The 60,948-nt window shown below is 35.5% G+C and overlaps 2 protein-coding genes across 3 annotated transcripts; one reads left to right on the top strand and one right to left on the bottom strand.

Annotated features, from left to right (window-relative positions):
- Positions 1–672: 672 nt before the first annotated feature.
- LOC145998795 (uncharacterized) lies at positions 673–17,686 on the top strand. Of its 2 annotated transcripts, none has more exons than XM_083135398.1 (5): positions 673–1,048; positions 6,336–6,561; positions 8,945–9,308; positions 11,367–11,481; positions 14,174–17,686. In XM_083135398.1, the coding sequence occupies exons 1-5, from the start codon at positions 916–918 to the stop codon at positions 14,272–14,274; spliced, it is 939 nt and encodes a 312-aa protein (XP_082991524.1). In that variant the 5' UTR covers positions 673–915; the 3' UTR covers positions 14,275–17,686. The 2 variants fall into 2 exon arrangements, with proteins under 2 accessions (XP_082991524.1, XP_082991523.1); XM_083135397.1 differs by having other exon boundaries at positions 11,367–11,490.
- A 13,288-nt stretch (positions 17,687–30,974) lies between these two features.
- On the bottom strand, positions 30,975–53,349 carry Chpf (Chondroitin polymerizing factor). Its single transcript, XM_083135395.1, has 8 exons — positions 52,526–53,349; positions 50,685–50,836; positions 48,151–48,306; positions 45,639–45,881; positions 44,764–44,930; positions 43,495–43,933; positions 34,313–34,496; positions 30,975–33,612 (listed from the first exon to the last, which is right to left on the bottom strand). Exons 1-8 carry the CDS (start codon positions 53,208–53,210, stop codon positions 33,323–33,325), a joined length of 2,316 nt encoding a protein of 771 aa, XP_082991521.1. The 5' UTR covers positions 53,211–53,349; the 3' UTR covers positions 30,975–33,322.
- Positions 53,350–60,948: the final 7,599 nt, after the last annotated feature.

Genomic DNA, 60,948 nt, shown 5'->3' with positions numbered 1-60,948 from the left:
ATATTATATAGGAATTGATAGCATAATAAGACAAAAATGTAGACCAATAATATACTGTTCACTTATATTTAAAGTTGTCTCATGCCAGGAAACAACTTGGCGAATGCAGAGACAATTCACAAGCAGTGGCGTATACTGATTCCAAAATCTGTGCTATCTCACTATGCCAGGTGGTCCTAGGCTATGAATAGAAATAAGTTTACCAACTTCTAAGAAATCAGGTTGCCAACTCATAAGAAATCAGGTAGCCAACTTCAGAATCACCATCATCTCACTGATATGAATAATTTTATTTACAATGTCTGATCGATTTTTCTCTTGTATTTTATTCTCTAGACTTCAGGCTTCGCAGATAAAAGTGCGATTCTGCAATATATATTTTAAAGAATATTATTACATTTAAGTAGGCGATTTCTCGATAGTCTTTACGTCTGTTCGCATCTTTCTGCAACTGGGCCGGTGCCCCCTCTGCCCCTCCCTAGTTCATCCTGAATATAGTGGCTTATCACATGTGCGTATACTTTAATATTTTAAACCACCAGTGTGGTATCACCGCATATCCAAGATGCTAGTAAATGCAAATGTTCGATTATTATAAATAAAGTACAGTGTTGCAAATGGTTTATACACGCAGTTAATAGGAATCATTTAAAACATAGCGGGCAACATTGAGCGATAGTATGTTGTTTTGTAGTTGATTTAGGTCAAGGGATATGGAGAGTGTTCGATTTGTTTTTATATATAATTCTTTAATCCTTCCTTTTACTTCTCATTTGTCATAAAATTACAATGACAACATTTCTTATAAGATTCTTGTACATATCATAAAACGTTCTATTTTTAACTGAAGACTTTCAAGAGAGTTGTTTAGCACCAACAGACGTTATACGACGGAGCGTATTCATCTGAACATATATGCAGAAGTGCCAACCAAATGGAGTGAATGGCGAAAGTATGGCAGAAAAGTTAGGCTTAGGGCCAGAAGTACGTGAATTAAAGCTTGGACCGAGCTTTAATAATAGAGGGAAGGGCTTTCATACGATTCGATGTAAGTATATTGAATTTTCGTGGAAGTCTTATAATTTCAATCCATGTGCGAATAAACAGTTGAACCACAATAGCATAAAACCAAAACGAAATTTTATATATATTTATATTTTCAGTTTGGAAATTAATATCAGAATAATCTTGTTTCTCTTAAGTAGTACTTTCGAGGAACTTCCATCAGTTTTTGCAATGTGCGTTGTTATTAAAATAAAGTCAATAGCAAATGTTTAATTTTGTGTGAAATTCAATCTGTCCACTTCATCAATTGGAAGTATTTTAGTGCGAAAATGCAATACGTATTTGCGGTTTTCCGAAGCCGTAATTTTTAGTAGTATTGTTCTTAATCGTATTTTGAAAGTTTTTAATTTATTTTATTACTTCCTGCAGATAAATGGAAGCATGCTTTTCATGAAAGGGATGGTTTATTGCTTGAGCTAGTGGGTGATGGGGAGTGTTGGGTAAGACTCTAGTTTACGTCCTTTTCCTAAGGAATACGTGTCATATATCGTTGGAAAGGTTATTTTATAAGGAATTCAACAACGTAAATCCCAAAGCGAGGAAAAATTTCCTGGAGGAGTAAATCGAGAAAAACCGATGTTGTCCGGATATGCGTACTGAGGAATTTTTTCGATGATGAAGCACATATTTAGGGGTGAAATGAGTGCTAATAGAACCTAACCTAACGTTGTAGGCATACGTCGTCCCCATGAATGGTTAGTGGGGCTATCGTGAACAGAAAGTGTAAAGAGAAAAAGGTACTTACCCGAAGAGATGCCGGCTGCTGCACCATGAACGCAAAGCAATCACCATGCAGATAAGTACGTACAGTAGAGTCTAGCCGAGAGTTGGTGCATTAAGAAAAGACAACAAATAGTTGATTCTCTTCGGATAGACAATGTCTACCTGTATGACCTAATGTTTTCTCTTGCACAAATGACAAATAGTACTTATCTTTTGTATGGAGGTCTGTGTATTATAAACCTAAATTACCGTTTTAATCTCCGGGAAACGTCTCAAATTAGTTTATTTTCTTATTTTTCATATTGGTACTTACATATTCTGCATTGTTGAGGATTTGTGAAGGTGGGATTTGGCTTTTTTCATGCAAATAATCTCAATTTTCGACATATCGAGTAATTTTTGTTTGTTCGTTTTCGCTTACGTTACACGCAATATGGCGGAGAAATCTTGACTAGCGTTGTCGATAATCAGTGGTTATGTATGCAGTGTTGCAACCTTCTTCATCGAAAAATACCTACTTTTATGGTACTGATTTTGTTTTTTTCCACGTTCGAAAACCCCACGAAACACACACAGATAGCCCCCACAAACCATGCACGTAGCCCCACACACCATTCATAAATAGCCCCACGGACCATGCACAGCATGGTTAGGTTAGGCAAACATAGTTAAAATTGTTTTCAACAGAAAAATTCAAGATAATTCTGCAACGTTTACATAGTTACAAAACCGCATAGTTAGAAACACTGCGTGGATGTTACATCATCAAATGCCTGCAAGATTTGGTTCACGTAATAGAAGGACATAGACACAACAGCTTCCGTGCATGGGGGAGACGTTAATCATGGAAAATACAAATAAATTAAACGATGGGGGGAAAACACTTCCGCAACCTTTGAAAAGTCTACGGAAAGTCAGTTCGGTAAGTACTTTCTCTTGTAAATTTGAAGAAATACATTTCTCGGAGATGAAAACTTTACCAAACCTAATATGGAGAAAAATTATGTGCAAAATGAAACAAATTAATCTTGAGAAACTTTTATAATTATGGGTAGCAAATTTTATAATGCAAATAAAATTCATGATTTAGACTTTTCAGCATTACGTGTGTCACATTTTACACACAAAATTTAAGGTTGTAGAATGAGATTGGATTAAAATATTTGTAATGAATTGATTTAATAGAATTATGAAATGTTTGTACTTTGAAATTATTAAATCTATGAAAAGTACTTTGTTGTGTCTAACAAATGAAAAACAACTTGAGATGATGGCATAGCCTGAGTCCATGCAAAGCATTAAAAAGAATTGCATTATGTGTGTGACACTTTAAAAATTTAGTAAATTTTGGCTTCATTTGTCTGTGAAGCATATATGTCAGTAACTTTTATTGGTGAAATGTGGATATTTATGTACTTTCAGAATAAAATTTAATGCAATTGAAAGCAATCATAATTTCCATATTAATTCATTTTGTTATTTGCATGGAGGAGGACCACTTTTCGTGGAATGCCCCACTTGTAACATTCTTTAAACAAACAATGTTAGATGAGTTCACTGCCAGTTTTGAATCCCGGTCTGGGCATGGGTGTTCTTTGTGAGTGTCCCTTCCTCAATTTCATCATATCATCACTTATCCTCATCTTTGTGATTAGCCAAAAGTGGCAGAAATGGATAGTGTAAAACAAACCAAGCCAATCAATAAACCAGTTTCCTTTATGATTTTCAGACACATTAGGTTTAAATGCAAGTTGCAATGTTTAATAACATGATTGGTAATTTTGTGGATGTTGTAGCTTTCTGTCCAAATTGTCTTGTATTTAACAAGTTTGAAACTACCAGTATCTGCACATCTGCTGCTAACTGAAGATTTTCATAAAAAAGTAGACTGCCTTGAAACAGCAGTAATTGTGTTTATGTGCTTGTAATAACCATAAACTGCAAGAGAAATAATTGTGATGAAGGTTAATACCTACATTCTTCCAACTATGGCTGAAGTTATGAACGTAGAACAGAATACACATACATGTGTGTGTGAGTGTGAGAGAGAGAGAGATGCTTTCACCCATTTCTTAAAATGACTGTTGATCCAAATTTCAATATAAGCAGAGGAAATTATTGGAGAGATAGAAATATCTTTAAAGCAAAATATGAATGCCATCTGGCTAGTGCTTTAATTTTCTGTTAGATATTTCCTTAAAGTTGTAACATCATCAGAATTAATCATACGAGTTCAAAATAACGTCATTAAAACTTTGCACCAACATACTGGTTTTTTCATATATTTTATTCCTCAATATTAGTACGCAGTTCAGTTTTGCCAAACTGCTTACTACTTTGCCACAGAGCATCTCCACATACAAGAAAAATGATTCCCGCATACAGGCAAAGAACAGCCAACATCTGGCAACTGCGATAAAATACCTAGGAAAAACACACGTCACAAATATTTAGTAAATATTCAGTATGGATCATTGTTTTTATATACATATTTAGAACAGAAGCTGTATATTAGAGATCATCATGTAATACATGGAACTTGGATCTTGTTATTTGTATTAATCTTATCTTGCTTGCACTAAGATAATAAATGTGTAAGTTACTTCATGCCTGTAGTTTATTTTTTGAGCTGCAGGACAACTCTAACTTTATTTTTTATTTTAGTTATTTTCATTTTATATGTTTATTGCAACAAAGAGGGTAAGTTATGCATAATTGTAACCAGGGCTCGAAAAATCCAGGTCGCCAATTTCAGCTTGGTGACTGTGATCTTTTGCTGTAATATGTATGAAATTTTGATGATTCTAAGTTCAAATTGTAGTTAGCATTTTTTTTATCAACGTTGTGAACATTCCATAGAGTCAGTAACAATTTCTTACCCTTTGTCTTCTATTTCCTGCTTTCTCAAATAATTTAGCGATATTTTGAATACCGTGATGCTCAACATCTTATACAGTGTGTTTCAAAAGTTGCACAACTTAAATTTTGGAAATGTATATCATGAAAACCATAATAGATATTTACACCAGGTTTTCTGCATTATAAAGCCTCATCCATTTAGATATTTTTGAAATAATCTGTTTATATCCGAGTGCCAGGTACACATTTAGTAGCGAGGTGAAACAGGTTCTGAACTAGGCAACACCACACGTCTGTAATTCGCTGGTGCTGTTCAGCGGTCACATGCAGGAGATGTGATGTGCACTCTAGTAGGTGGTTTCCTGGTGCCTGATTTTCAGAGCTGGCACCTAGCTTTGAGGTAAATTTTTCGAGCACTAATTGTAACCTTTCTGATTGGGTATGAAACATGCCTAAGTTAATATTTTCCAAGGCAAGATTGGAAGCACTGACATTGGAACACTTAAAAATTTTACCCACAAGACTAGCTACCAGCTTCATTGGAAATCAGAGGTACCAGGTAGAAAGCCTGGGTAAGGCATAGTGTCCAGTGCCGTAGTCCCAAACTTTTCACAGTGTATACACTAAGTTTCATGAAATATGAAGAGTGAAGTCCATCGGACTATGTTTCCATTAATTATATATAATATTATAATAATCTGCGGCTCGACAGCCCTGGAAGGGCCTTGGCCTATCTTCTGACTGCCAGTCTCCCTCCCACAATTCTACCTAGAGGCATGGAGATCTTCAACCAGTGACGTGGGGTCAGCATGTCGAACCCTCAGTCGTTATAGGAGATTTCCGAGACCAGGTTACGCTACTCACTCGTAGCTCCCCAATTTCCTCACGGTGATGGGTTGCCACCAGCCTTATACCAGGCTGAAAACCCAGAATCCAAAGCACAATGCCCTAGACCACACGGCCACGGAGGAGGACAGCATGAATTATACTTCCACACAAAGAAAAGTCTTTCATGGTAGAATACTAGAGTAATGGCTAAATTACATAAATAAATATAAATGAAATAAAGAGTAAGGTTAACCAGAGGGTATACAACATATACCACCGTGTACCCTCGACTACAGGCTTAGGTGTGTCATGTATTTCAACAGTTCATCACTCATTCTCATCATTGAAATAGCCAAAGAGGTAGAAAGCTGATGCAAATAACCAAAACCGAACGAAAGACAGACAGACTTCAGTTGATTGTACATCAGAATCTAAAGTATGAGTATATAATTATCATTAACTCATGATAATGCAAGCTATGAATTGTAGCAGTCGTTATTATCAGTGTATAGAATAGATTGTGCAGTGAGCTGTGTAGAATGTGTTTATGTATTGATAATGCTATGGTTTACTTTTAAACAAGTGCACCTGAGATGGTAGAGGCACATAGTTGTTCGGATCACAATTAAAAATAGAAAGGTTTAGATATCTGGTAGGAAGAAATTTCTTTTTTTTTCGGATGCAACTTCAAACTGGACCCAGCCTTCATTAGCCTGTACGAGTATGAAGTGTACCTGAAGAAAAACGCTAACACAAAATATGTTTTTGTTGTTCACAGATTGTATACTTCATGAAGAATCTTTGCTTTCCCACTGTTTTCTGTTGTAAAAAAAAAAGTGACAATTTTTTTTTCTTTGTAGATGATTTTAAACCTGCAAGTGTTGATGTCACAAAGATGGCAACTGTGGAGGTTGGGCAGAATCACCAGATGACAGTAACACACTTAGATGGTGCAGGAACTGGCCGCACCATCTTCAAAGGAAATCAGAAACCCCACCAGAAGGAGTGTGTTCTTATTATTGATAACAACACAGGGGAAATCACATTGGAGAAGCTAAGCAGTAACATTCAAGTGAAAAAGACAAGGTAAATAAGTTTATGTTTTGTATACATATCTCTGTGTTTTGCTGGTATAGCGAACTTTTTTGTATAAGATTTCTTTGCTTTCACATTGTTGTTTATTTTCACTGAAATTTGGGCATACATATTGATATTAAGCAGTAACTTAAAATGTAAATATTAGGTCTGAACCAATACGTATGCTGATGCAGATTGTGACTTCTATCTTACAGCACAAGTTTCTTATGTTCATTTGTAAATCTACAATTATAGTTATTATCTATTTTTAACTTCAAATGTTAATGTTAAAGTTGATGTTTTGTAAAGTTTGTGTTCTCTTTATGATAAGCTGTTTTACGTTAATGTGTTTGGCAACATTGCCATTGCTATGGTAACAAATATAACAGTTGTAAAAGTGGGTGATAAAAGTTTGTATCAAAAAGTGATTTGCTGTGTTTCTATTCATGCAAATATTCAGGTAATTTAGATATGTAATCAGCCCATAGAAGTTTGGTTTCGCCTTTGCGAATTGTGAAAGATATTATTCACTTAATAACTGTACATGCATAATTAATCAACGACGGTAACAGCACAAAAGTTGATAGGGACGATTTAACAGTTTGAATAATGTGTACTGTGAACTAGTTTCAATGTCTATGTTTTGTTTTATTGTGCCTGTTGTCGTAAGGGTGTTTGCATTACAATAATGCAAGGTTTTGTTGTTTTGAAATGAGGAGGTGTATCGGAATGGATTTTTTCCGCAGATTTCGAAAATGACCTTCAAAATTCTATAGCACGTCAGGTTTTTTCACAAATCACGAAAATGTGAAAATGTAAAAAGAACGTAATTTTTAAATGAAATAGATATATGACAACATTTGTAACGTGTGAAAATGTGCTCTGGAGGAATGGAATGAATGTGTAAGGAATAAACATAAATGCATGGCTGATTACGAAAATGAAACTGGCTCATACCGCACCCCGCCACACCCTTCTTTCTATAGGGGTCACATGTGGCACCATTCCGGCCAGAACGCCCCCATAGTCAGTGCAAAGCAGGAACTGTTCCCAGGTGCATTCTATTGAGTATGTAACCATTCGGTTGTTTCTTTGTGGCATGTGCAATGGCTTCACGTGGTTTTGTCAATCATCCAGACATATTTTGCTACATATGTGGCTGTTATACGACAGGAAAACAGAGGCAAAAAATTACGCCTTTCGTGAAAAATGCTTATTTTCAATACTTCGGGATGCACCTAAAAGATCAGGACAAAGCGTGGGTTCCTCACAAAGTGTACCGTGCATGTGTGGAGGAGTTGAGAAAGTGAAAAAAGAAAAATCACTTTCGTTCAGTGTACCCATGGTGTGCCGTGAGTCAAGAAATCACACCGTTTCACATGAAATTCAGTGCAGAGAAAGTGAGGTGCTAATAACAACAAGAGAAAGAGGCAGAATTGTACCAAGAATAAATATAGACACGGAAGAGTTGAGGGTAGTGGAGAGTTCAAATATGTAGGAAGCATAATCGAGAGAGGAGGTAAACAGAAGAGGACAAATGGGTGGTGGACTCTATCAAAGTATTTGAATATTAATATGGGACAGGGATGTACCTATGAAATGCAAGAAGGTAATATACAACACATACTACGTATCGATAATTACTTATGGAGCAGAGACTTGGACAATAACAGAGAGAGACAAAAGAAAGATGCAGGCAGTAGAGAGGAAATTTTTAAGGAGTATATTGGGGAAGACTAGAAGGGATAGAATGAGGAGATCCGGCAGACAGTGGGGGTGGTGAATTTCAGTACAGAATAGATCAGGCACAGATGAGATGGTTCGGACACATGAAGAGGATGGATGCAGAAAGACTGCCAGTAAGAGCTTACAATGCCCAGGGAGGGGGAACAAGGCCAAAGGGGAGACCAAGTTGTCGGTGGGAAAAGCAGATAGTGGACAAGAGGACAAGATTGGAACACCATGGAAAGAGAGGAATGGTGGAAGACCAGAAGAAAATGGAGAGGCTTGACTTCTAAGCTATCCCAGTCAGAGGCAAGAAACTGCGAAGGATGATGATGATTGTGTGAAGAACTGTATTTTGTGATTCATAATATTTTAATATTCTGGCGTAACTCTTCAATATTTTGAAATAAAAATCAATATTTCAAACAACTTTTAATTGTTACCATTTTTACACACATCAGTGGGAATCAGTAGTAGTGCCTGCATCGGTATGGATATCGTCGGTTCATCCCTAATATCAAGAATTAAGGATCTGTTTCAAGTTAACTATTTTGATACAGTTACAAATTTGTCAAACCAAGCATTTTACATTTAAGTGAAAAATCAACAAACCCGAATGTAGAATACTAATTCACTAATTTGTCCATTTTTTTTGTTTTATTTTCAGAACAGAAAACAGCAGGCTAGGCCCACCTCGACCCGTGACTCCCGTGGATGGTCCCTCCAAGAAGCCATCTCCACATCAGAAATCATCCCCATCACATCCACCTTCCAAGCCATCTTACTCTCCATGTGTACCCAGGCATTCCCCATTGCACGCATCCCCTGTCCACAGATCTCCGCCGACATATCCCAGTAGAAGCCCTTCAAGTCAGAAGCCTTCCCCAAGTCACCACCCAACTAAGAGCCCCACAAGTCAAAAATCACCTTCCGTGTCTTCCCTCGGTCCAGGAAGTTTACCTATCCTTAGTCTGGACGAGCCCGATCCCATTGTGCCAGATATCCAGGAAATGGACCTAAGAATAGGGGATGTAAGTGTTTGACACGGTAGTATTCTGTTTTTATTTGGCAGAATTGTTAACCAAATTGAGTGACAATGTCGCCCATTCATATGTTCTGAGAAAATGGATGTGAATGAGTGTCCAGTTTGCTGACCACACGTCATCCTGTAATAGGTTGGATGATCTCTAACCTCTGGTGGGAGTGAGGTCAGCAGTCTGTAGGTAGGCCCTAGACCTCATGGGTAGCAATAGAGGGACAAGTGGATGTTAACACACATGTTAATCTTGGAGAAATATTACAAATTCAAACTTTCTGTCCATTTCATGAGTCCTTTTGTCATTATTCAGTCTCAGAACATACCGTATTGACGCGTGTATAGTGCGCGTGCATGTATAATGCACACTCTGGTTTTGGATGGGTAAAAGTGACAAAAAATTATATCTCGTATATAATGCACAGTACAATCCAGTTTCAAGAAATGGCTTTCTTAGTTGTAGGTTGTAAATCTGTTGCTATGCTGATCAAGAGTGAATGATGTCATACCTATTCAATTGCTCATTCCTTCATTTCAAAATATATACTTTTTCTTTCCGTGACTAATGTAACATTTATACGAGGCACATTCAGAACCTTCAAAATAGCAGTTAGCAGCACAAGATTTCTTCCATTAAGGAATTTACCGCTCCATGTATGTCATATTATTTGGCCAGTAATACATATTAATTTTTTTAATCTTTTTCCTTATGTTTTCTTTCATCCAGAGTACCATAAAAATCAGAACGTTTCTTCATTTCTTGATGAACTTATTTCAACCGCATTTCACATTAGTGTCGTTATCTTGTATGGAATACTGTTTCCATATTCAGAAACTGCAGGATTCAAGCTTTACAACGATATATAACATGATAGGGTTCCGTAAACATGAAAAATCAATGCAAGTGTCCGAAAATCATGGAATGACCCTGTACAGTTTCATATTGGCTGTCTGAATTATTCCGTGCATAATACGCACCACAGGTTTTGGGGGAAAAAATTTTTGGGAAAAAGTGTGCATTATACATGAGTAAGTAAATACGGTAATTCTTTTCCTAAGTCAAGGATATTGTCACTAATCTGCGGTAGACATGTAAACACTCATCACATTTTTCTGTTTGATTTTTAGAATTGAAACCACATGTTAACCTTTATAAACAGAGTCATATCATGGTTGGAAGTTTCTAAAATACAGAAGTAAATAAAATTACGTTTTGGTTCTTGCATGCATTTGTTATTAGGGATCTGATTTTTAGGTGCTAATAAACTTTAAAATATTTTAATTCAAAATTATTGACTAATCCACACTTTTTTATGTTCACACAAATCTCTAATTTTTTCCCACAGTTTCTTCATAACATTGTAGGAGGTAATGTTTATGCAACGTGGATTCATCGGGTGGTGCAGATTGTATGTATTGTGCCAAGAAGTTTTTCAGAACCTTATTGTTTATTTTCTTCAGTAGGGTGTTCACTGAAATGTCCTACATACATCTAAATAATGTTGCAAACATTTAGAATGTCATACATTTGAAAATATTACTTCTCCTGTTAGTACTTATCATGAATGATGTAAAGCTGCATCCCAATGTTTGTTTCCTGACAAATGCTGGGTGACTTGAGAACTAATTTACCTCATATTTTGTGTCAAGTCTAAGATATATATTTACACAAATAATTTGTTAACTTTATTTTGTCTGAAACGTCTAAGATATCTACATTTTGAGTTCTTTCCCTAGAAATATGTGTTTTACGTGTCAGAGATATAATTATGCATTTTTATGCAAAATAAGATTTTGCAGATTACATTGCAGTTGTATGGTCGGCACTCCTACCGAGTATGGCCAACTTCCGAAGCAATAAAAAAGATATGCTTTTAACTACAAATCCACTCCCTATTCATTACACATAAAACAATACGAAAAATTTGAAAGTGGTACATAATGCCTCTACATCAGATAAGTGGCAATATGTTGAAAGGCAGGTTTTTATCACATTGTTTAATGTTTTCATTCTTTTGAGAAAAAGTTGTGTCATTATGGCTATTATTTTCAGGACCCAACTTTACCTGGTTTGTCTGATTCCTCGAGTGATAGCAACTCTAATAGTGAAAGTAGTTCCAGTGATAGTGAGAGTGAGGCTGAACAGGAAAACAGGAGGAACGTTAATGGTAAGAAATGTAAGAAACAGCTCTGCAACTAAATTTGAAAGTATTTTGATGCTTTTATCTTAACTTTGTTATTGTATAGTGGCTGGAACTACACCACTTGCTGGCAAAATTGGATGTACATAACCCCTCAACTCAAGCATACAGATTTATTTTTAATTCAAGTATTTCAGAATTAGAAGTAAAGTAATCACGTCCATTTGCCACAGAGGAGATGGAAATGTTTTTCTTCCTCACATTCCTACATGAGCTTATTTTGACACAAGAATCACATAAAAATTGGTTGTTCTGAAGTGTACTTACGTTGCAGCATTATAACAACACTAATGACACTTACCAATTTAAGTTATCACCTTAGAAAAGTATACAAAGCCGACCTCTGTGGTGGAGTAGTTAGCAGACTGTGCTTCGATGCCAGGGGTCCCGGTTTCGAATCCAGGCCTGGGCATGGGCATTCTTTGTAAGTGTGTCTTCATCAATCTCATCACTCATCCTCATCTTCACAATTAGCTAAAAGTAGCAGAAAGGCAAAGTAAAAGGAACCAAATCAATCAAGTATGCAGAATTGAATACGTGTAACTCTTTCTTCAATGTGACACATCTGCATGAAAGCAAACACAGACATTCATGTCAGACAGAGAGGTGTCACGTTCCGATGACATAGATGTGTTCTACGTGAACATGTTGATCGTAGTTGGATCTCTGTTATTGCAGTGTTCTTCAATGTGCTTACAGAAGAGAAAGTTGACAAAACCCAAATTACCCATGTTCTTGAGTTGTGGGGACATATACATCTGATTTCACTAGCAAACAATGTGGTTCCAGCCACTGCATGGAAACGCATTCAAACATCACAATAACGAAATGAAGGCATTGAGAATACCTTTAAGTTAATTCATATAGAATCTACGAGCACATTTGATATTTTTTTTAATATAGGAATTTAATATTGTTAGTTGTGTGAATCTGGACAGCAAGGGAAAAGGAGGGAATTGTGCAGATTTATTTGCAGTTAAAGCAAAATTAAAAAGTAACAAGAAGGGGCATGCCATAGTTGAAGAAAATATCACTTTTAATGGAAAATTTAGTTTTTTATTTATTTATTTCTCAAGAAACTCTGACAGAAGTAATATGTTCTCATAGTGGTGTCCTGCTAGAACGGATATTTGGGAATTGTTGGCAACACTAATTTTTTTGGTATTGCATAATGCATTTTTAATAATTTTATAACTAGGAACTATTCAACGATTTTCAATCAGACTTTGGATTATTGTAGATTTTTTCTATTTACTTCAATTAATTGTGGTACATACCTATGTGCTTGAAAAGCCTGCACTTCAATTTTGCTTTGTGATTCGAGTATGTTGTTCCTTCATATGTACACACATAAATAAAAGGAAACAGGAATGAAATATCAACAGTGGAAATGACATAAATTAATATTTAGTCATTTAGAGCTGGGATAGTCAGCTGTCGTTTTTCATAGTTATTAATCTTGTAATGAAGGGAGAAATGTTGCGACATACACACATCTCTTTTTAAGTAGAGCAGAGGTTCTTTTCAAAATTATTTATTGTAATTCATAAGACACTGAAGTCTCAAGCAGTTATGTATAGATTCGTTTGGAATCCCAAGTGGGGGCTAGTGGTTATGCTGTCACTGTGTAATCAAGAGGCCCCAGGTTTAATCCTCTGTGGAGAGACATTGTACGGTAGTTTGAGTCCCACTTTAAACTGTTGGCCCGGTCACCATTGCCCATCTGAGCATAGAGGACTTAACACAAGCTTTGACAAAAACAAGAATTGTACTTTGTGTTTTAAAAATTCTAATTTTGTGGAAAATTCAGTTCCTTGATACCAGATAAAATAAAAATTTCCTTTTAAGTATACTAACTCTCTATCCTTCTTAAACCTGGAGGTTTATGTCTGCAGCAACACAAGCCTTCCATCTGTCCCTGTCCTGGACAATATCATTCCAATCTTTTCCATCCTTACTGATTTCTTTTAGGTCCATCTCAACCTTATCCCTCCATCTTCGTCTTGTCCTTCCTACGGGTCTCTTACCATCAGGTTTCCCAACAAGAATCCTGTAAACTCTTCTTTCCTCCCATTCGTGCCACATTGCCTGCCCACCTAAGTATTGTTGATTTCATTATTCTAATAATATATGGCCATGAATACAAATGATGCAGTTCTAAATTATGTAATCTCCACTCTTGTCTCCTCGTCCCTTTTAGGTCCAAATATTTTTCTAATGATTTTATTTTCAAATACTCTTCATGTATGTTCCTCTTTTAATGTAAGGGACCAAGTTTCACATCCATTTAATACTACAGGCAAAATTACTGTTCTGCATATTTTAACTTTTAGTTTCTTAGATATTATACAAGAAGATAAAAGTTTATGAGGAGAAAAGTACCATACATTTCCTGAATTAATCCTGCTTTTTATTTCATCTTTAATATAATTTTCATTTGTTAGTATTACTCCTAAGTACTTGAATTTGGAAACTGATTCAAAAGAGTTGTTATCAATAATTAAAAGTAACATTAAGTTTTCATTAATAAAACTTCAGGCACATTCCATTGTTTTCACTTGCTGTAACTGCATCAGTTGGCAATGGGTGATTCTTATGACAACAGTTGCAAATTACAAAATGAGCTTGCTAAATGTGTACTATATTTTTTATTCGACAGGTCGAATTAATGGAATTATATCACCAAAGCCTTCAGCCTTGCCTTTATCAACCCTGAATGAAGATTTGCAATTATCAGAATCTGGCTCGGACAGTGATTAAGAATGGGGAGGTACTTTGGGATATTTGCTTGAGATAATTCTATTGTAGATCTTTCGTCTGCTGTGTATGCAATGTGTGAATTGCCACAACCTTTTGATGTATGTATTTGCTTCCATTTATATATATATTACCATATATATATATATGTATACACACATGAAAGAAAGAAGTTGTTGATTGTTTCTCAATTTGTATATTTGTGAAATTATGTTAGAACTAAAATAAAGGAGGGAGAGGGGATAATGGCATTCCTAAAAGAGAGGTGTGGTAGCGCAATTACTAGAAGTGACAAGATTATTTTGACAAGCAGAAAATAAAGTTCATCGTCCGGTATTTCCTACAAAGTGACTGATTGTTAGGTTAGAAAATCTTGGATGGGGACATTCATTTTTTTTTTGCCGAATTGTGGTGGAAGATGTTTGTGTATATTTTTGTGCAACCTTTTTACTCGGTCCGTTAAGAGTCAATGTAAATGGTGTTTGAACTAGCAGGCATAAGTACAACACTTCAGTGCTTTGTATTAAAGAAAGGAAAATTTTATAATTTGCAAATATTAATTGTGGCAGTAGTGTTCTTGTCATTTAATTAGTGTAAAGAAAAGATGCATTTATAAATTTCGAGTAGTACAGTCACGGACACTTCTGGGTTGTAACAATTCTGTTGTTGACTTTCAATGGAATTGTTACAACCCAGAAGTGTCTGTGACTGTACAAGTGTTTATACAGTACAGTACAGTACATGAGGTGACTTCATGTACCCTTCATGGGTTTTAACACTTTAATAAGTTTCACTACCACCCAATGAAGAGCAAACATCTTGCCCATACAATAGTGACCATGCACCATTTGGAACACTTGGCAATTATCCTGATAAAATAATAGCATAAGGATTTTTCTTGCCGATATAAAAAAATTTCAGTATTTATTTCTCCTATTGAAAAAAAACCCTATTATTCGTGCTCAAATATACATTTAAGTCTGTCATGATTTATTTGTTGCTTGCATGTGATATCTAAAGTGGCTAAAGTATCTTTATCATTTGGGCAGAGTAATACCGCTAATGTATTGAAAGTGGCATTGACACCTTTGCTGTAGAAAACTTTTCTCAGAGAAGTATTTTCAGCTTTGTATATTCTGATGATTTATTTTGTAACTAATGTGATACTTAGAAGAAGCCAGGTATTATTATTATTATTATTGGTGATTTTTTTTTAATGTTCTGTTCTCATGGGTTTGTGTATGCTGAGTTGTTTGATGTGAGCAATCATATTTCTTATGTTTTTAAAGATAATATAAAGCTAATTTTAACCCAGGGGTGTCCCAAACTTTTTTATACACACGGTCAGTGATTGCTTGAGCCATTGGTCATGGATAGAGCCACGTACGTATGGCGAATAAAATATCAAGATTGGGCAAATTTTGGGATCAATAGTGGTATATAAAATGGCATTTTGGTGTTAAAATGGTGCAAATATTCCTAAATTTGATTTAAAACTACTAATTACACAAAATAAAAATTTCCCTTTTAATAGTACGTTTGTGTACTTGTCCGAGTATTTAGTTTATTCTTTGTAAAGGAATCATTTTTTGGCTTCTCAAATGTTTACAGTAGAATTAAATGATTGGGGTGACTCAGGATAATTCAGACTTCAGAAAGTGTCACTTCAGTAAATAAACTCTACATTTCATGTTTCAGATATTTTTTCACATTTTGCACTTCATTTGGCATCATTTTGTGACAAAACATGGTATAAAAATGAACCTCTCACCTTTCAAAAACATGAAAAATTAACATTACAGTGTGTGATTTCTTGTTTCCGTCAAAATCTATATGTGCCTGCCTTCAGTCATGGGCCATATTACATTATATACTTGCATTAAAGATAATGCAAAATGTACTAATTTCAGTTTTGTATTACTAGTGTGGGCTGGATGTGGCTCACAGGCTATAGTTTGGACAGTTCTGGTTCAACCACCAGTTTCCATTAGAGCAGCATGATCACTTCTGCTTGTAAAGCAATTAAGTTGTGTGCTGCAGAATGTTAACATCATCTTGTGTATTGCATTAGAAATGTATACAATCCTCTTTTTCTTCTGAGAAGTGAACTTTAAAATAAACAAGAAAAATGATTGCCCCTTGTAACACCATATCTTGCAATATTTCCATCAACTTCATTTTAGTTAAGTATTTCTATTTGAATTGCTAAATTTTTCCAGATGCTTTATTTTCCCACATGGAAATTTTTTAGTAGATAGATCTTTCTAATTTGTATATTGTCTGAGAGAACAATATATAATTGGTATTAGATAATAATTTTGTGTATATTTTGCATTATTTGTGTATCAATTTTGGTTGCTCACAGTCACCATGTGAGTTATTGAAATTGACAGGCAAGAGAGAGAATTATTATACAGGGTGTCCCATAATGACTGGAGACATTTTAATCGCAATTATCTAGCACCGGAAGTATCACATTAAGGATAATGCATAATTAAGAATAAAGGTACAGGAGTTTCCCCCCCCCCCCCCTTTTCAAGTTTGAATATCACGTCCCTTAGATGGTCCCCACCTCAGCGAGAACACTGTCAGTCTGTGTGATCCTCGCTATGGCGTGGAGTAGCACATCAGCTAAGATGACTTCTATCTCATCCCAGACGCTCTCGTTGAGTTCCAGAGCTATGTGGTGTTTCCGAACACTTCTGCTGTCTTATGCTCCTGGAAATGCTGTCCGAAGCACCTTTGTCCTGTGATGATGGAGCTTCAGTTGGTGAAAAAATGCTTCCATAACATAGCCTATCTCTTGGCGTTCACGGCAACATCATGAAGGATCAATGACTTGATGAGAAGTGAACATTCACTCCCAAAGTCAGACCATGAAATACAATACATTTTAAAGACTGGCTCTTGTAACTTAAAATCTAAATGTGTCCCATCATTGTGGGACACCCTGTATATTGGTAAAAAGATAATATAACATAAATGGTGTAAAAGAATTTGCTTACAGAATTTTACAGCATTGTTTATCTTTGCCATTGGTTGTCCAAAACATAAGAATGATGCAAGGATATTATAATTTCAAGTGAAATAACATCAGTTTTCTTGCATACATATGTGCTGGAATTTGTATTTGCAAAGTGTAAGTTTTCGTAAGTATAAGTTTACATATATTTTGCATAGAATACAAGTATTAATGTGATAAATATAATTAGTTCCAACATTTTCTTGAATGTTCGCATAACAATTTGAGGTAATAGTATAAAAATGGTAAAAAAAAATCTGTACTTGGAAGGGATTATCCTTTACTACCTCAACTATCCTCTGGAATTCCCAAGATTTAAAATGTGAGGAATGGTTCGGAAACATCCAAAATGGTGGACAGAAGACAAAGAAATCAGGAACAAAAGTCTTTTTACATTTTTTTAAAAATAAAATAAAAATGCAACTATTTGGCAAATCCTGGTTTTAAAATTTATTAATTATAGAGCTAGAGTAACGTTGTTTAATAATAAATGCCATTTCTTTTTCACGTCTAAATTGGTTTCTCTTGTAATTTTGTTTTTAAGAATCTTGCTGCATTTGTTTCTACGTATTATTTGTGGTAGTGATTGAAGGTTATTCTTTAATACAATAAAAGGTTGATTTAAAATCTCTAATGCACATTGCTTTGTCTTAACTGCTGATCCATACACATCATAATGATCTTAATACTTCTTAACAGACTCCATACATACTTCTATCATATGCAGAGAATTCAATAGTTTCATTGGGGGGGGGGGGAAGTAACAAAAACTGGATATCATAAACACTGTATTTTGTCAAGTAACTGTGGACTGATATAACAGCATGGAAAGGGTGAGTAATGCTTGTTTGTGTTTTTATAAGACTGTGATTACTTTGCTAGTCAAGTAGTCATTGTATGGTAGAGAGCTAGTGATCAGTAGCCAAGAAATAGTATTTTAAATGTCTTTTGATTTGGGTGACATGAAAAACCTGTCGGTTAATGGCAAATTAAGAAAGTGATATGAGATTGTGACTTACAAGAGATCTTTCATGATTTGTTTGGAACACGTAATTTGTTTTTGTCATTGAAATCTGAGATGTTTTGTATCCAGTATCAGTGTAAAGAACTAAAGAAATTGAGCAGTGTGAGTAGCAGTCCTTATTTGTATAGTTTTGTCATTGTGAACAAGTATGAAAATTAGAATGCCACTCAGGAATGTTTAGATGATTTTTCTTTTACCCTTTCTACTGGGCAAGTAATGTTTGTGGAATGCTGGTTTTGTAATTTGGGTGTAGTTAAGGTACAGGTGTAAACAAATTAGAAATTGCATTTTTACCCTCGCATCTATAATTTTTCTTTTTGTGTGTATATGTGCTCAATTCATGGTGAATGCATATTTTTTTTGTATACCAGGTGAAACATGCTAAAAGTTTTTTTTTGTTCATTCAGGAAACCTATATATAATATATGGTTGTGCATAGGGCATATAAATTTGTGATTTTTACAATCTCTAGGAGGAGGATCCATATTCTTATTGTAGATCAATTCAAGAATTAAGATTTATGTTGGTGAAAATTCACAATGTTAATATGGAATTAATGAAACACCTATGTTTGAATCACATCAGAGGGAGATTATTTCTGAAGAGAACAACTGTAGGTGGACATTCTCTCATAAAAATTCAGCTCTAAATTATTTTGACTTATATATTAAGTCCAGTTTAGACACAATGCATACATTACTTCCAAGTGATTCCTAGTTAAAGTAATGCTAAACTAGAATCTTCTGATTAGAAAAGCTCTGGTTCCTGTTTGTTGGTGGAAGGAATTGTAAGTCCATAACAATTACTTGTTCATATTGAGTTTGGTAAAAAGTAAAAGTAATAATACTAAAAACCAATTGTATCATATTAAGTGATTTATGAATGGGTCGTTTAATACTTTTTTTTTTTGCATTACTTGAACTTAAATGCAATTCCATATGTTATTGTGGTATTTGTGTTTTTAAGCCTAGACACAAAGATTGCTCTCATCCAAGTGCTTAGAGTTGAAAATTATTTAGAGAATAGTTATGTTCAGCTGTAATCACTTGCAGGTATTGTGAGTTTTAATTCTTGTGTGGTGAAAAATGTGATAATTTACTGCCCGTAATAGTCTAAAGAAAATGATTACACTTGTATACACCTCCCCCTTAATTTCATTTGTTGGTTCTAATAGTGGTTGCAAAAACTAGTTTCCCCTAACTCTTTCCCATTTACATTTTTTTTAAAACATTTTTCTGTATAAAAGCTGTAGTCCTTAAAAAACCTAATTTAGAAGCGCATCAATTTTTCTCTTATTTAGTTCCTAATGTTACGTATGGTCTGTGCCATATTTTGCACATATTTGTCATTTTCATAGCACCATAATTTCAAAATTATCTTCTCAGTGTGTACTTAAAATACATAGCTGTAAGGCTGTATATACACATATAGGCCTAAGATGCTTATGAAATAGATAGCAAACCAAGCAAAATAAAGTTGCATATTTTGTGGCGTGGCTGCATCTTCAATCAGTCACTGCTCCTTTCTTCCCATATATACAGTGTTATAGTAATATTCCATACCAGCATCATATTTTCCTAGGTAATGAAATAACAAATAAAAAGCAATAGAGGGTGACCAATCGGAAACTGCACATCTCACATATAAATTGGAGGCAGTCTACATGTACAAGGTCCGATAAGGTGGACTTTACAAAGCATTTTCCAACATTTGTCAATGGCTGTGCAGTGTTCATGTGTGGCACCAACCATTTGGTACATTGCCAAACAAGGTGGAAGCTGCATACCTAGAAAACAAACGTGGGATTTCACTTTTCTGGTGCGTGTTCCTCTATTTGCCTGTAATTTTCACACACTGGAAAACAGAAATAGGGAAGTGGTGACAATTACTATCTTCAGTCCTTAGTTTTGGACTTAAAACCTTTTCAATGAGAAACTGGAATAAATGCATACGTGCCTTTCTGCTTGTCAATCAGTGCAGGAATATAAATATATATGTGTATACATACGATAAGATGTATTTTAACTATACTTTGTTAAAGACTGATGTAGCAAATCTTAAGCTGGTTCAAGGATAAATTTAATGCTTTCTGTTGTGTAGAGATGTGTTGTAGCAATCTGCTTTAAAGAATAATATGGAGTGTAATATTTTGTATGTTCATATGTGTAAATAATTATAGATATGGTATCGAAGTCTGTGCCACTTTTTTTTTACATGTAATCCAGGTAAGATTACGTAAAACATGTTTCCACGTGTGTGTAAATAGGGTGCAGGGTGATAATGAAATTGCCAACCTTGAATCATATACTAATATTTTTTCAGTGAATTTTGAAATGGGGCGAGTTAGTGGGAAATATCTGATTTTTAAAGATTTTGGGGATGTTAAACAATATGTAAAACATATTATATTGTATGTCAAAGTATTGAAAAACATTAGTAAATTTTTTATTCTTGTACATTGTACATTTTCCTAAATGTATTTCATCTCGCAAGATAATATTGTGAAGTTAGGAAAACAGTTTGATAGGCATCCATAACCCAGATTAGATTTGAAGCCTTCTTATTTCTTGTGTGTTTTGTTGACATATATATATATCAAGACTGAATGTGTTGTCAAGTTGTATTGATAATGTCAGTTCCTGGAAATAAACTAACCAGAAGAAAATGCTATATCAGCACAAAAAAATTGAGATATTTGCCACCCAAATTCAGAGAATCTGCATATTTTTTGTTTGTTTCCTTTGTTTCTAATTTGAGGGTGGAAATTTCTATTTTCTGATAGCAGTTCTTTTTCTTTTAAAAAATATTGTTGCAGAGAAATGAAAATTCAGAACTCCATGAGTAGTAACACATTGCTGTGTCTTGTACATCAAAGGTCTACGTAGAATATGAGAGTTACTTTATACCATACTGTACATAATAAAAGTGACTTGTGCTTGTACAGTGCACAGTTGTGCAGCAGATTGTCAAATCCAGCTAGAATACTTGGAATTTGAAATGATTTTTATTGTACAAAATGTGTTGGGGCTATTTTCTCATTGCAGATGGTAGGTGATAGGTATGATATATTTTATACAGTTATTGATTACCGTGCTCTCATTACAGCACTACTCCATGTGTTGTCAAGAAATAAAGATTGTAAACAAAGAACCAATCACTTTTATTTAATATGGATATCCACAAACTACTGTCCAATAATAGAACTGCGTATATTTTATCGAAGATATCTTGAGATATCAGGCCAGGTCAGTTCCAGATATGCTCCTGAGAGATGGAAGCATATCTGGAACTTTATTCTTGCCAGGAAAGCAAGAATTATTTCGGTTGTATTTCATTGTGTAGGTGAGGTGATTAACCTTAGCTTATCCAAAGGGGAAGGAACTGCCTGGTCCACTACTTCTTTTTACTATGATCATTTTTTATAAAAAATTTAAAATAAACTAGTGTTCCCAATATTTCTGTATAACTTTTGTTCATAAAAATCATAATGTAACGGACATAGGAGGAAAATTGTGTGGGTGTATCCGTATTTTGTTCCGACATGATTTCCATGCCAGCAACAGTGTACAATTTGTTGTTGAGATTTAGTGTGCTTCTTGTTTTTATTAACGATGGTAATTCCTGTAATTCTTATAAGCATTATATGAGCAGCTTGGGAGTAAAACTTGATAACCCACAAAAGTATGAAACCGAGAAAAACACAAGTGAAAGTTCGTCCATTGCATTGTAGTTAATAGATTACAGAGCAATTCTAATGCTTGTTTACTTCATTTACTCAATTTTTTCACATTCACTTCTTTTATTGCTACTGTCTCCATTGTATTTAACCAGTAATAACTTAAGAAGTAGGATAATTAAATAACCACTTTTATTACTCCAAAAATCATATTTATGTGCATTCTCTTGTACTTATGTCCCCACCAAGTGGTTGCATGACCTTGTAGTTGGTGATGGGGCTTGCGTGCTCTGATGATTCGCTGGGCTATACAAGCGGTAGCATAGTTACTGGTAGGGTCTCCCATGCTGGGCAGGCTATAACACCATTAAGCCTTGTTTCCATGTTTATGAAAAAAAAATATAAATATGCTGACCAAGGCAGTAATTTATTTTATTAAAAATATAAACTAAACATAACGTTTCAACCTTCTAGCAAGGTCTTCTTCAGACTCTGTATCAAGTACAACAGAAGCAGACCTTGCTAGAAGGTTGAAATGTTACGTTTAGTTTATATTTTTAATAAAATAAATTACTGCCTTGGTCAGCATATTTATATTTTTTTTCGTGGACAGGCTAGTGAGGAGAAGCCATACTAAGAAGCAATCTATTGGTCAACGGCTCCAAAGGGGGAAGAAGATGGATGGTCATCTCAACGGCTGAAGAGGCAGAGGAACCTAGCGGAGTAACACCTCTTTAAAAAACCGTGGTTCAGCTGATAGTACCATGTAATGGCCCCTTGCCAGGGTTACGGTGAAGTCCTCAACGGCAGGTGCAGCGGAGAAGGAGTCTTTCGGTACGGCACAGATGGTGGAAGAGGCAACATGCTCTCTTGGGAGTAATGAAGAGAGAACCACTGCCTTGTGGCGAAGAGAGATTTTCAAAGGCTAAGGGAGACCCCAACAGAAAATCAGCATGCTTGGAGGCTTAGATAGCAGCCCTGTCACCAAGATTGGGTGCTGTGGGCTAGAAACCTGCACACCTTAAATTGATGTATTACAGAATCTGAAGTGAAACAAAACCGGACAGATCTTAAGTTGACAACCTTTGGCGTGAAGAGGAAAACCAAAATAGGCTTCTGGAATGTCAGAACCCTGAGGGAAAGCAGTAAACTGAGACAAGTAACAAAGGAAATGGAGAAGTATAAGTTAGATATTCTTGGCTTGAGTGAAATAAGGTGGACAAGACTTTGGAGAGATGGTGACACATGATGGAACCACATTTCTTTACTCTAGGACAAAGGGAGAAAATGATGAGCATAGGAATGGTGTAGGATTACGTAGTAGAAATGCGAAGAAAAGCCTTACGGAATGGAAGCCTATTTCTGAGAGAGTAATGGTTGCAAGTTTTAGAACGAGAATTAGAAATGTGACAATAATCCAATGTTATGCACAAACAGAAACAACAGATATGGATAAGAAAGAAGAATTCTTCCAAGAATTTAATACAGTTATACCGAATGTGAAGAAAACAGATGTTATAGTGATGGGAGATGTGAATGCAAAAGTAGGATCAAATAATGAAAGATTGGATCAAGTAATGGGAAGGTTTGGATTAGGAGATATGAATGAAAATGGGGAGATGATTATAAATTTTTGTGCAAACCATGATTTAGTAATTGGAGGAATATATATATAAAAGATGCCACAAGGTTACATGGGTGTCCCCTGATCATACCACAGAAAATAAAATTGATGATATTGCTGTCAGTAAAAATTTCAGAAGATCCTTATTAAATGTAAGGAATAAACGGGGGCAGATATTGGCAGTGACCACCACCTTGTAGTTGCATACTTTCAATTTAAGATAACATCAGCTGTCAAAAAGTTTGAAACAATGAAAAAGTTTGACATACAGAAACTACATGATAAAAGTAAGCTAGAATTTTGAAACCGCTTTCAAGCGCACACCACATTCAGAGAAGATGAAACGGCAACAGCTAGAGATATTGAAGAAACTTGGAACACTATTAGCAGGCGCGTCGTGTGATAATGTTCGCATGAGCACGTGAACACTCATGTAAATGTTTTAAATTACGTACATATTAAATGCACACACACACGCACACACATATATATTTTTTTCGAAAAAAAACTTCTTTGATGTTCGAATATATACACACAATTTACTCGGATTCGACGTCTTTCACGTCTGATAACTTTTTTAGAGAGTTGGTAACACTGACTCCCACTGTGTTCCACGGATTGCGTTGAACACAATTCCTGTGCGTGTCGCATCAGACGGACAGCTATACCTTTTCCGCGCTTAGAAGGGACTGCACTGTAAACACAGGGGCAAAGGTATTACTCCGCCAGGCTTCAGCGATTGGATGATCGTAAAGCTTCTGCTGCTTCCATCACGTGTAAGAGAAAGTTGGCGCGAAAGCAATGTTACAAGCTACGAGAAATTAAATAAAAAGGAAAACTATAACTATTCACAAGATAAGCTGAACTTCTGTACTTAAGAATTTAATTTGAAGATATAAAAGTGTTTTACTTGCCTAAGCAGAGTCGGATAGAAAGTCAATTCCTTCCATAGATTCCTCCCCTTCACTGCTGATGCCGCCGCTACTGCTATCAGCTGGATTGATAACAAGTCGGTCAACAATCGTGTCGCACATGTAATCTGATTCCCAGAAGCGTTCCTCTTCTTTCTCCAATATGCAATACAATAAGGCACTTTCTGCCTTTGCCGGTCGGGTTTCTTAGCCCTGTGGTTAATCCTGAGAGGAAAGCCTATTTTTTTGAGATTTTACGGCAGAATCTACCCACACCTTAGAAACAGTATGACCTTCATTCACCCACGTTTCATCAAGGAAATACAACTTTCGCCCCTCCCGCCTGTATTCGCGTATTTTCCTCAGTTAGTTCCGGCGCCACAACAATATGTCTTCTCGGTCAACAATAATATTTTTTCTGTTGCGTTGCACAAACTCGAAGCTGATTTCTTTCAGAAGTGTGTGGAAACTTGTTTTCTTAAGGTTCGGCAGATCCGGATCACTATTCACACTCACCAACACTTTATTTATTGTTGGCGCTTCGTTCCTCTCCAAAAAGTGATGAACCGTACGACGGATCCTCGCAAACTCATCGCACTGAACTTGTAACACAGGCTTTTGACGTTGACGCTTTTTCCCTGGTGTTGTTAAAATGCCCTTATTTAGAACCTCGCTGCGCGCAGATTTTACACTCTTAACAGAGACACCAGTAAACTCGGATGTCAATTTCATCACGTCCTGGATAACCATAGTTGGATATTTCTCGCAAAACTTTGCGAACACATTCAATACAATTTGTTTCTCGGCGCTTTTCAACGGTTTCCCGCTGCAGTGTTTAACGTAGCCAAAGCGAACATCCATCTCGCACAAATTGAAATTCCCTCCCGCCTGCCCAGCCTTTACGCATGCGTGTTGTACCCAGAGTAAAAATTGTCACGTCTTGTGTATTTATGCCAACCTGGAGTTCATTTACATACTAAATATTGGTTATGATAATTCTAGAGTACGATAATTACAATTGTGTTGAAGGAATGTTCTATTCTTGCAAGTTAGAAAGTGGACTATATTTTGTTGCGCGTGGCAGGGTCTGTTGTTCAAGCAGACTCAACGAGAAGTGTTGCCAATCCGCCTATTCTTTTGCTAAAATTAGCTGTTTTGAACTTTTTGGTCCTGCATTGGTGACAATAATGGCTTTCAGATATTTGCACAGTAGTATCATACTTATTTGACTTCATTCAAAAATAGACACGGAAGTGACCTATTTTTCGTTTGTTTATTTATTTTCTTTAACAGCAGTATTAATCCTTGTGGTATTGTTGCAGATGTTCCTATTCGAACGTTCTCTACGTCTACTTCATTTTTTCGATAGCATAAAAAAAAGAAAATCGCGGATCCACGATATTGGATTTTTTTCAAATTCTCTTACAATTTTCGTCCAATTTGCGTGAAATTTGGAAAACTCTAAAAATGTATGCAAAACTACTCTAGTTATGTGAATATGTTTATACTACATATATATATTTAATAAACCTACGGATATACAAAGATAACATTCGGAAAGAACTGGACATTCAAAAAATGGCTCCTCTTGTGAGGGAAGGAGGAAAATTTGTATTCTTTATTCTATGAAAACTAGCAACAAATAGGGTATGACATGTCCACATTGTGATTATGGTGATTATCCATAAAAAGCATTTCTACAATATAATGTAGAACCCTACACACTGTGAGAATTCGCTTTTTGCTATATTCTGCAGTTATTGGTTGGCAACACTGTATTCATACACTTGCATTTGTTTACAGTACAGTTCCTTCTAAGTCATAAAAATAATTTCTACAATATAATGTAGAACACTACACACTGTGAGAATTCGCTTTTCGCTATATTCTGCAGTTATTGGTTGGCAACACTGTATTCATACACCTGCATTTGTTTACCGTACAGTTCCTTCTAAGCGCGGATCCAGTATAAGAGACTTAGCCACTATACCGCGAAAATGTTCACTGGGCTGTGCGAACATATGGTGCTGGGAGCCCTGATTTAAGCGGCAATACTTCTTGCATTCAGCACCAGAGTGCAGCATATACAAGGCATGTCTAGGGGGACTCGAGACAGTCTGAGCTACATAGTTGCAAACTTTAGTGAGAAATCGCTAAACCTGGCGGATTTTAAATTCCAGTGGGCGCTAAAGTACACGGAATAGTGACGAGCAACTTTTCTTTAGAAACTAGGCTGCGGGAGTTACATATCTTTCAAGGTTTATATGATTTGCACATGTGCGTCTAAGGGCGATTCAGACTATGAATTTTTTTTTTTAGTAATCAACGTTTTTAATGCAAAAAAATAACTCTCACCAACTTAATTGCAAAGGAAAGTGCAGACTATATTTACATCAATTGAACGCGCATTTTTCTGGTAACTATACTCAGAATAGTATGGAGCCCTAGGCCTAAATAGCTGTTACCGAAAACAGTTATCAATTGTTGTTAGTAAATTATTTTTACTATTCTCTACGGAATTAGAATATGCTTATTGTGAAGAACAAAATATAACTTTCAGAATACTAGAGATGCATTTTGGCTACACATAATATTTTCTTCTTTGAAGTTAGAAAATGAAAACGAAATATGCATAAAATTATCTCATTTGAAATTAAGTAATTTTTCAATCTACATATAAAAACACAAACATTGAAATTTAATTTATTGGTTGGAATGAACCTGATGTAAGTTGTTCTTTACAGCACTTTTTAAAAATATATTTTGCATTTTTCACCTGTAAATTTGATTCAGCAACTTTTAGCGCATGTTGAAGATTTAGCAACTTCTGCATTTCAATTGTTGGCAACACTGTTGCTATAGGAGAACTTCAAGGGGACATGTTATTTTTGGAAAGGTCAAATTCCGTTCGTTTTGCGGGGCAATAAAGCAATAAAAAAGCCATGCTCTTTGGCGGGAACCGGCAAAACGCTGTTAGAGTGGTGTCGACTTTTGAGAGCGCAATATCTATTGGCAAGCAGTTGGGTGAATTTATGTGCATTGGCTTTTAGTCGTCCGCACGCGTGTGTGTGTGTGTAGTGTAGTGTTGTGTTTTGTACACTATGAATACTGTTAGGAGTTTGAAAGAAACTTCATTTTCACGAATGAGCGGAGCAGAACGAACGGAAGTAAAAAGGATGGACCCTCACCAGACAAACCTCTGCATTGTACAAGAAGTAAGTACTCCCAACCGAGTTATTGTGGGCGGGGCGAGGGCATTCTGTATAATACCCAAATATATTACATACACAAAATATTTTTTTCTGGACTGGATGCATCCTCCCCTCTGTCCCGCTAACGATGCAGGTGCTTTCAACGCTGAATGAATGTCGTTGGTTAACATATGGTCAGTGTAATAGAAAGTAGATTGCGAAGTATGGTAATCTTGCATTGTACATACCTGAGATTGCATGCTATACTAATTAGTTTGCACTAGCCATTACTAATTGTAAATTGCGTAATCAAAAGAGTGTTAATTGAATAAAAAATCTTGTATTACTTCAAATATAGCGTGATTTTTGTGGGAAATAGTTGAAAATAAGTTGAACTGTTATTCTTACTTTTACAGTGGAATATGAAGTTACAAGGGGAGAGGAGTAAATCTCCAATCAGTATAAAAATTTTATTGTGAACACCCATATGTGAACCACTGACTATTACAGATTGATATATCAAAACTAGTGAAAAGGTGCTTGGATTTAGGAATTGTCAACAGAAAGAAAATACATGGGAGAAAATAGAAGCTAGAAAACAAAGCCAAGAATAAGATATATCAAAGCAGAACATGTCAGCAGAAGGCAATAGCACATGTAGAATATACAGAAATGGATAAAAGAGTGAAAGAAAGTGTTAGAAGAGACAAAAGAAACTGGGTAGATAATCAAACACAGATAGCTGAAGAAGTAGAAAAAAGAGACTATCTAAATGAACTGTATAATAATACCAAGAAATTGTCAGGGAAAGGATTTAAAAGGAGTAAACCCGTAAGAAATAAACATGGAAAAATTTTACCCACACAAGAACAGCAATTAGAAAGGTGGAAGGAACATTTTTCAGAAATCCTAAATAAGCAGGATGCATTAAAAGAGCGAGAAGAAGAAATTACAAGAAGATATTTCTGACCCAAGGATAAGCTAAGCCTACACCCACCATCACGTATAGAAGTGAGAACGGCCCTCAAACTACTAAAAAATGGCAAAGCACCATGAATAGATAGTATTTTTCCTGAAATCCTCAAAGCAGATATTGAAACAACCATTGACGTGCTACATCCATTGATAGAGAAAATATGGGAAGAAGGAAAAGTCCCAACAGAATGGAATGAAGGGTTATTTGTTAAAATACCGAACAAAGGAGACACCACCAACTGAAATAATTGGAGAGGAATAACACTTAAGTGTACCAAGCAAGGTGCTTTCCAGGATAATTTTAAATAGAATCAAGAATGTAGTGGAGCCACGTCTCCACAAAAGAACAGGCTGGTTTTCACCAACATCGTATTAATATCTTAAGAATTAATTATCCTTGAACAGAATGCAGAGTGGCAGACTACCCCTTATCTGACATACTTGTTTACTTTGTTGTGTGTGTGAAATGAAGTAGACACTTATCTGTGGAGATATCGTGTTCAAGTGTTTAAAAATGCCAAAGCATAAGATGGCCGGATGTGTATTAATTAAAAAAATGGATTGCTACAGAAGCTTGTTTTACCACCGACGGAAAATTTGATTTTTGTTACTTAGCATCGCTTTTCTTCCACTTTTGGCTAATCACGAGGATTAGGATGAGGGATGATATGGTGAAATTTATGAAGGAACCCTCGTAGCCATGCTGTGCTAACCACTTTCCTACAGGGATCGGCCTCACTGACAGAAAAATAATTTTCTGTCAAGCTTGTATTAAATTACTTTACAAATAAATATTGTATCGCACATGCACATACATAGTTTTACATAATGGCCTTTTTCAAAACTCTCAGCTGCTGAAGTGATTTCCGGCTCCTCTAAATGTTTTTCTACCTCATGTTCTTTGGATCCCAGGATAAATGGCCAACAATGCACACTGCGATGGGCCGTCATCTTACATTACCTCAGTTCTGAATAGAACAATGCTAAGTTGTGTGAAAAACTTAGTGTAGTGGTCTTGTGTTGCATACAGAGAAATACACTACGTCAAACGATGATGCTATTTGTTCTAAAATTTAATGCCATACATAGATTAACTGCTCACATACTCGTGTAAAAATAAATAAATGCAAAAGCTTTAAATTAACCAGGTTGTGTTATCCTAGCCTTCCTGCAAATGACAATTTGATTCAAACTATTGTCAATTGTTTGTGAAACATTTGCATGCAATCAGCACATTATTCTTTTTTTTGTTAAAAGGATGCAAATTGATTTTTCATAACTTGTGAGTAATTGGTCATGAAACTGGTGCATTTGTTCAAATTGGCATAATCGCTAGCAGAAGCTCTTCATGTGAGAATTAATTTAACTGACGATTCCCCGAAAATATGAATTTCGTTCAAAATAGTGTAAATAGTTTGTGAATCGTTAGTGCACTTTTATTTATAAACTGTAATGCTAATACAGTATAACCAGTGTGGTGTGTCCAGGATTTTCGAACGGCAGTGTTACATATGTTTTTAATAGTCAGCGCTCACTTTACTATTTTTGCCTGCCTTGAGGTTTTTTTTTAGGAACATTGGACCAAAGGTGGGTTATGACTGCAACACCACCCTCTTGGGCATGCCCTGAGTATAACTGTGCATGGAAGAAGTTCATATTCAATGTCTATTTTAATGTCATTTTTTAATTTTGGGGTGTCTTTTAAGTGCCTTTTCTTATTTTATAGTACCATTTTTAAGTGCATATTTTCATCATTTTTGGTGCCTATTTGAAAAGTTTTTAGTGCCTATAAATCCACACCCTAGTCATCAGCGAACAACAGGGCCTTCATCTCTTCCTTTCTTATCTTCTTCCCCACCTCTTCGTTAATTGCATCCATTGTAATTATGAAAAGCACTTTAGAAAGAACACCTCCCTGTTTTAGTCCATTACTTTTGTGTATGCTCGCTATATCTTTATTTTCTTTTTCTTTTTACCCATGATGCACAATAGACGTTTGCTGCATGAGCATGTTGAGCTGTTTGTTAATTTGGGTTGCAGACGAGACAAAAATAAGCTGAATGAATATTCAATATTACAAACTGCAGTCAGGTAAGAAAATACTTATATCACCTCTTTTTTTTTAAAAAAAAAAAAGAAATATAAATGATATAGTGAAAAACTTTTTCTTTCTAGCAATAGTAGATTCATTTATCAAATTGTTGTTCTCTTGGTCTTCTCAACCTTACCAAGAATTCAGTTCACTTAATATTAGAAATGAAAATGTTAGCAGTTCAAGAAATATGTATATATTTAGAAAAATATTTTACAGTCAATATTAGAAAAATATAAATAATTGTTTGCCACAATTTCACAACACTGATGAAAGGTGCATTTTAGTCAGAACAATTCTTTGATCTTGATAATACAATTACAACTTCAAAATAAGAATTTCATAATTATACAAGAAAAGTTGCATTGAGTACAACTACCCAATTTTCTTTTAAAAAATTGTTCCATTTTGATAAAAAGTCAATGCATATTATAACCTATAATTTTCTGCACTAAATTATTTACAATAAAACCATGAAGTCTCAAATGCTACCTAACTATGCATAGAGCATTTTGTTATATATATATAAAGTAACCATACTCATTTGTTAGTATTTAAAAAGAATATAAGGAACCTTTTTTGCATTCTGCAATCTTCATGACAAAACAAACATCACAGTACTCTCATTCCATCTTTATGTTTCAAGTTTGAACAAGTATTAAATGGAAGTGAAGGGAGAAATTCAGGCAACTCCATACTAAAGGTATTCATTTGAAGTGGAAAAAAAAATAGTTTGTACACTCCTGTTCAGATAAAATGGCACATACTTCAAATGCCTAACTTCATAAAATGTGCCTCTTTATGTAAACAGGGGTGAAACATAAATCACACTGACACCCCAGTTTAAAAGCTTTGAAAGATTTTTATTTTTATTTTGAAGTATTATTAACTATTGCTCAAAGATCTCCTTCATAATCAAAACTTAATCTGTGCTCTCACTGCCTTATTTAAAATGTTTTTACACGTAAAAATATGTATGTTGCCTTTTCATCACTTCTATTCAAATTAAAAGTATAAATTTAGAAGTAAAAATCTTTAATCTGTTTGAATAAAGTACTCGCTTATCTGTGAAACCATTTCTTAAAGTTCCATTAATTTCAGTGGCTACTGTTCCCATCGTTGTACAATTTTTACCAGTTTAGTTGGATAACAGAGTACTTTATTCCAGTACATTAATTTGCTACCAATTTTTTTTTGAATTCCTTCAAACATGAATACAAATCTTTAAGCACAAAAATTTAACATGCAGATCAGAATGATATCTTCATACGGAAATAAATATTATACCAGTATTGCATAGCTGTTCTGAAGCTAATATTTTACATATAAGTATTAATGATACATAAATATATAATTATTTTCTACTAATAAAAATAAAAATAAAAAACTCAGCTTGGCACAATAATTTTTTGAACATACTATGTTGCACATTATGTAGCAGAACCAGTTAAAAGGTTTACTACTTTTCAATTTCACTGTGCATAATATATTTATATAACAGTCATTAATGTATTATTTTTTATTGTCATAATACTAACTTATCTTCACAATCGTTAACAATAATACTGCACTCACTTGCATTAAATTATCTCTTAATTATGAAACTTTGGTGGAATTAAAACACTGTGGACTGAAATCCACATGATATAAAAACATATCATTCACAAACGCATATCAGCAATACTGTATTGTGCAATGGCAGAGTTTTGAAAAAATGTTTATAAATTAAAAATTATCTTCAACGTCTTACAATAATTCACACAAACATTCATCAATAAACTTGGCATAATTTATTTTTAACATGTGATTTGTGTGAAATACAGTTGTAAGGTTCATGATCGTCCCATAAATAATATACTGGAAGATCCTTTGTATAATATCCTCTACTAGTATCAACCCAAACTCTTCAAAGCTTTAAATCTTTGCAGTTCGTCTACCAGTCATACGTTTGTTGCATAAACAGTCACTTAAAAAAAATATCATATTGCTTGTGAAATATATCTATCAATTTCAGTGACTTGTTTGCCACTTATATTCAGCTGTTAATTTAAACTCAGGATGTAGGTTGTAATTTCCTCGAGTAGCACAGCTTCTTATGTGAAAAATTAAGGCATTGATAGGTGTGTGTATTTGATTGCAGGATTGTTCACCAGATGTCAAATTGCTGCTATGGTATGTAGTGTTTCTTTTCAAAATGATGGAAGACATTAAATTCATACAATAATTTTACTACGAAGTCTTGAATTCATCTTACTATCAACAATATATTTTGTAAGTTTTAAAAATTAAAACTCTATATTTATCTGAATAAGGAGATTCTTTGGAACATTGAGCAGGTCCGGGTATGCTTCCAGGTTTTCAATAGCTAAGTGACTCTCATCTTCAAAAATCCAATCAATTCCTGAAGATGAAAGTGGTGTTAGTTCTTGAGAGCTTAGAAGCCTACCAATAACTGACCTGGCTGATGGCTGATAACCCGAGAGCATTTTTCATCATTTGCCACAAGATGTATTTCAGAACTAGCATGTTAAATATTTCAACTTTGAGAAGCATATTGAAGAAGTAGATGTCCTAATTGGGCTTTGGATCCCAGTCCAGTTGTCAACGAAGCTACACACTCTTCATACTTTGTATGCTTCAGTGTGGGAGAACAGTCTTTATCTTCGTACCATAGCCTAAGGCCTGGTTCTACAGCACGAAGAGCATGAAGTTCACTGTATCGTACAAACATCGAATATAAACTGGTGCAGTTGCTGGAATAATGCTCCATAGAAATATCTTTGTCAGCCTTCACAATAGGAATTAGATGCTCCACTTGTTTACGAGCTGGAAAAGAACAAAACAATTGTAAAAACATTCAAAAACCTACTTCAACTATGATGAGTTAATGGCCAATTGTTTTGTTAGGGATGGGTAAATAGGATTTTTTTATCGAGACCAATATTATAAGGCCCCAATGGCATAGTGGTAATGTTTTTGCCTTGTAATCAAGGTGTCCCAGGTTGGATACCCGGTGGAGGCACATAGCAATTTGGATTCCACTTTAAACTATAGGCCTAGTCCCGATTAGCTTTTCTCTGCATAAGTGGACTTAAAAACTACCTCAAGCCAATATTATAAAATTCTAGGTAAAAATGGCGAACACTTGACAAATAATTTGATTATTGTTCATAGATGTGATTAGTTTTACATTGAACAGTAATATGCATATTATAATATTTACTTTAATATAAATATGGCACATGAATTATGCCTATATTTTCATAAGAACATGAACAAAATGGCATAATTGTGCACCCAATAAATATTTCATAATTTTTGCCTAATTCCTGCACCCCACAGAGGTATAGACATAAAATTCAGTTGTGACTAAACACTAATCAACAATCCTGACCTGGCTATCTGTTTTCATAACTCTCTCACTGTACTTCTGATTGGCAATGAAGTAACATACGGGGCAATTCATTTTTACTTTTACAATACCAGAAAACTTTGCATTTTGACTTTGTACCCAACAAATGCTTACCTGTCATATAATCCTTGACATAAAAAGATATATGCTGATAGCTAAGTATGTCATAGTGCCCATAATTTTTGTTAATATCCAATTCCTTTGGCCGCTGAGTATCTATGTAAACAACATCTGGATGATATTCACTGAACGGGATAGGACTGTACACTTGCCAATGCATGATGGTATTCATTCGAACCTACAAAAGTTGAAGACAATTAATTATGAAATTATTTGAGTCTTGACTGGAACATAATTTTCACTTTTGGCATGTTATTTACTTATGTACTGCAGCTAAAGCAGTTGGAAAACTCAACTGTTCCTCAAATGTTAAGATATTCGCAGTGGTCACTACGGAACATATGAGGGGCACACAGCAGTGCCTTCAAGAAGATATAACACAAACCAAGACTAGTAGCAGTATTGGTGGGAAACAGGCAAAATCTTTATGACAGATGTTGTTGCTGTTAGTTTTGTATTAGCAACTAAAACAAATATATTATTTGTTTTAAGAAAGGAAAATACTGAAATCTACTTACGAATTGATGTATATTACACTATATCCCATAATACATAATTAGAACAGTAACAGTGATAATGAAATGTCTTTCTTCTTATCAAAGATTTTTTATCATTAATGCAACTTAATTGTGAATGTTATAAAAAGATGACAGTCACAATAATCTCCCCTCCTGGGGGTGAAGAAAATATAGACATCATACTTTGATGGCTTAAAGATACAAGATTTTAAATATACACATCGAACAGTTACATAACTTTAAAATATTCAACATTCAAAACAACATTTAATACTATAACAAATCTTTCAAAGAATGACAATCAATTCAAAACTACGTTGTTACCCTTGCGCACCTATTTGTTAACATTCAACAACAACTCGTGTTTCTTCTCCAATGAACAGTGAAAGGGTTTGATATTTTGTAAATTGTGTCTACACTTTATCTGTTGTCCATCTAAAGACACCAAGTTCACGAAATTGTTCTTCACTTCCTCCACCAAAAATGGCCCCACATATAAGTCATAAAATTTATGGATAGTTTTGTTCAAGGCAGAACTTCTTGCATGATTCCTAACCATAACCAAATCACCTTGAACAATTGTAGGGGTTTCTGCGTTTGAATGAATCTTCTTTCTAGATTTTGAACGTTTAGTTGTTTCAATTAACTGAATATATTTAGCTTTCCAAGACAATTCGTTCATCTCTTCTGGCCAGTCAATAACAGAAGTTATTTTATCTTGAACTTCCTCGTGTAGAAAAATTTCAGCCGGAGTGAAACCAACAACCTCGTTATATGAGTAATTTAGTAATTTTATAACATTTGTTAAAACTTTGGACCAAGATCTGTGGTTGGTTTTACAAAGGAGTCTAAGCAAACGAATGATCTCTTTATTATATCTCTCAATTGGATTCGCATGAGGCGAATATGGTGAAGTGAGAATATGCTTTACACCAATTGATTTCAAAAATTTTTCCCATTCATTGGATTTAAATTGTGATCCATTATCCGTTAACATAACTGTACACATAGGATAATGATGGAAATAACCTAAGTTAATTCTGTTGATAATTTCTCGAGTTGTAGCCTTCCTGAGAGGATAAGCCATAACATATTTGCTGGTTAATTCTACAATAGTCAGAATATGTTGATATCCTTGAGATAATGGCAATGGACCAATCAAGTCTAAAGATAAGAACTGATGTAATTTGTAAGAAATCACGTGAAGCTCCTCTTTGGTAATATGTTGTGTTTTTTGTTTCGTCCTTGCACATTCCACACAATCACTTAAATATGACTTGACACTTCCTCTCATCTTAGGCCAGAAATAGAATTTAGAACACTTCTTATAAAGCTTAGAAAACCCAAAATGGCCAGCCAAATCATGTTGTTCATACAAAACTTTCTTGACAGCTGCTTCAGGTACAAAAACTCTCCAATGATTCGAGTTGGTAGATCTATAAAACAATATATTTTTATGTAGTTTAAATATTCCCTTAATTTCGAAATGGTCATGACCCTTGCCTAACATAGAAATTATTCGTTGACATAATTCATCGTTTTGTTGTACTTTCATCCAATACAAAAAGTATTCTTCTTCAAGTAAATCAATATCTGTGCAGTTTACATGTAAAGTGGAAGGAAACAAATTGTTTTGTGACTTAATTGGATATCTACTTAACGCGTCCGCGGCTGTATTTGCAGAACCACTAACATACTGAATTGTATAATCATAATTTTGCAATTTCAAAGCCCATCTATTAAGCCTTGGATTTAACGATCTTGCTGAATTTAACCAAGAAAGTGATTGATGGTCACAGTGTATTACAAATGGCATGCCCAATAGATATATTGAAAATTTTTCCACGGAAAAAAGAATGGCAAGACATTCTATTTCATGCACAGAATATGTTAATTCTGAACCTCGCAAAACTCTGCTCGCATACTGGATAATCAAAGTTTCACCATCGTCAGAATATTGCCATAAGACTCCACCGATTCCAATTTTACTGCCATCAGTATTTACATGGAAAGTGTTGTTCAAGTTAGGTTGAGCTAACATCTCCGGAGACAAAGCCAATTCCTTCAGACGTATAAATGCCTGGAGATGTGCTTCATTCCATTCCCATTTCTTATTCGTTCTAAGTAAATCGTATAAAGGAGCAGCAATCATTGCAAACTTATCCACAAATTTTCTTCTCCAATTTACCATTCCTAAAAATTTTCTCAACGCTTTTCTATTTGTTGGAGTAGGATATTCAGTTATTGCTAGATTTCTTTCTGGATCTACAGCGATGGTTTCACCTGATACTATGTGACCAAGAAACTTCACATCAGTTTTACAAAATGTGCACTTCGATAATTTGATGGACATATTTACTTCTTTCAAAGTTTTCAACACGTAGTCCAAATGTTTTAAATGACTTTGCAGTGATGGTGAAAATATAAGAATATCATCCACATACACTATAAGAAATGAACTAGTATCATTGCCAAACACTTTATGCATTCTGTCGACAAAAACACTAACAGCACTCTTAATACCAAAAGGCAAAAAATGAAATTCCATTAAAATACCACGATATGAGAAAGATGTGAACTTATAAGATCTAGGTGTCAGTGGTATTTGAAAATATCCACAAGTTAGGTCAATCGTCGAAAATAATTTTGCGCCTCTCAACCTAGGCAAAAGTTCAGATATAGGTTCAACCTGTGTCATGGGTGAAATTACATGTTCATTCAGCTTCCTAAAATCAACAACAGGACGCCACAATCCACCTGCCTTTGGAACTATGTGGAGAGGGTTCCGGTATGGAGAAGTACTTTCATGAATTACTCCCCACGTTTTCCATTTCTTTAATTCTTTCTCCATATCATCTCGCCTAGCGAATGGAATAGGGTACGTAGATGCCACTATAGGTTCATTCGTATCTAGCTGTATGTCATAAGATTCCACCTTGGCTGCCTTTGGTTTGTCCGAAAACACATCTTGATACTTCAGTAATAAATTAAATAACTTATCAGCAACTCCAGCTTCACAATATTCGTTGCCATAAACTTTCTTATGGATATCTTCTTCAGAAGCTAGATAAGCAGAATCATTAACATGAGAAGATTCAAATGTCAAAGTTTTACAAGATTCAATTACGGAATTTAGCGAGCAAGTATTATTTGTGGAACTCTGAACAAAAGGAGCTGATACTTCTTTACCACTTGAAAGAATTAGTTCAACAGTAGACATACGATAATTAATTATAGCCTTATACTGCCACAAAAATGGTGCTCCCAAGATCAAATCGGCATGTAATTGTTTAACTACATATAAACCCACGTGGAAAAATTCATCTCCCAACTGCATAATTACATATTTAAAACCCACAACTTTTATACGTTGCTCACCAGCGAAACAAGCCAACTGAATTCCTTCTATTGGTTCCAGCTTTATACTTGGTAATAAAGAACTTAGAGTGATCCAAACCTTGTAATCCAACAAATTACATTGACTACCAGTGTCAATTAAACAATTAAGAAACAGGTCACAAATTCTTCCCTGTATTTCTGGTGCTTCAAGTAAAGGTGTAGGAGTTCCTTTATCTGTAACAGTCCACTCAGGCTCTGAATCAAACCACTCCAGCAAAAATGCAACAGGTAAAACATCTTCTTTATCAACGCCTAAATATTTAACTCTATTAAAGTCACCGAGACAAGACTTAACATGCAAAAGGTAAGGATCATAATTACAAGTAAGCTCCATGTGGTCATCCTTTGGCAGGGCGAATTGGAGCGCATTTCCCCGCCTTAGTTGTTTAATGTTCTCGGAGGGCTCCCACTAGTAGCATTAGTTACTGAGGAACATTCTTGATTTAAACTAATGTCATTGCAATTCATTCCATTTCGGAAATGTCCCTTGTTCCTTGCTGAAATCTCTGAGTTAGTGTTAATGGAGTCACCTCGCAATTCTGTATTGGTCGGACTTTGAAATCTTCTATTCCTGTTGTATCTAGGTGCATCTGTATTATTGCTATTACTAGCGTTCCTTTGAGTGTTCGTTCTTCGATTATTATTATGAAAGTACAAACTTCGATTGTTACCTTGTCGCCTATAGCTCTCTTGATTAGCTCCAGATTGCCTATAGTTGTTTCTGGGATTCCTAGCAGCTGGTTGGCCCATAAGTCTCTCTGAAGCTACTGTTTGGGTAGATGAATCGCTGCATGACTTATTTTCCATAGACACTTGCCTTACAAAATGCCTAGATTTTTCGAACCTATTCGAGTTGTACTCCCCACTTATATAATCACCAGGTAGAGACAAAGATTTGGTTTTATCACTAGAATATAAGTCTATTGCCCTGAGTTTTTGTGTTAATTGTTTAAGGTTGGAAATTTCGTGACAACCCACATTCTTAGAAACTGTTTCTGGCAATTGCTTCAGAATTACTCTTATTATCTCAGCTTGTTTAGGCTTTTCTACAAGGTTGCAACAAGATGAATATACCTTCAATGCGTACGCTTCTAATGATAAACCAGAAGATGTGTTGTATTTACGAGAACGCAAAACTGTCAGTTGGCTTTCTAACAAATCATTCGAAGCAAATTGTTCAAGAAACTTGCACACAAAATCATCATATGATGAGAAATTCCGTCTTTCACTATTGAACCAATACACTGCAGTATTGTAGAAACATTTGTGAATAACTTGCAGGCGATATTGAGAAGATACACCAATCAAATTTAACATTGTTGTCAGCTGGTCTATAAACTCCCTAGCTGATTGTTTCGAGACGTCACCTCCAAAACGTGGTAACTGGCTTAGCTCATTTACACGAATAACTTTACCCGGGCATTCTCCAAATTGGTTTCTTGCAGAAATATTTGTATTACATTCTGCACGCGCAGGTTTACAAAACTGGTTTGATTCAAAATTTGGAGACTGAGAATTCTTAGAAGCAATGTTAATTGGATCATTCAAAATGTCATTTCTGGGAATGTAATTTTGATTACAAAACATCGGACTCATTGAAGTTGTAGCATTTGTATTACCAGCCACAGTATATAATGGCTTCTCACATGAAGGTGTATGCTGAAAACACATTTGTGAAATTGGATTATTTGAATAAGCTTTCGTTGTACAACACTGAGTTTCATTATGAAAACTGGCATTCAAAGGACTTCCATAACCATAATGGTTAGTAGAACAAGGTTCATTGTAATGCACTCTATTTGTATTCTCCGAAAGTGCGAAGTTCCTATTGGCCAACGGATGTGTAGTGAAATGAGCAGGTGATTCGTCACGTGATGGAGGATCCCACAAATAAGATGTATTGGAAAGCCTGTAGGTAAAATCAGTTCCTAAAGAAGTAGCGTTCTGACCTGATTTACATTTAGTAATTACAGGTACATCAATATCAGATGAATCATAACCGGAAGAACCAACACCACGTTTGTCACTTCGAGCACTATCCCGAAATTTAACATTTCGTGATCTTCGATTTGAATTTGCGTTATTTGTTTGACAAGCCACATGCTCAGTTTGTTTACTATTTCCATCCTCTTCGCTCAGTTCTCGTCTTCCATTCAAAGTTTCGTTAGCAACACTGTTGCTGATGGCATTGCCTTGCTCCAAAGAAATAACCCTATCTCTAAGGTCATTTACCAAGGTTTCAGAGCTACATGTAGCAGTCTGAACTACCTTCACTCTATCTAATTCCGCATTTAACGTTTCAAACCTAACCTCATGTTGAGTAAATTTCTCCATAATTTCCTCATTGCAGACTTCCAACCTTGCCAACTTTCCGTCATGACTCTTCATTTGTTCTTGAATATCTGAAACTTCGACATGCATAGTACTAATACCTTCATCCAATTTACACCTCAACTCACTGCTAACATTTTGACAAGTTTGGGCAACATCTTGTAACGAATGTTCAATATGATCAAGCCGGCCGTTAAACCTAACATTATGCTGCTGTAATTCATTTCGAATGGCTTGAAACTTCTCTTCCAGATTTTCATTATTTTGTTGCAATTCCCTTTGTAACATTTCATTATTTTGTTGCAACTCCTTTTGCAACATTTCGTTATTTTGTTGCATATCCTTTTGCAACTCCTTTTGCAACATTTCATTATTTTGTTGCATATCCTTTTGCAACTCCTTTTGCAACATTTCATTATTTTGTTGCATATCCTTTTGCAACTCCTTTTGCAACATTTCATTATTTTGTTGTAATTCACAGCGAATGTTCTGTTGCAACTTTTCTTGAAGATTTTCATTATTTTGCTGCAAACTTTGGGTAACCGTAACTTGAAATGCAGCAATAATTTTGTCCAAGTTTGGATTCACTGTACTTGTATAAGACTTTAACAAAAAAGGATCAAAATCTGGTTTACAAGATTTACAAAAATAGCTTTCATTAGAAGAACTAAATATTACCCAGTGCATTACAGTCAAACCTCTGCACTCCAAATGTTCCCATTTATTGCAGCTATTGCACTTCACAAGACGAGAATCTGCTTCAATGTTACTGCAACAAATAATATTCTTCGTTGGGTCAGCATTTTCTTCAATAGTTTCATTTTCCCTGAAACTATCGACGACATCGGATCTTAAGAAAACTCCTGTTCTTAAGTTGTAAGAATGTTGTTTCCGATCCATTATTTAAAGTAATCAGAAGATAACTTCCACACTATATATTCACGAATCCTGGCTGAAGGTCGCCATAAATGTTGCTGTTAGTTTTGTATTAGCAACTAAAACAAATATATTATTTGTTTTAAGAAAGGAAAATACTGAAATCTACTTACGAATTGATGTATATTACACTATATCCCATAATACATAATTAGAACAGTAACAGTGATAATGAAATGTCTTTCTTCTTATCAAAGATTTTTTATCATTAATGCAACTTAATTGTGGATGTTATAAAAAGATGACAGTCACAATGTCCGTGTATTACTAACATCAAGTGCGCTTTCCTGCCCAAGAGCATGCTTCACAAGGTGATGGCATGAAGTGTTGAGCATATTTTGGGGTTTACTGTCCCATTCCTGTAATAAGGCTCTTGAACAGACCTTGGCAGTGGCTTGCTGGCCGAGCAATATACTGGATATCCTCAACCAGGAGGGCTGATGAGGACAGGCATTGTTTTCCACATGTAGGAACTTGTATCCCATAGTACGTAACTCAAAAAAATTGGACTTATAGCTTCAGGCTAACGCCCCAAGTATATCTGCCCTGTGAAGGCACCCCTAGTGAGCACATGGGAAGTGTACAAGCAGTCAATATAATGTCTGCTTGCTCCTCCACCACCATACTGGTCTCTTTTGATGGCATTGTCATGCCTGTATTTGCTCCTGGAAGGGTCCAAAGTGCATATGTCTTGTGTCACTTTTGAAACTCAATCTGGATTTGTGGAGATAATGCTTTATGATGTCACAGTTCATGTGCCCCATGCATGGTGTTCTCTGTGCCAGTCCTGTTGAGCTCTTCTGCAGATCAGTTGCATGGTACGCCAGGACCCAACCATCCCTGTCACTGCTGCAAAGCCCTTGATGCGGTCCTCTGCTAGGCTTCATCTCCAATGCCATCGCATAGCACAATGTGGCACTTGGATCCCCACTGGCTTAGCATGGTTGGACATCCCCATGTTGTTGGAACCCTGGGACACCCCACTTGTGTTTGACCAGCTTCCAGTTGTCCTATAACCCTGCTACTTTGAAACATGATCATGATGGTTACACTCAGCCATGACAAACAGTCTGCACTGTAATGCTTGCAAACATGTATTTATGTACAACAAGTATGGAAGACTGGTACTACAACGAAGGCACCTATTATATGCCTGTTGTGTAACTGCACCAACACTGCAACAAGTACTGTGTATGTTGGGAGTGTTTCTGTGCATGTCTGGAAGGATCCAAACCCACATTTTTAAAAAACTTTTGAGCACCAGTAGACTTATAAAAAGATAGATAGATGTTTTAAAAGCAATTAGAAAATAGAGACTGTGCAGTAAAATAAACACAACATCCCCTTGACATCAATTATCCCCACAATGCTGGGACATCATCATCATTTTGATGCTTACACCAGGAATCAAACCTGCGACAGTCTGTACCAAAAGCAAGTGTGCTAATCATTTGGCTACGTGGGAGCCCTGTGTACTAAGTACATGTTGGTTACAAGATTTTTATCATGAAATATACTTTGTTAATATTTAACTTCCACACCACATGCCAACACATTTCAAATCTTTATGCACAATTATATTGAGGAACACTTGACATATATTTTATTATTTGTATTCACAATATTTAATTCACATCAAAGAGTCACCACTACAATTAAAAAGAAGTGTTAGTTGATGTACCTGCGAACTGAACTCTCCCTTTGTAGTATATGAGAAAGATACATATGATATTAAACTAACTAAAAGGACAATACATGGTTTTTCATTATGTGACTGGTATGCAGCTCATTCCTCCTCACAGTCTGGCTGCTTAGTCATCAAATGTATCTCAAATGCCTGCACTACGCTGAACATTTTAATTTCTATCAGGATTCTGACCTGGAACACCAAAACAATAGTGAGAACAATTAAATTACGGAAATTTACCCAGTTTACATGATTAACTGCAATGTAAATGATGTCTGTAAGAATTTATTAAAATTGTAATTTACCCTATTTAAATATTCCTGTCGAATTTCCATGTTGGGATGGCACACCAATATAAGAGATTCTGGAACAAATTTTTTCGACACTAGATCTAAAATAACAAAATCGGACGGGCGTGTTCCTTTTGTTTTAATCGAAACCCATGCAATCTTCATTCCATCTCTTTTGTGTCTCTCGCTTAGTGTAACAGCAACATCTTTTATTTCTCTAAACACATCATCCTTGTTTCCTTTGCCAGGCAGGAGAGGATCGTACAGCAGAACTAACATGAGGAATGTCTTGTCCTTTTTATCCATGCAAACACTTGCATACTGGCCGATGAGCCTCCTTGCTTCGGTTTTCTGAGAAGCTTCAATTGGAAGGACTAGGTTGATTCGAGTGTTCTCTGTTACGTATGGAATAGGCACAACTTCCACTTTGCCAAGAGGTTTTGACACTTCTATCCTGTGAACATAAAATGTGTCATATAAAAATAGCACTTAAGACATGTTACATAAATATAGAAAAACTACCTTGCAAGGGTCAAGAACCAAATAGTAATACATTTCACCAGACTTTACTTATGAGGCACAATCAGTAGGGTGTTTGACTACCACATGCAAAACCCAGATTCAATTCCTGGGGTAGGTGATCTTAGGTGAACATTTTTCTGATATTGTCCCTGCATAAAGTGACTCTGCGGCTCACTCAGCCTCTAATCGATGGGTTCTTGAGGACCAGCCTGGGTGAAGGGTAAAGATGACTGAGATAGGGTGCTGGTCACATCACCCTCCATGCTCGCTATTGCATGGAATCCCTTTGTTGCTGTTATCTGGCTTTATATGTGTCCCAATGGTGGGTGAAGGATCATAATTTTGTGATTCCTCCCAGGGGTTGAACCCAAGATGGCTTACAATATTCACAAAACTGTTAAATGATTATATTCTCCACTGGAATCTGGATTATACATGCAATTTTCATGCTGCCAATACAGCAACATGCTATAAATTTTTGACGAATTTTATGGTTTTAAATATTTTAAATTTTCTTGTCTCCTGAAAAAAATGCAAAATCAAGGTTTCACTGTATATTTTAAATACTACCATAGGCAATCTTAATCTTCACCTTAACTTCAAGTAAATAAAAATTTAAGCCACTCAGTTCCATTAAGCAGTCTACTTGCATAATTGTGAGAACAAATCGTTCTTAATGTTTTTCTAGAAGACCTGCAACTCTACTATTTGGATTATGGTTTTCTAGTTGTTATTTTGAACTAATTTTTAAAAATTATATACCTCTTGTGGCCTTCCAGTCCAGTTGAAGTGTCACGAAAGGCAAGGTCTAGAATGTAGTCCATTCCACGAGAAGGGTCAAAACGTCTGTAGCCATTCAAAAGCCTTCTGTATTGGTAACGACCTTCATATTTTGTCAGAATGGTTGTCACTGTTTCATTTAACACATACTGAAATAAAACAAAATGCAATTCAAAAATTAAGTTTAACAATAACTTTCATAAAGATATGAAATACTTATAAAAATGCAAAGTGGTCCAAATAAAACTTGATAAGCATATGTCATATAGCAAGTCAGTTTGAAAGAAACCAAATTAACAATAAAGCTGCATGTAAGACTCCATACCACCATAAAATGGTGAAGAAATCTTATAACACAGGTCTACTTGTTATGCAATATAAATACAATTTTCTGCATGCTAAAGATATGTGCGTAAAAATAAACAGGACGTCATGGGTCAAAAATGGCAGCGTCTGCACCGTGCCTTGCCGTTCTGCAGTCACGCGCTATCTCGGCCAGGAGTAAAAATGAACGCCAGGTATATTGAATTCAGATTAGCGCAATTTTACAATTATTTCCAACCAAGATTATTCTTCTCGATAAAAATATAAAGATCAAATGTGGAGGTGCGTACGAACAATGTATTTACCTATCACCTAGTGTAACTAAAACTTTGTAATAAAACCTGCACTCAATGACGATCAAAAATTCTATACTTGCAGATATACTACCCAATGACCATATTTACAATAGCAGCCAAGACAAAATATACTTGCTTCATAGGCCTAAAATAATGAAGTGAATCATGAAAGGTAAGACTCTTTTCAGTAAATATAAAAGAATTATGTATATGTTTCATTTTGACCATTTTACTCACCTGAATATCTTGTTTATCAGCTCCTACCAACTTCTTTATATTGCTGAAATCTGAATCGAGATACAAATGAGTTTCAGTGAAATAATCCCAACGAATAACATCAAACCGGGTGCCTGGTTTATTGCCAGGTTGGTTGCCCACAGGCCATGTGATAGCTCCTCTGCCACCTGGAGCTATTTGGGACATGTTGATTATAAATTCTCTCATTTCTTCAATTGCATGTTTCGTATTTTCTAGCTCAATCTATTGAAAATAAAAAAGAAAGGGTACATAAAATACAAAAACCAAACATAAATATTAAACCAAAACCATACAGAACAGAAATATACCAACAGAAAGTCCCGTTTTGGAACTAAAAATGGTATGCCAATGGAAATTGTATGCACGAGATAATAAAAGGGAGAAAAATATAAAGAACTTAATACATAATAAAAACATGTTATTTGTCTGCAATTGACAAGTATATGACCATTTTCAGTTAATTAATTAACCGAGCATTCATTTATGATTAATTATGTTATTAACACTCAACAAGAAAACTGGATTGCCCAGGGTATGAACCCAGGACTATGCCAGGGAACCAACTTAATGATCTAATCACAACCTCTCCCTTCAACACTAATTGAAAATATTTTGGGGTGTGAGGGGATCGAATCGGTCATTTGACCTTGGTATTGTTAATTTTAAATTACAATAATAATAAACTTTTTATGTTGACAGAATTTGTCAAAAGCAGGAATAAAGTTCAGTTTTTGGATATTCTAGCAGAATATCCCCAAAAAGATAATTCTGAGAGTTTTAAAAATTCCAGGACTGTCAAAGGTTGCAGAACATAAAGTTAATGTCTAAAATTTTCCCTTAACTTCGAAAACTTTAATAACTTGAATGAAGTGTGTAAAAGTTAACAACAAAGTAGCATGACAATGCATTCCATACATGAAGAAAAACAGTTAGCCCACTGGATATTCACTAATCTGGTATATTGAGCAGACATGTCCCCCTAGGTGATTACAACATTAATAATAGTTTGGCACCAAAATTATTTAGTTATTATTTGTTTACAAATATGACATCGACTGTGTCTCTCTGTGCAGCATGTTACTAACATTTCATAATCTTGCCTGTTTAGAGGAAAACCAGGTGCAAAAAGAAAAAAAATCAGTATGATGCAAGACAAAAGAATATATTGGGTTCATACATAAGTTCGTAGCAATTTTTTTTAATTGTGGCAAAAGTATTTTTATTTCATACTAATTTGAGATGAACAAAAGTCATAAATTAATCAGTAATATACATATTTTCCTTCATTGTCTATGACTGTCTACCAACGCTGGGACAGTTTTTTAATTCAACACCTAAAGAAATCAACTGATTCGGGGTTAAAAGCGTTGTCAAGCCAACTTTGAAGAGCATTTTTGTCACAAAAGGAGCTTCCTTGAAGATTGATGGATTGAGAGCTGAAAAGGTAGCAATCCAAGGGTGCAAGAACGGGGGGAGTAAGAAGGATGAGAAATAACTACCCAACCAAGCTCCTGGATAGCAGCTTTTGTCATGTTAGCGGAGTGTGGGTGTACAATATCGAGTGTCTCAGCACTTGATGCTGTCACCCATGGAATGCAAATGTCGCATGATGGTTGAATGGTCACAGTTCATCACATTTGCTAATTCTCAAGTCGACTGATGTGGATCCTCATGGATTAAAGTGTTTAAACTGTCTTCATTAAAGCCTGATGGTCGCCCTGAACGTGGAGAAACGCTTAAGTCAAATATACTATCTTCGTAATGACAAAACCATTTTCTTGCCCAGCTTTCCCCTTGGCATTCTAACCATACAAGGGACAAATGTTTTGGGCTGCCTTTGCCCCTATGTTAAACTCAAGACAGAAGAATATGTCGAAAATGTTTTTTTTTTCCATTGTTCTTTAGCCCATAAATAACACATGCATATTCACAAGCACAACAATCCCACTTTAATTGATGAACATTAAAGGATAAACAAATTCCTAACACCGCAGTGTTGCCATACCAAACACAAACACTACGAACTTATGCATCAACCCAATGCAATAAACTTCCCAAGTTTTGTCACAGAGGACATGGTAAAAGGAACTGAGAAAAAGGAAGGGCTAAATACCCACACAAATGTTTGGTGGCTCACTACTAGCAAAATTTTAATTTCGTTATCTTCTTAGTACCATCATAAGTGTGCTTTATTAATATTTCCATGTATAGACAACTTAATGATTATGGCCCTAGACAGGACCTAATTCAAATTTTGATTTGACTGACTATGATAACAATGCATTGGAGTAGCGTGCATCTGATTTTCTGCATTATAAAGACAAAAACGAACACTGCACAAACACATGGTGACAATGACATTTCACATGACATGCATAATCAGGTTATAGCATGGGCTAAGGGAGACAGGTGAAAAGGCAGATTTTTAAGGTAAGAAATATGCTTTCTGCACATGGTGTGAGAATCTTCTTAAATTGATGTAAAGACATACCTTACAAAAATAGCTATGCAGCTTATAAAATGTTGTCGGAGCTAGAACTGGATATATTGTAATTGCATTTTTAAACTTCGTATCCTTTATCATTATTCTCATATCGTCTTCCATTTCAAATGTTTCTTGAAGCATGAAACTTCTAAATGTTTGGCCCTATTGGGAGAGAATCAAAACAACACTATTATTAATACCCAATTCTGACTAAACGATACACAGAAAGGAAATTAAAAGTAAGTTTCATTTACAAAGGGAGAAAAACAGTTACATGTGCTTGCAAAATATATTGTAATTGCAAATTTCTATCTACAAGCGAAAAAATAGTTTTACAAGTATTATGAGTGGGCCTTTCTGATAGCATATTAGCTAATATTATTGCCTTAGGGGTACCGGGTTTGAAAGCAATCAACATTAGACATTAGTTTATACATATAATCCTTTTTTACTTTCTTATTATTATTCAACTTGTATTTTTGTATTCAATGTTCATCCATCATACATGTAATCAGGATATGTTCATATATTCCATTTGTACTTTACTTTTACTTTACTTTATATTAATCACCGAGACAAGGGTTTGTTGTAAGAGCGACCCTCGAGGCCGAAACATGCCCGCTCTAATAAAGACAATTTTATTATTATTATTATTAGAGCTGAGCCGATACCGATGCCAATACTGATACTTGTATAATTCCAGTACAAAATAACAAAGGCTAGTTACAAAGTCATACTAACTCGTCACATCACTAGGAACGTATTTAGAAATATATAATTTGAGGAGCCAGTCCGAGCTAAGTGTCTCAGAAATATTAAAATAAAATTGTTTCTATTTAATACCTTAATACAATTATTTGTAATAATATGAAAATTAATTAATTAGTACTTAATTTCTCTGATGCGTATGGAGTATTGTTGTATGTAACCACAGACTTAGAAATGGAGAAGAGACAACGTTATTGCCTATTTTGTTCTTTCTATCTTGACTAAAAAATATTGTTACTACATAAATAGTAAAAAGATGCTATAAAATCAGAAATAAAACAGCAAATATTTATCATCTGGCTTACGTGTACTTAAGAATGCTAAAATTTGTGCAAAACAACAGTCATGGCAAGGAAATTTATGTGAAAGAAGTAAAAAAAAAAAATATATGAATATTTATTCAATAACAAATAGAATGATGGTATCCATTTGATGAAAAGTAAAGTTTCTGATAAATATTTTATGTACATTATTGCAAGTAGTGGTGTACATAAATCTTTAGAGGGGCCTCTCAGATGGTGTCGCCGTCGCCTTGTAATCAATAGATCGCGGGTTCGATACTCAGTGAAGCCACACAGTGATGCAGGTCCCACTTTAAAATGTACGTCCAGTCCCAATTACCTTATCTTTCCTAGTACTGTCATTCAAAGCCGAATGTTCTCAATCTAATCTTGGCGGAAATTATTTATTGATTGATTTGCTTTATTTTACTTTGCTTTTTGTGCCACTTTTGGCTAATTTGCGAAGATGGGGATGAGTGATGACGTGATGAAATTGATGAATGGAAACTCCCAAACAGCCATGCCAAGGCCGGAATTCGAACCCTGGCATCGTAGTGTGATGTGCTAACCACTCCGCCACGGGGGCCAGCTTTCGGCAGAAATAAATAGCCATCATTGGCCAATACCGGCAGTTCACACGAAAGACAGAATTGAAGAGGATAAGTATAAATTGCTGATTCACCTTCGTACTTCGTACTTTCGTAGATAAAACAAAGCTAACTTCACAGTGACCTTCATCCCTCTTTTCCAAGAACTCTGCAACTACCTGACCCGGCATTAATGCGGCGGGGGGTTAAAAACATCCACCTATCTTACCACCACGAGCTTCAACAAACAAGAATTGGCAATGAATGATTTATTTCCTACACAGTTAACTAAGCAGTTACATGCCTTCATAGTCACCTTTGAGTTCAGCTTTCACTTGCCCATGTCTTTGATCTTGTCATCTGCTTGCCAGGAGGGTGGGATTTTATCCAGAGTTCCTAGCAAAATCTATGGAACTTCCTGTGCTGGTCTCCAATCTGTCACAAGGAACGTTTAAAAAGGACAAATGTTGAGACGAACTGTTGCCTTTGCCCACTCTTCTAGCCACTGAAAATCTTTGGTATCAGTAATAGAAAATCAACCGATGCCGCTAGTATTGGCCGATACCGATACATCAGTATCGGCTCAGCCCTAATTATTATTATTATTGCATAGTGGTTTTGATTCCACTATAAATTGTAGGTTCAGCCCATGAGCATGCTTTAGCCTACTTGAGCTGAATTTTATTCGTATTATAATGATGTGAACACAAATAATGGTAATCTGGATTCAAGTGGCTTTAACCAAATCTGCTCTACAAATCATGATGACGAGGTCAATACATTATGTATGGCAGCAGTAAAAATATTTTGTTACGGTTCCATGTAAAGGACACTAAATTATGACAATTTAACTGTTGCAAATTTTACCAGAAAATTATGCTAAAAAAACTAAAATGTTACCTACCTGAATTGAATCTTGACATGGTAAATCTGTGGCATGAAGAATGCATCGACCTACATTATCGTCATCCACATCAGAGAAGGCATTCTTCACACACCAGTCTATGCCAGATAAAATTTTCCTCAGTACAGAATTGCTTAAGAGTAAACCAGCATCTGTAGTATAAGTAATTTATTAAGAACAACAGTTCAGATTTGCAACAGTTCATTACATGCAATTTTTACAATAGGTATCAGAGTATTATACACACATGATGATCGTACAAGGTGATTTCATCATAAACTTTCCAACGAAGTCGAGCAAGTTACTAAAAACGGATATGTTAGGGATCCCAGCTTCATGTAACATCAGTTCTCAAACACGAAACCCCCTTGGAGCATCTTATGAATATCCACCATAATTCCGTTTCAGAAAAAACCCTAAATCAAGAACCATTGTTCACTGTGAAGTAAGGATGCTCGCTTTACAGTGCTAATTAGTTTCTCCAAGCTTCATACATATTTCCACAATTGTTTCCAGTATTCTAATGTACTTTCTAATACTCCTGAAAAACTTTAAAAAAAAATCATTAGTCATTCGGAACAGTTACTGTCCATTGCCTCAACACCCCAACAAACTGCTGCAAGTTGGAAACTGTAAAATTAATTTTGCTTTTTGCCCACAAAATAATTTTCTGCAGGGACAAACAATCATGTCAACTCCTATGCTCGCATGCTAGGACATATATGGGAAAAATTGACAACCTGTCTTGAGTTGAGTTGTGGACCACTGGAAACTGGATGATCAACCATGAGAATGTAGAAGTCCACACATCCATCAAGGAGTGTATGTTTATGGTCTGAAATCTACACAGTGTTTGCTCCTTACATTCTCTGTTTTAATTTCACTGCCTGTGATATTTTACATCTCCACTAGTATGAAAACAAAGACGGAGATGGGTACAGTTGAGAAAATTCTGGAAGAAAATAGGATGATGCTTCATAAAATGAAGCAAGACAGCACCTATGCATGTGTAGCCAGAGTCAAGCTGGTGTACATGTAAACACATAAAATGCTTTGGAGAAATGAAGTTCAACCTGCCACACTGACTACCTGTATGTTCAATGTTTTCAGTTGCAGTGTTATATAAAATAAGCGCTAACTGTTAACCAGTAGCATACTGCAATTGTTGGGGAGTTTTAAGAACAAAGCAAATAGGAGAGTCATCTATATAAACACAAAAATAAAGCAAATGTAAAAAAATGGTACCTAGAAAAACAGGTAACACTTTACTATACCGGAGACGGATTTCTTCAAATTTACAGGAGAAAGTACTTACGCAAATCATTTTCTGTAGCGTTGTTGATGTTCGGGAATGTACTTTTGATCCATTTTAATTCGAATGCATGAGGTTTTCTACGAAAACCTATTTCTGATGCGCTATTGCTGCTGCCGCCATTTGCTTTCTGCACGAGAGCACAATACGCTCTGGTATTGTCCGTATATGCTAAATTGAACGAAAGGAGTGCTAATGGAACCTAACCTAACAGGCCTAACCTAACCTAGTAGGCATACCTCGTCCCCGTGATGGTTTGTGGGGCTATCGTGAATTTTTGGGCTAACGTCAATGGTTTTTGGGGCTGCCCGTGGATGGTTTGTGGGAAATAAGGAACAACAGTAAGTACTCGTTGATGTAAGAAATAGACGTTATTTTCGTTAGAAATTCATTATTTCACCTAAAGAAATGTTCCGCAATGCAGAATAGTACGTTAGCAATGTAAAAAATTGCGAAATAAATCATTGATAGGTGTCTCCGGTATAGTAAAGTAGTACCGAAAAACAATGGTTCTATTAAAGCTGTTTACCTAATGAACAAAAAGGAGTATGTTCATCTTCCTTGCCACTGCCAATATGGACATCTTCACTTACGCTGATCTTTGAAACTAATTCGTAAAGTTCACGAGCTTTTATATACGACGTGTCTTTTACAATAAAAAAGTAATCGAAATCGTCCAAATAATTATCGGCGATATATTTTAAAACATGAAATGGTTTCAATATTTTCCGAGTGTCCGTGAAACCTACAATCCCTGGCATGCTGATATTCAATTTCTGAGGACCTGCAGCATCTACGAAAAACATGATCTTGTCTACTAAATGAGACACAGTCTTGTTAATTGCCACTCCATTGCTAGATATGGTTTGTTGCGATGAAAGAACACCAATAAGAAGTTTTTCTTTAATTCCTAATTCTGTCGAATAGTACCGTGGGCGAATGAGGGTCTGCGGAGTCTTTTGTGCCTTTTTTGGTTTCCCAGCTAGATTTATTCTTGGTTCATAATCATCATTATCCTGTTTACTGCTTAAGGATCTTCCCCTCGATACATGGTCATTGGAAAAATCCTTGACACTGAAATTCGCTAAGTAGCACTCGTCCTCTAGAAATGGTGTCAAAATTAAACTCAAAGAAATCCCGATGCATAATCCAATCATAAAAAACATATTCTGTCTGCACTGCAGATACACAATTCGAAACGCACTACACATCATTTCCTTTACTGAACTACTCTAGGTCGTAAACATCCTCATTTACTGTACAAACACATACACATTTTCCGTTCTCCTCAAACCTCGCTGCATGTTCTTCGAATGTTTACAAACAGCTTATTCGCGCGGAACGTAATCAATGAAAAATTACACGTGTCGTCTGTAGTCCAGTCAATGAAGGACAAAAAAGGGCCAATGTCGGGAATAATTCCGTAAAAGCTGAATTTTGGTCAGTCGTTAGAACACTACTAGTAGTCCAAAATCCCAAGACCCTCCTCGCGGTGCTTCTCCCCCTCGCCCCCCAAACTACCCCCCAAACCAATTTCAAAGACCGTTTGGTCTGTACTTCCCTACCACCGCTGCGTTGCCAGATGTTACAAAATTTACAAAATGTAAATGTCATAAATTTCAAACAGAGAAATCATTGTCCTGTAGTTTTTTATGTTCTATTTAATGACGGCATTATATAACCTGTCATAAATTAATGTGATCTGAAATTTCCATAATTATGCAATTTTGCAAAACGCTTAATTTTTTTTGTAGTAAATACTTCAAAAGCCATAAATTGTTACTTGCTTGGCCCCCCACAACTAACCAATGAAGGTGTACGCACCGGTGTGGTTTGGGATCAAGAAGGAACCATCGATAACTGACGGAGCCCGACACCTCTGGAATTTGATCCACTTGTCCGGATTTCTCCCACACCACTTGAGAGATCTGATTAATAGGATCGATCATTCAACAAAACGCATTCTTGGCCCATCCTGAAAATCTCCTGCTGGCTTTAATAACCGACCAAAATCCCAGAAATAAGAAGTTTTGGTTGGCAAAGAATTAAGAAAGCAAGAGGATTGAAAAAAGGCAAAAGAATTCGCACTTTTGTTTTACCAACCATCAATTTTAATGCAGACCAATACTATGACATGGTTGATTGGGCTTCATGCTCCCTCCACGAGCCTACGTTGGCCAATAATATTACAAATGAAGAAGTAGATGACTACAATAAAAACAAAAATATAGCGGAAATTCAAGACTTCCCCTGCCACACACAAGGAGTGGAGCGACTTGTGAAAATTATCACAGAGGCTGCTTCTTCCGTTTTCGGCGCCAGCGCACGTGATGGCTACATCAAAGCGAAATTGGAATCTAGAGAACATATGCCGACATTTCGAACAAAAAGTGACTATAAAGTTCAAGGAGAAAACTAGAAGAAAATCTTGGCCTGCCCCTTAGTAAAATTATGTTTGCCAACATCATTTGGGTGGGTGGAGCTCGCAGTCCAGCCACCTCCTCGTGGTGAGCTCTGGGCTATTTTCAAAGCATAATAAGCTATGAAAATAAGCGAAGCGCTGGACAGTAATTGAGGAACTGTTAGCAATTAGAAATCCAAAATATTTTATTTAGTCTTTTATATCGGAAAACCTTCGAATAAAACACAGTCGAAACCAATTGGAAACCATCAATAGAAAAATATGGAGTTTTTAGCCTCAAATTGACAATTTTTGACCAAAAGCATACGTAAACAGCATAGGAAACCACCCCTAAGGCACGAATGTAACATATTTGCCATAAACAAAACAATAAACGACCATAATGCAGAAAAAAAACACATGAAATAGCCAAATAATGACATTTTTGTGAAATTGTTGTGCGTGTTGCATAACCAAATCACTATCAAAACTTCAAGGTCGATGCGCGCCACCTAAACGACCTCCAAAAAATCTGAAAAAAATCAGACGTGTTTTTGGTCACAAATGGCCACTTTTCCGCACTAGCCACCTTAACATTTCGAAAAAAAGTTTTTTTCGATACACCCTAGTACAGGTGTTTGGTGTTGAATGGGAAATCTTGCCTGTATTATATTATCCAAATGTGAAGGATTTGAATTTAAAACATGATCAAAAAGGGAACCAATGTAATGAGAGATTCATTACAAAATATTTTGTAAAATAAATTTCAGTATTTTCGTATCATCAATTACAATGAATGCTTTTTCCTTTCAAATAATAAAAAAAAAATATATAATTTCAATTACTTCTACTTTCAAAAATAAAATTGGGTTGTACGTAAATTGAATTTCTCTTAAAAATGTTATTTAAGGTAAATTTATAAATACAAAAAAAGTATTTTAAGGGTTCAGTTCATCTAAAGTCTTCTAACAAACATTTCGTAAGTACAATACTATTGTATGGTTCGAGAATTATTACGACTTTTAACTCGGAATTATTCACATAAAGTATTATAGTGAGTTTTTCTACAAAACCACTATTTTTATTTTTCAAAAATAGATTTATTGATATATTATTGAAGTTTACACTATTTGGAGCATTTCTGAGAAATCCTGAAGTTGACAGGTGCCACCGTTCCGCAGATATATCAAATCAAAAATATCCAATGTGGCGGACTCTTTTCAAGATGGCGACCATCAGCACCCAGATGGCGATTGGCTACTCGACTGAACATGTCATAGTGGTATAACAATTGATTCTACCAAGTCTCATGCTTTTATCGAGAAGTCAATGATTCCGGTCTTAACCGCTGGACTGTGATAAGACACACTTTGTTTGGTGCTGTCCTCCATTTGGAGACACATTTTATGGCGCATGTTTCATTAAAATCTATTAAAACTAATATCGTTTTAAAGCTTATAAATTAGGCTACAACTTTTATTCGAAACTTTTTTTTGTCATTTAATTTGTTCAAAAGTTACAAGGCAAAAACTTCAGACAGTACTAGAAAAAATCACTATTTGAAGATTATTTTTTAGATTACGGCAAAGCCATCAACATTATCGAAAAATTAAACAGAATCTTATTTGTAGAACATTTAATGAGGATTAAGACTAAAAAAAGATTACCTGCCTGCGAACATTAGTTAAGCAGATATAGGTCAATAACTGAGAGTATGTGAAATTGATGTTTGGGGGGCGCTGGGGGGGGGGGAGACCGCGAGGATTTTGGGATTTTGCACTACTAGTTGTGTTCTACTTTATGTTCAGATAAGCCTAATGGCACGGGACCTACGTTTTAAAGTGGAATCTGTGCAATGTGCCTGCACCGGGGATGGAACCAGAAACACTTTAATTACAAGACAGCAACGTCACCACTACGCCATCGGCATCGGCGGAGACAGGATTATGTAGGGGTACTGAAGGGTGCGGAATGCAAATTTTGGGGGTGCAATGCTTAAAACAAGCATAACATGAAACATACATGTTACGCTTTAGCCACTACATCAAATACCGATCAAATTTTAGTAGACATCTAACAAGGACGTATTTAGGGCGTCCGGACCCCCCCCGAAAAACTTATAAATTTATAAAATTAAATAATGAAAAATATATTCGTTTAGCCTTTCTTGTATACCTTCCTCTGAACTTATTGTAAGACAAGGATTGTATTGGGATCATAAGGCTTTGAAGGACAGGAAGGACGTATTTAGGGGGTCCCCCCACCCAAAAGACTTACTAAGTACGAAAATTAAATAATATAAATATACTCGTTTAGCATTTGTTGTATAATTTTCTCTGAACTTATTGGAAAACAAGGATTGTATTGGGATCATACGGCTTTGAAGGACAGGTATGACGTATTTAGGGGGTCCAAGGGTCCGGACCCACCGAAAGACTTACCAAGTATTAAAGTTAAGTAATGAAAATATTAGCATCTGTTGCATAATCGATGTATGTTAATTTCCTCTGAACTTTTTGGAAAGCAAGGATTATATTTGGATCACACGGCTTTGAATGACATTACAAAGAAGATTTATGTACACTACTACTCAAAATAATATGCATAAAATATAATCAGAAACTTACTTTTCTCCAACTACATGTAACATCATTTTTGTTATTCGTTAAATATTCAATTATTCATCTATTTGACATTAGTTTCACTGCTAGAGCAATTGTTTTTATGTAGATTATTCCGATCTACAGGTAAGCTACGAAATGAATATGCCCTGTTATATCTCTATTCTTATACAGTCTTTTTACCTATTCGTGTAATAATAATATAATAGTAATTTATGTATTGTAATTAGTATTAATTTGATTTAATATAATTATTTTAATTTATTATTATTATTCCTGAGAAACATTGGTTCGGACCCCCCAAAAAAACATATTTCTAGATACGTGCCTGGCATCTAAGACAGTATGACTAGGAAACTGAAGAATAGTAGTGACTTGCTTTATTTTTGCTTACAATAACATGTTTGGAAATTTGAAATGAACAAAGTTTGTTCAAGGCAGGCCAAACGACATACATTGTCTTACAATCGAAGAGAGTGTAAACATACAAACACAAGGTACAGTCGTATTGAACTATGTGGTGCTGGTGAAATACGAATTAAAAAATTATCCTCACTTCACTTTAAAAATATTTTATTTTTCGTCGCTTTTCTTCCGATTTTGACTAATCGCGAAGTTGAGGATGAATGGTGATAAGATGAAAATAATGAAGGGAAAATCACATGCACAAATACAAATGGACATCAAATAACACAGAAGTTTGTACCGGCTGCGAGTCCAGACGCCAGTGCCTCGTTAGTCTACAAAATACAATCCAAGCTCTGCAGGGCTTCTTACTACGTGGAAGATAAGTTGACATTTGGGTGTCTTCGGAAAAGGTGACCCCACACCATCCTTGCTTTAGAAACACATTTTTCTGAACCTTTGCAATGCAACTTGTCACGTACCCGTGCCCGGCTCCCTTGGACATCCACAGGTATCGTTACCCTTTGAATGGGACTCTCAGTAAGGCAGGAGTAACATCTAGTCCGTTGCCGGCGATACAGGTCGGAATTTACTTGTCCTATCCTCGAACAGTTTTTTATATTATCTGTTTATTTACTGAGATGATTTAGCTGTCTTTATAAACGGTTTTTAGTGTGTCATCAGCCCTTGTTATACCGCTATTCCGAGAAGAGATTTGCGTTGATCTTCTTTCGTTGATTAATCCTTAAAAATACTAAAGACTCGTTAGCGGTGAGAATCAGGTAGGCCCTGGGTCGCCTTATTACTGACTCGCTGATGATTATCACACGAAAGCTCTTGGTTGGGTTTAGGTGAAGACCTCGTCCCCCTTCCAAGTTTCCGCAATGATCCTCAGGCAGCTTCGTCTACGTCTCGAGGGTGAAGACCCTGTGGACGGGACTGTTGGGCAGAGTACACATGGGGTGAAGACCCTATATGTCTCTATATAACTAGCTGTCGAAATTGGCCCGCTTTTATACCCGAGCTTGTTGACTCGGTAACTAGGCATTTTTTATCTGTCTGAGGGTTGCTATGCTTTCAATTTAGCCTTTTGCCTTTCTGACTTTCTATAATTTGCAAGTAAGACATAAATATAATTTCTTAATTTTTATCAATCTTCTGAAATAATCCTCTTCTTTAATATTCGTAGTTTTATTTAATCCTCCGTCGGACGCAATATTTAAATTTGTCATAAGTGGCGCAATGTATCAATTTGATACTTTTGATTTTAAGCTTTTCTATTTGTGTTTGTATGAATATTAGTTATATATTAATCAATAAAACTATAAATTTAGGATGTAAGGACTAGTTCCTAAGAGTTTTTCGTTCAATTACTTACTTCCGAAATATTGAGAAAAATAAAAAAAAATGTTTACATAATTAACAGTAATTAATATTACACTATCGGGCGCAATGTATCAATTTGACACTTTTCGAGTGTTTTGATTCTTTTTGTTTCATAATGTTTCATTATTTGTTTTTTTATTTTTTGGGGGGGGGGAATTTGTATGAGGGGGGAGATGGGTTAAGATTTTTTTATTTTAAAAATTTGTTATATTTAGGAACCATCATAACAAGTGATGGTAGGTGTGATGAAGAAATCCTAAATAGGAAAAGAAAAGCAAATACAGTATATTATCAGTTCAGTAAAACAATAATGGGAAAGAAAGAAGTGGCAGTAAAGACAAAAATGCAGTTATACAAATCAGTATTGGTCCCTACATTAACATATGGAATGGAAAGTTTACCACTTCAAGATAAACATCTGAGTAAAATTCAGGCTAGTGAAATGAAATACCTGAGAAGAGCTGTTAATAAGACTAGGAGAGATAAAGTGAGGAATGAAAGAATAAGAAGAGAAGTGGAACAGGAGTCGCTAGAGAAAACAATTGAAAAGAGACAGCTAAAGTGGTGGGGACATGTACTTAGAATGAATGAAGACAAAAAGGTAAAGCAAATTCTAGAAGTAAAGGTGCAAGGTAGGAGAGGTAAAGGAAGACCAAGGATAATGTTTGAAGACAGAATGGAAAAGATTGGAAGAGAAAGGAATAAGACAATAAATATGATGAAGAGAATGATGAGAAACAGACAGGAATGGAGGAGATGGATCGAGGCAACCAACCCTACGCTATGATGGCAGAAGGGGACTAGAGGAAGTAAGTAAGTAAAAATTTGTTATTAGAACAAAACAGAAAATTCAAAATATTTTCTACAACTGATAAATAGAAGGAAGTATACAAATACAGTTATAATAAAATACAGTGAACTACTACATAATCCTTAGTTACTACAAAATACAAACTCTTCTTATAAAAATTAGCATGAGAAAAACATAATGTACAAACTTGGACTAAAAAAAATTGTAAATTGTTGTTACATGTACATCTAATCGTTATATATCCTTTCAGTCGTCTTCATCACTAGATCTTTAATAGGTAACTGCATCTTTGGATAACACTTAACACATACAGTAACTGTGTGTTGTGGGCACACTGGAGACTTACAAACTTTGCAAAGTTTTCTTGTCAGTTTGCTTCTTCTTGCGTCCTTGCAAACGGCACATCTAACTCGCTTATCCAGCGTCTCATCTCCTAAAACTACATTAGCATCCACTATATTTTGAGGACGGTACCTTTTCAAAGCATTTTGCAGGGATGAAGGCATTCCCACAGTGATAATGCTCCTGCGCTGTAGGTGTGGAAGTACTAGTTCGTGGCTTAGATTTCGAAGAAACAGTCGTCTTTTCTTTATTTCATTGCCATTCCCCAAGTATACGACCTGAGCATTGATGCCAGCTATATTGAGCATTGGCCAACGACGAATATTTCTCGCTACATTGTAAGACGCGCAGAGTTTGTCAGTGACATCCACGCCCAGGGACGTAGCTAGGTTGATCAGTTCGGGAGGGGGGCAATTCTGAAATTTGTTCCTATGTAAATATTACCACACAGTAAAGGTAAATAACTCAGTGTGTAATGTACATATATATTATATATACACATTATATTACATTATAATATTGCTACATATATAGTACATTGGTATATAAAACTGTGGAAGTGCTAAGCTGATTTCGTGACATCTGATAAGTTATTCTGTGCAGGATTTTTCCTATTCATTCTGGAGAATCCTCCTGTGGATTGCATTTTTGTATGTCAAGATATTTGATATTAAGTTTCCGGAAACACAAAACTACTACATTTATGTTTCAACACAGCTGCAAATGCTACCGTCACGAGGATTCTTCCAAACCTACAGGTGAAAGGGCCTCCCCGATGATGTAGTGGTAACGTTGTCACCTTGTAATCAGGAGGTCCCGGCACAGTGGTTCGGATCCCACTTTAAACTTTAGGTCCCGATTAGCCTTATTGTGCATAAAATGGGCTTAAGACAACAACTGAATCAATCAGTCAATCTTATTTCTGGCTATGAATTTAGGCAGGGACGTAATGATAACAATAATAGGACGTTATAAATACATTATTA

This window comes from Lepisma saccharinum, chromosome 14 (assembly GCF_977018435.1).
Source record: "Lepisma saccharinum chromosome 14, izLepSacc3.1, whole genome shotgun sequence".
Taxonomy (NCBI): Eukaryota; Metazoa; Arthropoda; class Insecta; order Zygentoma; family Lepismatidae; genus Lepisma; species Lepisma saccharinum.
Note: the sequence above shows the minus strand (reverse complement) of the source record. Positions and strands in the feature narration are given on the sequence as shown.

Coding starts and splice junctions, on each gene's coding strand:
- LOC145998795 (XM_083135397.1), top strand. CDS start 916: ATGCAGAAGTGCCAACCAAATGGAGTGAATGGCGAAAGTATGGCAGAA. Junction 6,562..8,944: donor ATTCAAGTGAAAAAGACAAG/GTAAATAAGTTT, acceptor TTTTATTTTCAG/AACAGAAAACAGCAGGCTAG. Junction 11,491..14,173: donor GAACGTTAATGGTAAGAAAT/GTAAGAAACAGC, acceptor TTTATTCGACAG/GTCGAATTAATGGAATTATA.
- Chpf (XM_083135395.1), bottom strand. CDS start 53,210: ATGATGTGTAGTGCGTTTCGAATTGTGTATCTGCAGTGCAGACAGAAT. Junction 48,307..50,684: donor CATGTCAAGATTCAATTCAG/GTAGGTAACATT, acceptor CTCTCCCAATAG/GGCCAAACATTTAGAAGTTT. Junction 34,497..43,494: donor GACAGGAATATTTAAATAGG/GTAAATTACAAT, acceptor CAACTTTTGTAG/GTTCGAATGAATACCATCAT.